The following is a 72089-nucleotide window of genomic DNA, read 5'->3' as shown; positions in this document are numbered from 1 at the left end:
GCATTCAGAACAGCTCCACGCTGTGACTGACCTGAGAACTGTGTGATAGAACAGTGTGGAAGGAGCCACTGTCTGTATCTGACCCCGGCAGTGTGTGATGGGAAAATGTGGAGGGAATTTCACTCTGCGTCCGATCATGGGAGTGTGTGATGGGAAAATGTGGAGGGATCTTCACTCTGTGTCCGATCATGGGAGTGTGTGATGGGACGGTGTGCGGGAAGTTTCAGTCCATGTCTGACCTGAGCAGTTTGTGATGGGATGGGGTGCAGGCAGCTGCACTCTACGTTCTGCCACGCGACTGTGTGATTGTCTATTGTGGAGGGAGCTTCACACCATGTCCCATCCCAAGAGTCTGTGATGTGTGGAGAGATTTTCACTCTGTGTCTGATCCTGGGTGCATGTGATGGGATGGTATGCAGAGAGTTTCATTTTGGGTCTAATCCCAAGAGCATATGAGGGGGAGGTGTGGAGGGAGTTTGACTTTATACCTGACCCTGGGAGTGTATAATGGGATATTGAGAAGGGAACATTACTCTGAGTCTGGCCCAGTGAATTTGTGATGAGACAGAGTGGAGGGAGTTTCATTCTGTCTGATCCTGAGATTGTATGATTAGACTGTGTGGAATGAGTTTCTCTGTGAGTCAGTCCCCAGGATTGTGTCAAGGGACACAGTGTGGAGGGAGCTTCACTCTGTGTCTGATCCCGAGAGTCTGTGTTTGGACTGTGCAGAATGAATTTCACTCTGTGTCTGTGCCTGGGAGTGTCTGATGAGACACAGTCTGGAGGGATCTTCACTCGGTGTCTGAACCCAAGAGTGTGTGATGGGACAGTGTGGAGGGAGCTTCACTCTGTGTCTGAACCCAGGAGTGTGTGATGGGACGGTGTGGAGGGAGTTTCATTCGGTGTCTGACCCCAGGAGTGTGTGATGGGACAGTGTGGAGAGAGCTTCACTCTGTGTCTGACCCCAGGAGTGTGCGATGGGACGGTGTGGAGGGAGCTTCACTCGGTGTCTGAACCCAGGAGTGTGTGATGGAATGGTGTGGAGGGAGCTCCCCTCTCAGTCTGACACTGGGAGTGTGTGATGAAACACTGCCGAGGGAGCTCACACCATGTCTGATCCTGTGAGTTTGCAATGGCACGGTGTGGAGGGAACTTCACTGTGTCTGACTCCAGGAGTGCATAATAGGGTAGTGTGGAGTATTTTACTCTGTGTCTGACCTCAGGAGTGTGTGCTGGGATAGAGTGGAGGGAGTTTCACTCTGTGTCTGACCCCTGGAATGTAGCATGGGACAGTGTGAATTGGGTTTCACTCTCTCTGATCCTGAGATTGTATGATTAGACTGTGTGGAACTAGTTTCTCTGTGAGTCAGTCCCCAGGAATGTGTCAAGGGACACAGAGTGGAGGGAGCTTCACTCTGCGTCTGAACCCAGGAGTGCGTGGGTGACAGCATGTATGGATTTTCACTCTATGTCTAATCCCGGGCATTCGTTTACGGACTGTGTGGTGGGACTGCATTCTGTGCCTGATTTTGAGAGTGTGTGATTGCACAGTGTGCAGGGAGCTTCACTCTGTGTCTGACCCCGGGAGTGTGTGATGGGACAGTGTGGAGGGAGCTTCACTCTGTGTCTGACCCCGGGAGTGTGTGATGGGACAGTGTGGAGGGAGCTTCACTCTGTGTCTGACCCCGGGAGTGTGTGATGGGACAGTGTGGAGGGAGCTTCACTCTGTATCTGACCCTGGGTGTGTGTGATGGGACAGTGTGGAGGGAGCTTCACTCTGTGTCTGATCCTGAGAGTGTGTGATTGTATGGAGTGGAGGAGTTTTTACTCTGTGTTCAACCTCTAGATTGTGTAATAGGATAGTGTGGAGTGATTCCTACTCATTCTCCCTCCTCTCACTCCCCTCACTCTCTCTCCCCTTCCTCCCCCTTTTATCCCTCCACCCTAGTCTTCCTTCTCCCCTCTCTCCGCCTTCCCTCCCCCTCTCTCCCCTTAAATATTACTCCCACTGTCCCCGTACCCCATCCCTCCTCTCTCCCTCCCCATTCCTCGCTGTTCTCTCCCCCTACCTTCACCACCTCCACTCTCCCCAAAACACTCCTCCCTCTCCTTCCCCTCTCTCCCCCTCACCTCTCTTTCACCCCTCTTTCCCCACACTCTCCCCTTCCTCTCCCTCAATTATCCCCACACCTACCCCATCCCTGCCCCTCTCCCACAATCTCCATCCCCTCAGCCCCCTTTCATGTCTTCTCCACACTCTCCCCTCCTCTCCCCTCTCTTCTCCCCTCTCCTCTCCTGTCTTCCCTCTCCACTCCCCTATCCTCTCTTCTTCATTCCCACTCTCTCCGCCTCTACCCCCTTCCCCTTCCCCATCACCCCTCAATCTAACCCTTCTCTTTACACCTCCCTCTCTATCCCATCTCCCACCCTCTCCTCACTCCCCTGACTGCCCTCCCCTCTCACCTACACCTCTCCTTGCCTTCTATATCCCTACCCTCTCTTCCACCTATCTCCCCCTCCCCTCTTTCCCTCTCTCCCCCTCCCTGTTCTTTCCACCCTCTCCTCCTCTCCTCTCTACCTCAACTCCTCCACCTTTCTCCCCTCTGCCTCCTCCTTCTCACCCCCCCCTCACATTCCCTCCACGTCTTTCCCCCTCTTCCCTTTCCACTTCTGTCCCCTCTCCCAATCTTTTACCAACTCTGTCCGCTCTCCCCACCCTCTCTCCTCTCCTCATCGCTCCTCCTTCCCCTCTCCCCTGCACTCCCCTCCCCTTCTCCTTACCTTCTTTCCACTCTCTCACTGCTCTCTTTCCCCTTTTCCCCTCTCCCCCTCTCCCCCTACTTTCCCTCCTCCCCGTCATCCTCCAAAATTTCTCCACATCACTCCCTCATCTTCCCTCTCTCCCCTGCACTCTCACCCTCTCGCTCCATCCCACCCCTCCCCATATCACCCCTTACCCCCGCTCCTCCCTCTCTCCCCTCTCCCCACTTCCAAACTCTACCTTTCCCCTATTTCAACCCCCTCTACCCCTCTCCCCCTCCCCCCACTCTACCCACTCTGCCCCCTCTCATCTCTCCCTCGCTCTCCCCCTTCTCTCCCTACCTCCCCCTCCCCCTCTCACCCCCTTGCACCCTCTCTCCCACTGTCTCCCCTTCTGTCCCCTTTCCACCTTCCTCCCCTTCTCTCCCCCTTCTCCCTCTCTCCTCCCTCTCACCCCCTCTTCACTTTTCTCACCCCTTTTCCCCATCTCCCCTTTCCAACTTCTGCCCCTTCTCTCCCCCCTCCATACTCTACCCTCCCTCTCTCTCCCTCTCCCCTTCTCTCCCTCCCCTTCTCTGCCCCTCTCCCCTTTCTACCTTCCTCTCTCTCAATCCCCTCCCCATCCCATCCCTCCACTCTTCCCACCCCCTCTCTTCCCCTCTCTACCCCACCCACCCCCCTCACCCCTCCTGTCCCCTTCTCTCCCCATCTCCCACTCCCTGCTCTCACTCCCCCTCACTCGTTCCCCCCTCTCTATGCCCCACACTCCAACTCCCTTCCGTCCTCTTCCTTTCCCTCTCCTCATTCCCCTCACCTCCCTCCCCTCTCCTTGCATTCTCTCACCCTTCTCTCCCTGATCTCTCTCTCCTCCCCTTCTCCCCCCTTACTTCATCACCCTTTTCCCCATCAGCCCTCTCTCCCATCTCCCCAAAATTCTCCCCATCACTCCCTCCCCCTCTCTTTCCCCCATCTCCCATCTCTCCCATTCTTCCACCCTCTTCCCCATCACTCCACTTCCCCTCTTCCCCCTCTCCTCACTCCTCCCCCTCCTGCCCCTCACCCTCTCCCTCTTTCCCCTTTCCACCCTACCTCCCCCATTTGCAACTCTTTCTGCCCTCTCCCCCTCTCTCCTACACTCTCTTCCCGTCTTTCCTTTCCACCTTCCTCCCCCTCACCATTCTCTACCCTCACTCTTTGCCTATCCCTCCACTCTCCTCTTTCCCCTCTGTCACCCCTCTCTCCCCCTCTCTCTTCACTCTCTCCCCTCTCCTCCCTCCCCTCCCCTCTCCTGCTCCCCGTCTCCTTACCTTCTCCCCCTACTACCCCTTCTACGCTCTTCTCCCCTTCTCTCCCCTTCACCCCTTCCCCTTCAACCCCTACTCTTCATTCACCCCCACTCCCGTCTCTCCCTCACCTCCCCCTCTTTCCTCTATCCCTCTCCCCTGCTCCTCTCTCTCTCTCTCTCCTCCCACTCTCCTCAACACCCTCTCCCCCACTCTTCCCACTGCACCCTCTCTGGCCTTCTCCCTCCCTACATCCCCCTCACCCCCTTCTCTCTCCCCCTCTCACCTTCTCTGCCCACCTTCTCTATCTCCTCCCTTTCACCCTGCTCTCCTCCCAGTCTCCCCCTCTCTCCCCTTCTCTGCATCTCTTTTCTCCCTTCTTCCCCTTTCCACTTTCCTCCCTTTTCCTCGTCCCTCAACTCTCCTGTCTTTATCCTTCTGTCCCCCTTTCCCCTCTCAACCCCCTGTCTCCCCTCTCTTGCCTCTTTCTCTCTCCCCTCTCTCACCTTTCTCTCTCCCTGTTCTCTCACTCATTTCCCTCTACCCCACTCACTACCCCCGCTCTCTACACCCTTCTCTCTACCCCTCTCCCTCCCCTCTCCTCCCTCCACTCTACTCACTCCCCTCGCCTCCCACCTCTCTCCCCCTCCCCCTCTGTTTCCCTTCTCTCTCCCTCCTTACACACTTTGCCCCTTATCTTCCTTATCTTCCATATAACCATATAACAATTACAACATGGAAACAGGCCATCTCAGCCCTTCTAGTCCATGCCAAACGCTTACTCTCAACTCGTCCTACCGACCTGCATGCAGTCCATAACCCTCCACTCCTTTCCTGTCCATATACCTATCCAATTTTATTTTAAATGACAATATTGAACCTTCTTCTACTGGAAGCTTGTTCCACACAGCTACCACTCTCTGAGTAAAGAAATTCCCCCTCGTGCTACTCCTAAACTTTTGCCCCCTAACTCTCAACTCATGTCCTCTTGTTTGAATCTCTCCTACTCTCAATGGAAAAAAGCCTATCCACATCAACTCTATCTTTCCCCCTCATAATTTTAAATACCTCGTCCCCCCTCAACCTTCTACGCTCCAATGAATAAAGACCTAACTTGTTCAACCTTTCTCTGTAACTTAGGTGCTGAAACCCAGGTAACATTCTCATAAATCTTCTCTGTACTCTCTCTATTTTGTTGACATCTTTCCTATAATTCAGTGACCAGAACTGTACATAATGCTCCAAATTTGGCCTTATCAATGCCTTGTACAATTTCAACATTACATCCCAACTCCTATACTCAATGCTCTGATTAATAAAGGCCAGCATTCCAAAAGCTTGCTTCACCACCCTATCCACGTGAGATTCCACCTTCAGGGAACTATACACCATTATTCCTAGATCACTCTGTTCTATTGCATTCCTCAATGCCCTACCATTCACCATGTATGTTCTATTTTGATTAGTCCTACCAAAATGTAGCACCTTACACTTATCAGCATTAAACTCCATCTGCCATCTTTCAGCCCACTCTTCTAACTGGCCTAAATCTCTCTGCAAGATTTGAAAACCTACTTCATTACCCACAACACCACCAATCTTAGTATCATCTGCATACTTACTAATCCAATTTACCACCTCATCATCCAGATCATTAATGTATATGACAAACAACATTGGACCCAGTACAGATCCCTGAGGCACACCACTAGTCACCGGCCTCCAACCTGACAAGCAGTTATCCACCACTACTCTCTGACATCTCCCATCCAGCCACTGTTGAATCCATTTAACTACTTCAATATTAATATCTATTGATTGAACCTTCCTAACTAACCTTCCTTGTGGAACCTTGTCAAAGACCTTACTGAAGTCCATATAGACAACATCCAGTGCTTTACCCTTGTCAACTTTCCTAGTAACCTCTTCAAAAAAAATCAATAAGGTTTGTCAAACATGACCTTCCACGCACAAATCCATGTTGACTGTTCCTAATCCGACCCTGCCTATCAAGATAATTATATATACCATCTCTAAGAATACTTTCCACTAATTTACCCACCACTGATGTCAAACTTACAGAACGATAATTACTAGGTTTACTCTTAAAGCCCTTTTTAAACAATGGAACCACATGAGCAATACGCCAATCCTTCGGCACCATCCCTGTTTGTAATGACATTTGAAATATTTCTGTCAGAGCCCCTGCTATTTCTACACTAACTTCCCTCAAGGTCCTAGGGACTATCCTATCAGGACCTGGAGTCTTATCCACTTTTATATTCCTTAAAAGTGCCAGGACTTCCTCTTCTTTAATCATCACAGTTTCCATAACTTCCCTACTTGTTTCCCTTACCTTACACTAGTGGTCACCAACTTTTTTTTAAGCCTGAGATCCCCTACCTCGATCTTAGTGAAAGGCAAGATCGACCGACTAAATCATTTAGAGAAAAAACAGCTCAGATTGTACTTCCAACTTGAGGCCGTTTATTTGGGCTGATTGTATTTGAATTACATGAAATGCTTTTGTCAAACTTCCAAATTAATTCAAACAAGAAAACACTGCAACTTACATATCGAACTGACTATAGCTGTCTTTCTTTAAGAATATTACAATAATTCATACATTTAATTCTAAGTTTCATTATTTAATTTTATTTCAACACGGAAAATAAATGAATAAAAAATGACTGTTGCACTCAGCGTGATGACTGGGGCTAAATACTTTCTGCTAGTTCCCTGAAATACAGCTCATAACTAGAGACAGCCAGTCTGAGACAGTCTGTGAGGAGTTTGTCAGTAAGACAGCTCCTGTACTTAGATTTAATAATTTTCATCTGTAAAAATGCAATTTCACGCAGATAAGTTGACCTGAAGTAGGCACTGACTTTTAGTGCACATGTAGTGAGATGAGGAAACTTCTCCCTGCTGAAAAGTTCCCAGAAGTCACCGTCCCTTGATCTTGCTTTAAGCTCGATGTCATATTGCAGATCAATTATTTCCACTTGGCACACCAAATACTTGTTGGAATTTGCCTGCTATCTATTCTATATCGATTGGCAGAAATGCGTTTGCAGCAATATTTTTCATGAAGTTTAACTCCCCAGACGTTGTAATAATTGCCACCAGTTTATGAATGGAGATATCATGTTCACAGACATATTTTTAAACTCATTGTAAATATCCTCATCTCTCGTTCTCTCCTTTAATAGCCAAAGAGTGAGGAAGTCCTCCTTTGTTGTGAAGTCCTGGAAAGCCATTCTGACAAATACAGCAAGCTGAGCTTTTTCCATTACATCGAACTGTAGTGAAAAATATTCACAGAGTGACAAGTCCTTTAACACTTGTCAATCCACGTCCTCTGACAATGACTCTGCCGTCTTTGTCACTGTTACAGGGCCAAGCGCGATATTGTGTATTGCAGTTGTGATGTTGTTTTTGTTTTTAAAGTCATTAAAAACAGTCTCTGCTGTAATGGCCATTGCTTCCTTGAATAAATCACCTTCTGTAGACGGTTTCTTGCGTTTAGCCAAAAGGTGACTTACATGAAATGATGCTTCAATAGCAGCCTTATTTTGAGTAGCATGTTTTGTGAAAAACGATTGCTGGGTGTTCAGCTCCGATTTCAGCTCCTCAACTTTCCTGGCACGGATTGCGCTTTTTTTGGGGGGGGGTAGGTGTCTTTAAATTTCTGGAGGTTGCTGTTGTGGTGCCGCTCCTGATTCCCTCTTTTAGTCAGTGCTTGTGTTTGGTGGCACAACATACGTACACACTTGTCTTTCACCGAGGTAAATAGAAATTCCTCTTCCCATTCTGGATGGAATTTGTACATTTTCACCTTCTTTCGTGGAGCCTCCGCCGTGCTAGCTAGCTACCTTGCAGGATATCACCAGCGAGTGCCGTATATTGATGTTTGCGACAGTCTGTACTCTTACCTAATCTAACTGGTCACTTTGATGCAGCACAAGCTACGCTGAAACCGCAGTGCATGGTGGGGGAACTATACACACATGCGCACTGGGCAGAAAGAACGGAACTAAAACCCCGCAACCTGGAAACAATCTCTCTTTACAAACAGCATTCAGTAGCGTGAATATTGCTATATTACCATTATCCTAATTAGTATTACTTATTTTATAATGCTCACATTACGACAGTATTTGTGTATATATTTTTCATTTTTTTCCGGGATCTACTGGGAGAGTCTCAAACATCAACCGGTCAATCGCGATCGACTGGTTGGCGACCACTACCTTACACAATTCAATATCCTTCTCCTTAATGAATACCAAAGAAAAGGAATTGTTCAAAATCTCCTCTATCTCTTTTGGCTCCGCACACAGCTGTCCACTCTGATTCTCTAAGGGACCAATTTTATCCCTCACTATCCTTTTGCTATTAATATAACTGTAGAAACCCTTTGGATATATTTTCACCTTACTTGCCAAAGCAACCTTGTATCTTCTTTTAGCTTTTCTAATTTCTTTCTTAAGATTCTTTTTACATTCTTTATATTCCTCGAACACTTCATTTACTCCATGCTGCCTGTATTTATTGTAGATATCTCTCTTTTCCCGAACCAAGTTTCCAATATCCCTTAAAAACCATGGCTCTCTCAAACTTTTAACCTTTCCTTTCAACCTAACAGGAACATAAAGATTCTGTACCCTCAAAATATCACCTTTAAATGACCGCCATTTCTCTATTACATCCTTCCCATAAAACAAGTTGTCCCAATCCGCTCCTTCTAAATCCGTTCGCATCTCCTCAAAGTTAGCCTTTCTCCAATCAAAAATCTCAACCCTGGGTCTAGTCCTATCCTTCTCCATAATTATACTGAAACTAATGGCATTGTGATCACTGGACCCGAAGTGCTCCCCAATACATACCTCTGTCACCTGACCTATCTCATTCCCTAACAGGAGATCCAACACTGCCCCTTCTCTAGTCGGTACCTCTATGTATTGCTGCAAAAAACTATCCTGCACACATTTTACAAACTCCAAACCATCCAGCCCTTTCACAGAATGGGCTTCCCAGTCTATGTGTAGAAAATTAAAATCTCCCACAATCACAACCTTGTGCTTACTACAAATATCTGCTATCTCCTTACAAGTTTGCTCCTCCAATTCTCCAATTAGGATTTCCCATTCCTCAATTCCACCCAAATAGTCTCCCTAGACAAGCCCTCTAATCTATCCTGCCAGAGAACCGCTGTAATATTTTCTCTGAGAAGCAATGTAACACCTCCACCTTTTGTCCCTCCGATTCTATCACACCTGAAGCAACAAAATTCAGGAATATTTAGTTGCCAATCACACCCCTCCTGCAACCATGTTCCACTAATAGCTACAACATCGTATTTCCAGGTATCAATCCATGCTCTAAGCTCATCCACCTTTTTTACAATTAAAATAAATGCATTTAAGAAATTTCCACCTCTTATTCTCTGTTTATCGCTAATGGTACAAACAACTTTACTATCTTCTTTTTCTTCCTTCTCCCATACATCTGTTCCTACACTCTGGTTCCCTTCCCCCCTTGTATCTAGTTTAAATTCACCAGAGCCTCTCTAGAAAACCTACCTGCAAGAATATTTGTCCCCCTCCAGTTCAGATGTAAACTGTCCCACCAGAACAGGTCCCACCTTCCCTGGAAAACTGCCCAATTATCTATAAATCTGAAGCCCTCCCTCCTGCACCATGTCTTCAGCCACGTGTTGATCAGCACTATCTTACTATTTCTAAACCCACCTGCACGTGGCACTGGTAGCAATCCTGAGATTGCTATCCTGGAGGACCTGTCCTTTAACTTGGCACCTAGCTCCCTAAACTCACCTTTCAGGACCTCCTCACTCTTCCTACCCACGTCATTGGTCCCTACATGGACCATGACATCTGGCTGCTCACCCTCCCTCTTGAGAATACTGAGAACTCGATCCGAGATATTGCGGACCCTGGCACCAGGGAGGTAACAGACCATCCGGGATTCTCGATCTCTTCCTCAGAAACTCTTATCTGTACCCCTAACTATCGAATCCCCTATCACTACTGCTCTCCTCTTTTCCCTCCTTCCCTCCTGATCTGTGGGTCCAGTCTCGGTGCCAGAGACGCAACCACTGCAACTTGTCCTGGTAGGTCGTCCCCACCAACAGTATCCAAAACGGTATACTTATTGTTGATGGGAGCGGCCACAGGGGTGACCTGCTCTTCCTATCTATTCCCCTTCCCTCTCCTGACAGTCACCCAACTACCTGTCTCCTGACTCCTGGGGGTGTCTATCTCCCTGAAACTCCTGTCTATCTCTGCCTCTGCCTCCCGAATGATCCGAAGTTCATCCAGCTCCAGCTTCAGTTCCCTAACACGGTTTGTCAGGAGCTGCAGCTGGATGCACCTTTTGCTGGTGTAGTCATCAGGGACAATAGTGCTCGCCCTGACTTCCCACATACTGCAGACAGAGCACTCAACTGCCCTAACTGCTGCCTCCATTACCTACTCCTAAGCTAATTAGGTCAATTAAAAGAGCTTACCCAGCCTTACCTGAATGGGAGCAAGCTCGACCTCGGCTTCTACTCTCCAAAGCCTCTTCAGCCAAAGCCTTCCTACTCTGTCTCCCACTACTCCGTCACCTGCTCCGTTAATCTGTTCGCTTTTCCTCTCTCCCATCTCCACAACACTCTCCCCATCAGTCCTCTTCCCCTCTCTTACCCCCTATCTCACCCCTTCCCCCTCTACCTTCCCACCCCATAACCCTCTCAACCATGCCCCCTCTCCCCTCCCCATTTCCAACCCCTCTCCCTGCATTTCCCTCCTCTCCCCCTCTTTGCTGCCCTATCCCCCCTTCTCCCCACTCTCCCTTCCTCCACCCTCTCTCCCCTCTCTCCCCACTCCCTTCTCACCCCTGTCCACCTCACCACCCTCTCCCTATCTCCCCTCCTCTCTCCCACTTTCTCACTTCCCTTCTCTACCACCTCTCTCCCCTCTTGTCTTTCCACATTCCTCCCCTTTCTGTCCCCTCCCTATCCCTCCAGTCCCTCTCCCTACCTCTCCCCATCACCCACACTCCTCCACCCTCTCCCTGACCTCTCCTTCTTTCCCCTCTTTCTTTCTCCCTCTCTCCCCCTCTCTCTCTCCCCTTTCTCTCCCCCTCTCCCTTCTCTCTACCCTGCACTCTCCCCCTCTCTCCCCTCTCTCCCCTCTCTCTCCCTCTCTCCCACCTCTCTCCCCACTCTACCCTCTCCTCTTTCCTCCCCTCTCTCCCTCCCCTCTCCTCTCTTCCCCTTTCCTTCTCTCTCCTCTCTCCACACTTCTCCCTCCGTCTCCCCATCCTCCCTCTCCCTCCCCACTCTGTAAATCTCTCCCCCATCTTTCCCCTTCTCCCCTTCATCCAGCTTCACTACTTTCTCAACACCCTATCCTCCCTTCCTCCCCCTCCCACTCTCTCGCCCCTCTTTTCCCTCCTCTCCCCTTTCATCTTCCTCCACCCTCCCTCTCATTCCCCTGTCCCTCCACTCTTCTCTTTCCCCTCTCTCTCCCACCTCTCCCTCATCTCTCTCTGCTCACTCTACCCACTCTATCTACACCCCTCTCTCTACACCCCTCCCTCCCCTCTCCTCCTGCCCCTTTCCTCACTTCCTTCACCTCCCTCCCCTCTTCCCCACCCCCTCTGATTGCCTCTTCTCTCCACTCTCCCTGCTCTCCCTCCCTTAGCCCCTCTTCTTCTACTGTTGACCCTTACCCCTCCTCCCCTCTCCTCCTTCTCTCCCCTCTCTCCGTCCCCACTCTCCCCTCCCCTGTTTCCACCCCTGTCACCCCTTCCTCTCATCCCCTTTACCGTCCTCTCCCCCTCTATCCCTGTCTCCCCCTTCTCCCTCCCGACCATCTCATCACCCTCTCCCTCTCTCCCCACCTCTCTCCCACCCCTTTTTTGCCCCTCTCTCCTCCTCCCCTTTCCACCTTCCTGATGCCCTCTCTCTACTCCTTCTCCTCACCTCTCCCCCCCTCTCCACCTCTCTCCCTGATCTCACTACCCTCACTCTACCCTCTCTCCGTAACCCCTCTCCCTCCCCCTTACTTGCCCTCTGTTCACTCCCCTCTCCCCTCTCCCTCCACTCTCCTTGCTGTCTCTCCATCCCTTTGCCTTTTTGCCTCCTATTTCCCCTCTCTCCATCTCCCCAAATCTCTCCCCATTATTTCCTCCTCTTCCCTCTCTTTCCCCTATCACCCCACTCCCCCTCCACCCTCTTCCTCATCACTCCACTTCCCCTTGCTTTCACCCTCTCATCCCCTCTTCCCCCTCTCCCCCTCACCCTTTCCTCTCACTCCCCCTATCCCCCTGTCTTCCCTCCCCTTTCCCACCCTCTCCCTGAATCTTCCATTCTCTCTCCTCTTTCCACCTCCCTCCCTCCCCCCTCCCAATCTCCCTATCCAATCCTTCTCCCCGTCCCTCTTTCCCCTTTCTCCTCTCTTATCCTCTCTTCCTTGCTCTCTCCCCCTCTCTCCCTCTCTGCCCCACTCTCCCCCTCTACTCCCCTATCCCTCTCCACCTCCCTCCCCTTCTCCCCCTTTTCCCCTTCCCCACCTCCCTAGATCTCTCCTCCCATCACTCCCCCTCTTCCCCTCTTTCCCCTCTGCCCACTCTCTCAACTGCCTCTCTACCCTGACCTCTACCTCCTCTCCCCACCCTCTCTGCCACCTCCCTCCTCCCTCCCGCCTCCCCCACCTCTCCCTTTCTCCTACCTTTCCCCCTTCTCCCCACTCCCCTTCCCCTTCTCTTACCCTATCTTATCCCCTTGTTTCCCTCTTTGTCTACTTTCTCCCTCCCCACTCTCTTCGTGCTCTCCCTCCCCCTTCTCTCCCTCATTTCCTTGCCTATGTTCTCCTGCATATCCTTGCATTCTCTATCCCCCTCTCCTGGCTCCCCTCTCTCCCTGCCCTCTCACCCTCTTTTCCCCTTCCTTCTGTCCCTCCCCCTCTCCCTGAATTTCTCCCCATCACTCCCCCCTCTTCCCCTCTCTGTCTCCCCCACTCTCCCTCCCCTCTCTCTTTCTCTCACCCCTCTCTGTCATCCCCTCTCTTTCCTTCCCCTCTTTTTCTCCCAACCTCTCCCTCTCTTTAAACTGCTCCCTTAATAATTGGGTTGAGTGGTCGTGCAGTGGTTAGCACAGTGTTCTGCAGTACCACCAACCCTCCACTGTCTGTAAGGCGTTTGTCCGTACTCCCCGTGGCTAAGTGGGTTTCCTCCAGGTGCTCCAGTTTCCTCTCACTGTCCAAAGATGTTCCTGTTGGTAGGTTAATTGGTTATTGTAAAGTACCCTGTGATTAGGCGCGGGTTAATTTCTGGGTGGGGCAGGTCGAAGGGCCAGAAGGCCTATTCCGCATTGTACCTCTTAATAAATCAATAGCTTATCTTTAAGCGTAAGTGCTACAGCTGTCCCTACACCTCCTCTCTTACAACTATTCAGGGCCCCAAACAGTCCTTTCAGGTGAGGCAACACTTCACTTGTGAGTCTGTTGGGGTCATCTATTGCATCCGGTGCTCCCGGTGCAGCCTCCTCTACATCGGCGAGACCCGACGCAGATTGGGGGACCACTTCGTCGAGCACCTCCGCTCCATCCACCACAACAGACAGGATCTCCCGGTTGCCATCCACTTCAACTCTCCTTCACATTCCCATTCGGATATGTCCAAACATGGCCTCCTCTACTGCCATGATGAGGCCAAACTCAGGTTGGAGGAACAACACCTCATATACCGTCTGGGTAGTCTCCAACCCCTTGGTATGAACATCGAATTCTACAAATTCCAATAATTCCCTCCACCTCCCTTCCTCCATCCCACTTTCACTCTGTCTCCTCTTCTAGCTGCCTATCCCCTCTCTATGATTCTGCCTTCTTCTACTACCCATAGTGCTTTCTCCTTAGATTCCTTCTTCACATCTCCTGCCTATCCCCTCCCTGCTTCCCCTCCCCCACCCATTGATCTTTCCTCTGATTGGTTTTTCACCTGGCACATTCCACCCTCCCCCCACCTTCTTTATAGGGCCCCTGCCCCCTCCTTCTTTAATCCTGATGAAGGGTCTCGGCCCGAAACATTGACTGCTCCTTTCAACGGATGCTGCCCAACCTGCTGAGTTCATCCAGCTTTTTTGTACATCTTGATTTGACCACAGCATCTGCAGTGTACTTTGTGTTTGCTGTAAATCCTTCCTGTCCCAGACGCTCGTGATGTCTGCAAGACTCTGCACACTGCACCATTCCTGAACCTGTATCATCGTCCAGTCCGTCCCTCTTGAGGATATCAACACCTCATCGCTCCAACATTAATACCCAATACCTGCCTTTAGCCCTAATACCTGCCTTCCGCAGTCTGGAGCTTGGAATTCCCTTCCAGATTCTCCAGCCACCCTCCCCGGGACCCCTCCCTCCTCTTTACAGAGTGTTGGTCACCTGCCTTTTTCTTAAAGACTCAATGTCATTGAACATGATTTCTAATGTCAGACACCAGAGCCTCACCAACATCAACAAAACTCAGCTGACATAAGAACATTAGGAACAAGAGCCCCATAGAAGGCCATCTGGCCCATTGAACCTGATCTGCCTTTCAATGTGATCATGGCTGATCTGGCCGTAGACTCACTCCACCAACCTGCCTTTTCCCCATGATACTTCATTCCCCTAAATTGCAAAAAATGATTTAACTGTGTCTTAATGACATTATGCTCTATTGATCCCCAGGGCAGAGAATTCCCCAGATTCATTAATTTCTCAGAAAACGACCTCCTTTTTTCAGTAAAAGGGGCTTTCCTTCCCCACCCGCTTTATTATTGATGCAGCTCTTATTGGCATCTCCTCTGTATCTCTACTTCTGCTCTCACCCAATTCCACCCCCCACCCACAGAGAACAGTTAGCCTGGTCCTCACCTACACCAACTGGTCTACACGTCCAACATATCATTCTTTGTAACTTCTGCCAGATACAATGGGATCCAATCATCATCTACATCTTCTCCTTCCCCCTTCTCCCCTCTCTGCTTTCTACAGGGATCACCCTCTCTTAACTCCCTGGTCTGCGCATCCCTCACTAGACACACTCTTCTGTTACCACAGGGAGTGTGACACCTGCCTTTACAACCCCTGCCTCATCGCCATCTGGGGTACCAAACAGCCCTTCTCAGTGAGGCAGACTTTCACAGTCCTCCGATGTTACTCGTTGTATCCCGTGTTCTTGGTTTGGCCTCCTCTACATCAGTGAGGCTGACTACAGGTTGGATGACATTTCACAAAGCACCTTCACTTTGTCCACCATCGCTGCCTGGATTTCTCAGTGGCCAGACATCCTCATTCTCCTTCCCATTCCCCCACTGACATATATGTCCTTGACCTCTTCAACTGCCAGGTTGAGGTTAATGGAAATCAGAAGAACGGTAGCTTGTATTCCATGTTGATACTCTCCAACCCAATGGCACAGGTACTGAATTTCCCAGCTTCTGGTAACTGCTCCTTCTCTCTATCCCTTTCCTCTCTCTTCCTGGTCCACATGGCCCCCTTCCCCATCCTATCCACCTGCCCATCACCTACACATTCCTCTCACTAGCTCCCTCTTCACCTTCCTCTCAAATCAGAGTCCATTATCATCCGTCTTTAGTCACGTCCTACCTTTGCTCCAGATCCATTCCAACCCTTGCCCATCTGCCTTTCAGCTCTCTCACCTCCATCCAGCTATCCTCTGCCAGCTCGCTACCCCGTCCAACGTTTTTAAGTGTTGCCCCAGATTCCAATATCTCCAGTCCAAGGTGTCCCCAACAAAACAGTATATTGCTGCACATGGAGTGTGAAGTGGGGAATGTGGAGTTCCTGTTTCAATGTCAATCAATACTAAGGGATTTTCAACAAACACATTTTGTGTCTCACACCCTGCACTCCCTCACTCAGAGATTCACCAACATCAGGATTCTCAAATCTACCGACTTTTCTTCCCTTTTATAAACTCTGACCAGTCACACTTCAGGAAGTGAGACCCAACCCTGGAGAAGGTCAGGGAGGGAGGATATTTCCCAGATGACTCCCAGAGATGTGCAGTTCTCCTGCAGAGAGGCTGTGTTCTCCAGAACAGGTCAATGGGAGATTGTATAAAGGCATTAAAAATCGTGAGAGGTTACACAGGACATAGTGAATTGCGGCACCGTACCGACTCTCAGCCCACAATGTTCTAAACTTTCCGTCTCACAAGGCTCTCCATGTTCCTGTCATCCATGAGCCTATCTAAGGGTCTCTCAAACGTCCCTAATGTATCTGGTTCTACCACCACCCCGGCAGTGAGTTTCACACCCACCACTCTACATTCCTCCAATCACCTTAAAATTATTTCCCTGGTATTACCCATTTCTGCCCAGGGGAAAAGTCTCTGACTGTCTACTCTGTCTATGCCTCATCATCTTATATACCTATACCAATTCACCTCTCACATTCCTTCACTCCAAACATAAAAGCCCTAGCTCGCTCAACCTCATAGAAGATGCCTTGAAGTCCAGACAACATCCAGGTAAATCTCCTCTGCACCCTCTCTAGATTTTCCACATCCTTCCTAGAAAGAGGCCGGGTTGTACAGAGTCAATCAGGAGGAGGTGTTTCTGGAGGGAGGCCCATTAGAAACTGGGGAGTCTTTGACTGGAGGTGATCAGTGAGATGTCTAGAGGGAAAGGGACAGGTTGTTGTGATCTGGGATGGGCAGCATTAAAGGGCAGTGAGACCAGGTGAGCAGGAACTTTCCAATCAACAGGATCAGAATAATGGGAAAATGTGCAAGGCCGTGGGGGTAGGACAGGGGAGAGCAGGGCTGATTGGGGACTCTCACTGACAGTGATCACTACTAGACTCACCCAGGGTGGAATTTCTCACAATGTGTGGCGCATTCACCAAAATGTCACCCATTCCTGGGGACCAGTATTCTCTCCTCCCCACCCCGACCTCGGCCTCTCTCATTGTTCCCTGTCTGACTAATGTTGTCCTCAACCCTAGTCCAGCAGAAAAAGCAGAAAGGCCTGTGTCAGAGCATTTGTATGAAATGGTCTCGGTCAGTCACGGGGGAGTCAAGGTGGAAGAACCAATGAAAGCTCCACAATAATCCAGGTAAGAACTATTGCCCGGCACCCTGAGCGCTGTTGTTCAGATTACAAGCTCTTCCTCAGCATTGCCCACTGCCAATGCTCCTTCGTTACTGTCTCCCCAACGTGATGGATAGTGTAGTGTTCCATGAGTGTTGTCCATCCAGCAATGTCACAGGTTTATAGGGTCATACATTCCTTAGCACCTCTCCAAACCTCTAACATCTTAGCCCAAACCTTGGCCCTCGAGTTTTAGATACCAGTGCTATGAGGAACAGTTTCCTTATTCCCCGTGAAGAAAAGTCTGTGATCCACATAGCTTTCATTCCCTCTGTCATGTTCCCCATCCGTCTCCTCTTCTCCAAGGAAAACTATTGCAGCCGATCCAGTCTCTTCTCTTCATCAAAAAGCTCCAATCCCTTGTTAGATCTGGTGATATTTATCCAGAGGTCCTTCAGAGGTCAAGAATGAGGCAGAAAACTTGGTGGTTACAGTTGATTTATTAATTTTTACAGGAACAAAGAACGAGCATATGAAGGAAGAAAACAAAGGATTTGTGGTCATCTTCAACAAAAAATAATCTCGAATTGTGAAACATTCTGTTGTGAAACAGTCTGGTTGTGGGGTGATATGGGCTGCAGGAAAACATCCAGAAAAATACAGAACCAATTGCTGAAAATTCACTCAACACTTACACATACAGGTAATTACAGAAAAATTGCAGGCAAGTGTAGGAAAGTGAAATCTGAGAAAATAAAGGAAAAATAACAATTCTACACCTAATTTCACACCTTGCAACATCCTTGTAGAGCAACACAGAAGGGAGCTGAAAGGAATCAATAGGTCGGGCAGCATCTATCTTTGGATCGGTTCGGCCCAAAGTGCCATCTGTCTGTTTTCTTCCACAAATCCTGCCTGAACTGACAGGTGCCTCCAGTATTTTGCATAAGGCTCATATTTCCAGAATCCACAGCAATCTGCATTGTGCCTCCAACATCCTTGTGAATCTCCTCTGCACCTGTTCCTGTAAAATCATATGCTTCCCATGTTATGGTGACATGAACTGAAAGCAGTTGTGGCCATAGAACCATAGAACATTACAGCACAGAAACAGGCCTTTTGGCCCTTCTTGGCTGTGCTGAACCATTTTTCTGCCTAGTCCCACCGACCTGCACCTGGGTCATATCTCTCCAAACCCCTCTCATCCATATACCTGTCCAAGTTTTTCTTAAATGTCAAAAGTGAGCCCGCATTCACCACTTCATCTGGCAGCTCATTCCACACTCCCACCACTCTCTGCGTGAAGAAGCCTCCCCAATGTTCCCTTTAAACCTTTCCCCCTTCACCCTTAACCCATGATCTGTTTTTTTTCTCCCCTGGCCTCAGTGGAAAAAGCCTGCTTGCATTCACTCTATCTATATCCATCATAATTTTATACACCTCTATCAAATCACCCCTCATTCTCCTACACTCCAGGGAATAAGTCCTAACCTATTCAACCTTTTTCTGTAACTCAGTTTCTCAAGACCTGGCAGCATCCTTGTAAACCTTCTCTGCACTCTTTCAACCTTATTAATATCCTTCCTGTAATTAGGTGACCAGAACTGCACACAATACTCCAAATTCGGTCTCACCAATGACTTATACAACCCCACCATTACATTACAGCTCTTATACTCAATACTTTGATTTATAAAGCCCAATGTACCAAAAGCTCTCGTTATAACCCTATCTACTTGTGACGCCACTTTTAGGGAATTATGTATCTGTAATCCCAGATCCCTCTGTTCTACTGCACTCCTCAGTATCCTACTATTTACCTTTTATGTTCTACCTTGGTTTGACCTCCCAAAGTGCAATACCTCACACTTGTCCACATTAAACTCCATCTGCCATTTTTCAGCCCATTCCTTCAACTGGTCCAAATCCCTCTGCAAGCTTTGAAAACCTTCCTCACTGTCCACTACACCTCCAATCTTTGTATCATCAGCAAATTTGCTGATTCAATTTGCCACATTATTATCCAGATCATTGATATAGATGACAAATAACAATGGACCCAGCACTGATCCCTGTGGCACATCACTAGTCACAGGCCTCCACTCAGAGTAGCAATCCTCCACTACCACTCTCTGACTTCTCCCATTGAGCCAATGTCTAATCCAATTTACTACCTCTCCATGTATACCTAGCAACTGAATTTTCCTAACTAACCTCCCATGCGGGACCTTGTCAAAGGCCTTACTGAAGTCCATGTATACAACATCCACTGCCTTCCCTTCATCCACTTTCCTAGTAACTGCTTCGAAAAACTCTATTAGAGATTGGTTAAACATGACCTACCAAGCACAAAGCCATGCTGACTTTTTCTAATAAGTCCCTGTCTATCCAAATACTTGTAGATCCTATCTCTTAGTATTTCTTCCAATAATTACCTACTACCAATTTCAAAATTACTGGCCTATAATTTCCTGGCTTACTTTTTGAGCCTTTTTTAAACAACGGAACTACATAAGCTATCCTCCAATCCTCCGGCACCTGACCCATGGATATCGACATTTTAAATATTTCTGCCAGGTCCCCTGCAATTTCAACACTAGTCTCCTTCAAGGTCCGAGCGAATACCCTGTCAGGTCCTGGGATTTATCTACTCTGATTCGCCTCAAGACAGCAAGCACCTCCTCCTCTTTAATCTGTATAAATTCTATGACTCCATTCTAGTTTCCTTAGTAAATACAGATGCAAAAAACCCATTTAATATTTATCCCATTCCTTTTGGTTCCATACATAGCCGACCACTCTGATCTTCAAGAGGACCAATTTTATCCTTTACTATCCTTTTGCTCTTAACATACCTGTAGAAGCTCTTAGGATTATCCTTCACCTTGACTGCCAAAGCAACCACATGTCTTCTTTTAGCCCTCCTGATTTCTTTCTTAAGTATTTTCTTACTCTTTTTATACTCCTCAAGAATCTTATTTCCTCCCTGTTGCCTATACATGTTATACATCTCTCTCTTCTTCTTTATCAGAGTTCCAATATCCCTCGAGAACCAAGGTTCCTTATTCTTATTCATTTTGCCTTTAACCCTGACAGGAACATACAAACTCTGCACTCTCAAAATTTCTCCTTTGAAGGCCTCCCACTTACCAATGACATCCTTGCCAGAGAACAACCTGTCCCAATCTACGCTTTTTAGATCCTTTCTCATTTCTTCAAATTTGGCTTTTTTCCAGTTTAGAACTTCAACCTGAGGACCAGATCTATCTTTATCCATGATCAAGTTGAAACTAATGACATTATGATCACTGGAACCAAAGTGTTCCCCTACACACACTTCCGTCACCTGCCCTATGTAAACTATGTAATTAGTTTTTGCTACAAGTGTATGGGACATTGGAAAAAATGTTGAATTTCCCCATGGGGATGAATAAAGTATCTATCTATCTATCTATCTATCTATCTATCTATCTATCTATCTATCTAACTCATTTCCTAATAGGAGATCTAATATTGCATCCTCTCTTGTTGGTACATCTAAATATTGATTTAGAAAACTTTCCTGAACACACTTCACAAACTCTAACCTATCTAGACCTTTAACAGTATTGGAGTCCCAATCAATGTGTGGAAAATTAAAATCCCCTACAATCACAACTTTCTGTCTCCTGCAGTTGTCTGTTACCTCTCTGCAGATTTGCTCTTCCAATTCTCACTGACTATTGGGTGGTCTATAATACAGCCCTATTAATGTGGTCATACCTTTCCTGTTTCTCAGCTCCACCCATATGGCCTCAGTAGACAAGCCCTCTAATCTTTCCTGCCGAAGCACTGCTGTAATATTTTCCCTGACTAGCAAAGCCACCCCCCCCCCCACCCTTCATCCCTCTGCCTCTATTACATCTGAAACATCAGAACCCTGGAACATTGAGCTGCCAGTCCTGCCCCTCCTGCAGCCAAGTTTCAGTAATGGCTATGTTGTCATAATTCGATGTGTCAATCCAGGCCCTCAGCTCATCTGCCTTTCCCACAATACTCCTCACATTGAAATATACACACCTCAGAAGATTATTACCACCACACACAACCTTACTATTTGTGACTTTGCATGAACTACTAACATCATTTATTTTTACCCCTGTTCCACTATCTACTCTGGCACTCTGGTTCCCACCCCCCTGCAAATCTAGTTTAAACCCTCCCCAATAACACTAGTAAACCTCCCTGCAAGTATATTGGTCCCCCTGTAGTTCAGGTGTAACCCGTCTCTCTTGTACAGGTCCCACCTACCCCAGAAGAGGTCCCAATGATCTAGAAATCTGAAACCCTGCCCCCTACACCTGTTTCTCAGCCATGTGTTCATCTGCCAGAGCATCCTACTCTTACCCTCACTGGCACGTGGCACAGGCAGCAATCCAGAGATTACTACCCTCGAGGTCCTGTTTTTCAACTTCATACCAAGCTCTCTGTACTCACTCTTCAGGACCTCCTGATTCTTTCTACCTATGTCATTGGTACCGACGTGTACCACGACATCTGGCTGATCACCCTCCCACCTCAGAATGCTGTGCACGCGATCAAAGACATCCCTGACCCTGGCACCCGGGAGGCAACAAACCATCCGGGAGTCTCTGTCATGACCACAGAATCTCCTGTCTGTACTCCTGACTATGGAGTCCCCTATCACTACCGCTCTCCTCTTCTTCCTCCCTCCCTTCTGCACTGCAGAACCAGACTCAGTGCCAGAGATCCAGCTGCCACAGTTTGTCCCAGATAAGCCATCCCCCCCAACAGTATCCAAATCGGTATACCTGTTCTGGAGGGGAATGGCCACAGGGGAACCCTGCACTACCTGCCCTTTCCCCTTCCCTCGCCTGACGGTAAGCCAATTACCTGTGCCCTGTTCCTTAGGTGTAACTACCTCCAGGAAGCTATGATCTATAAACTGCTCAGTCTCCTGAATGGAGGTTATCCAGCTCCTGCTCCAGTTCCCTAACGCAGTCCGTTAGGAGCTGTAGCTGGATAGACTTCTTGCAGGTATCATTGTCAGGGACACCAGAGGTCTCCCTGACTTCCCACATCCTGCAAGAGGAGCATTCCAACATCCTGCCTGGCATATTCTCTAGTCTGAACAAAAAAAAAGAAGAAAAACAGAAACTTACCGGAACCTACCCTCGCCTCTGCCTGTTTCTCGCCGAGGCCTGATTGAGCCAAAGCCGTCCCACTCCAACTCAGTCCACTCCAACGATGGCAGCTACGATGATGGCCACTGTATATAGCGGTCTTTCTTTTAAACCTTGTGTTTCTGTGTATATATGTGTTCCTATGTGAGTTTGTGTTTCTCTGTGTGTGTGTGTGTGTGTGTGTGTGTGTGTGTGTGTGTGTGTGTGTGTGTGTGTGTGTGTGTGTGTGTGTGTGTGTGTGTGTGTGTCTGTGTTTCTGTCTGTGTGTGTGTGTGTGAGAGAGAGAGAGAGAGACAGAGAGCACTGTCTAATTGCACTCCTTCACTCACGAGCATTGCCTCGTCACTCTGCTGCCGTTACGGTGAGATAGATAGATAGATAGATAGATAGATACTTTATTCATCCCCATGGGGAAATTCAACATTTTTTTTCCAATGTCCCATACACTTGTTGTAGCAAAAACTCATTACATACAATACTTAACTCAGTAATAATATGATATGCATCTAAAATCACTAACTCAAAAAAGCATTAATAATAGCTTTAAAAAAAGTTCTTAAGTCCTGGCAGTTGAATTGTAAAGCCTAATGGCATTGGGGAGTATTGACCTCTTCATCCTGTCTGAGGAGCATTGCATCGACAGTAACCTGTCACTGAAACTGCTTCTCTGTCTCTGGATGGTACTATGTAGAGGATGTTCAGGGTTTTCCATAATTGACCGTAGCCTACTCAGCGCCCTTCGCTCAGCTACCGATGTTAAACTCTCCAGCACTTTGCCCACGACAGAGCCCGCCCTCCTTACCAGCTTATTAAGACGTGAGGCGTCCTTCTTCTTAATGCTTCCTCCCCAACACGCCACCACAAAGAAGAGGGCGCTCTCAACAACTGACCTATAGAACATCTTCAGCATCTCACTGCAGACGTTGAATGACGCCAACCTTCTTAGGAAGTACAGTCGACTCTGTGCCTTCCTGCACAAGGCATCTGTGTTGGCAGTCCAGTCTAGCTTCTCATCTAACTGTACTCCCAGACAGTGTACCTGTCTCACTGTCTCCCCTGGTGTATTTTAATACTCTGGTTCCTAAACAAGCTGATGTGTTCCAATTGGTGTTATGGTGCCTTTCCCACCATACATGGCAGAATATTCCATTTCTTCAATGATGGGTTTGTGTAAGGGTGTACATATTGTTTGGGTACTGCCATTAACGTAGATAATTCTGTTTATTTTGTAATGAATTATAACCTCATTGTGGCATTTTTCTTTTCACTATATTCAAACTTTGCATGTTTGATTTTTGACACAATTAATAAACGCCACTGCACTAAACTTTTAAGTAACTCCAGCTGCTGTTTCTTCAGTCATAACCCACATTTTTATCTCTGTGTGTGTGTGTGTGTGTGTGTGTGTGTGTGTGTGTGTGTGTGTGTGTGTGTGTGTGTGTGTGTGTGTGTGGTGTGTGTGTGTGTGTGTGAGAGAGAGAGAGAGAGAGAGAGCATTTATTTCAGAGTGTGTGTCTGCTTCTATGAGTCTGGGTTTCTATATGTTTGTTCATGTGTATTTCTGTGTACGTTTATGTGTTTCTGTGTGTGTTCTGTATTTCAGGGGTGTGTGTGAGAATGTGTTTCTTTCTATATTTCACTGTGTCTTTTTCTGTGTCTGTATGAGTGTGAGTTTCTCTCTGCGAGTGAGTGTTTCTGCTTGTCTGCTACTGTGTTTGTGTGTTTCTGTCTGTGTGTGTTTCCATGTTTTATGTGGTGTCTGTGTTTATGTGTGTGAAAGTTTGTGTGTGTTTGAGTGTTTCTGTGTGTGTTGTATGATCAGTGTGTGTTCTGTATGTGTGCACATGTTTCTGTGTCTGTGTTCGTAATTAGGTGTTTCTGTAGGTGAGTATGTGTGTGTGTTTCTGTGTTGGTTTGTGTGAGTGGGTATTTCTGTATGTGAGTACTGTGTGTGCGTGATTGGGTGTTTCTGTATGTGAGTATGTGTGTGTGTTTCTGTGTGTGCTTTCCTGTGTGATTGTACTTTTTTGTGGATATGTGTTAGTGTGTCTGTATCTGTGTGTATATTTCTTTGAGTCTGACTTTTTGTGCCTGTGTATGTTTGTGGGTTTCTGTATTTTATTTGTGTGTGTTTGTATGTTTCTGTGTGTGTATTAATGCGTGTGTGCATTTATGTGCTTTATGGGGTGTATGAGTTTGTGTGTGAGTTTATGTATCTGTTTCTTTGTGTGTGTGGATATGCATGTACGCATATATGTTTGTGTGTACCTGTGTTGTGTGTGTGTGTTTGTATGCATTTCCCTGTGTGTGTTTGAGGGTGTGAGTGTAAGCCTGGTTGTGTGTGTGTGTATGTGAGGTGGGTGTGTGTATCTGTGTTAATGAGACTCTGGTCTTGGGTGTTTCTATATGTTGGTGCATTTCCATGTTTTATGTGGTCTATGTGAGTTTGTTCTCAAGTGTGTCTGTGTGTGAGTTCATGTATGTCCTTATGATTTTGTGTGTGTGTGTGTGTGTTTCTGGCTGTGTGTGTGAGTTCACGTATGTGGCTTGTGTGTTTATGTGTGTGTGTGTGTGTGTTAGTGTGTGAGTTTGTGTGTTTGTGGGTTGTATGTGTGCAAATGTACCTTTCTGTGTGTCTTTGTGTCTGTGAATTTGTGTGTGTGTACTTCCTTGTTTCTGTGTGTGCATTTGAGTTTGTGTGTATGTGTGTGTGCAATTCTGTGTGTTTCTGTGACTGGGTTTCTTTGTGTATGTGTTTGTGTGTGTGTGTGTGTGTGTAAGTTTCTGCTTTTATCTGAGTGCATTTTAAGTGTGTGTTCATGCATGTGTGTGTTTCTGCATTTGTGCATGTATCTGTGTGTACGTGCGTGTGTTGTATGGGTGTGTGTTTTCTGTCTGCATGCTTCTGTGTCAGTGTGTTTGATTCTGTGTTCTGTGTGTGTGGCTGTATGTGGTGATGGGGTGGGAAGAGTTTCTGTCTGTGTATGTGTGTATGTTGTTCGGAGTTTGTGTCTGTGTTTCTGAGTTTTTCTGTGTTTTGTGCATATGTGTGCGAGTTTCTTTATTTCTGTGTCTGTATGTTTCTGTATTTGTGTGTGTTAGTGTGTGTGTCTCTGTGTTTTGTGTGTGTTTTTCCGTGTTTTCTGCCTGTGAGTTTCTGTTTTGTGAATATGTGAGTGAGTGAAGGGTCTGTTAGTGTGGGGAGTGGAGTGTAGTTGGAGTGGGGAAGGAGAAAGAGGAACAAATGGAGTAGGAGGTGAGAGTGGCAGGGGGAGTGGAGAGGGTGTGTGGGGAGTGGAGTGTAGTTGGAGTGGGGAAGGAGAAAGAGGAACAAATGGAGTAGGAGGTGAGAGGGGTAGGGGAAGTGGAGAGGTGTGTGGGGAAGTGAGGAGAGTGTGGTGGTGCAAAATATCCTTTGTACTCTGACAGGTGATCGTATGTCTCCCATTTCACAGTGCGGCCCTCTCCGTGATGTCACAACAACAATTTTACACTCAGCCTCAGCAAGTCCAAGGAACTAACTGTGAACTTCAGGAAGGGGAAGTCGGGAGAACACACTCCAGTCCTCATCCTGGGGTCAGCAGTGGAAAGGCTTCAAGTTCCTGGGCATCAACATCTCAGAGGATCTGTTCTGGATCCAACATGTTGAAGCAATGAGGAAGGAGGCGACTGCCGGCTCTATTTCATCCGGAGTTTGAGTACAATTAATGGAGAATGTGTGGAGCAGGTTAAGACCTACAAGTATCTGGGAGTACAGTTAGACGAGAAGCTAGACTGGACTGCCAACACAGATGCCTTGTGCAGGAAGGCACAGAGTCGACTGTACTTCCTTAGAAGGTTGGCGTCATTCAATGTCTGCAGTGAGATGCTGAAGATGTTCTATAGGTCAGTTGTTGAGAGCGCCCTCTTCTTTGTGGTGGCGTGTTGGGGAGGAAGCATTAAGAAGAAGGACGCCTCACGTCTTAATAAGCTGGTAAGGAAGGCGGGCTCTGTCGTGGGCAAAGTATTGGAGAGTTTAACATCGGTAGCTGAGCGAAGGGCGCTGAGTAGGCTACGGTCAATTATGGAAAACCCTGAACATCCTCTACATAGCACCATCCAGAGACAGAGAAGCAGTTTCAGTGACAGGTTACTGTCGATGCAATGCTCCTCAGACAGGATGAAGAGGTCAATACTCCCCAATGCCATTAGGCTTTACAATTCAACTGCCAGGACATAAGAACTTTTTTTTAACTTTTTGAGTTAGTGATTTAGATGCATATCATATTATTACTGAGTTAAGTATTGTATGTAATGAGTTTTTTTTTTGCTACAACAAGTGTATGGGACATTGGAAAAAAATGTTGAATTTCCCCATGGGGATGAATAAAGTATCTATCTATCATCTATCTATCAATACTCTGTGCAGGTACCCCGGGGGAGGGACTGTGGAAGGAACTGTCAATGTTTTGGGACTGACAGTGAAGGGGAGAGAGTATTGAGGGTGAGTGGTATGTTGGTGTATTGGGTGGGATGGTGGGAGAGGGTTTGAATGATGGGCAGAGTGAGCTGGATAGGGGAGGGGGAGGCATATTCAAAGTCCGGAGGAAACTCGAGGAACACCACCTCATATTCTCCCCATGCATATTCCATTTACAGGTAACTCTATCACCTTCCAATCCCCCTCCTGTCCTTCTATTTTGTCCTCCTCCCCCTGACCCCCACAGCCTTCCTTCACCCATCCACCCACCCGTTTCACTCCCTGACTCCGCTCCCTCCTCCCCATCTAACGCTGGTTCCATTTGCCTTTCCCCTTCCCCCAATGGTTCCCATTATCACCTTTACTACTGATCAGATTCCAGCACCAGTGGAGAGAGTCTTGAACGTTGTAGCTACTCTCATGTAGTCTTGCAGAGAATATTCAATTGCCCTCCTGTGTCCGGTTGACAGTGGCTTTGGGTATCAGGAAGTGAGCGACTCACCACAGGGTAACAGTCCCAGACCAACCCCACCATATGTGGATGGTCGAGATGAGTGTCTGGTGATCACCCCCAGAATGTTCAGGTTACGGTAAGTGATGATGACCTCACCTTGAACATCCTGAGGGGCGTTGAATGTGGGGCCATCACTGAGGTAAGGGGTAGCAGGTCAGACTCTCTCTGGTTGTAGGTGGTCATTTCCTGGCATCACTTTGGACAAATGCCACTTGTCACCTGACAGTTTTGGGGAACACTCGGGTGCCATCCCTGTCCCGAATGGGGTTCAGCATCTTGAATGCTTGGAGCTCAACTCATCTCTCTATAGACCGATGGGATGAGTTCTAATCCACCTTCAGATTCTCCTGAATGGGCCTTTTGTACAAAGAACTCTTGATCTCCGAATGTTCCTCGCCATGGCCCTTCACTTTATTGTCTGCTTGCACTGCACTTTCTCAGCAGCTGTAGCATTTATTCTGCATTCTGAAATTGTTTTTTCTTTAATACTACTTTGATGTTCTTATGTATGGAATGATCTGAATGGCTGGCATGTAAACGAAGCTTTTCACTGTATCCTTGTACAATAATAAACCAGATACCAATTACAATCACAGTGCCATCGTGAAATTAGTAACCAGAACTTCAGTGCTCTCCTTCATGTCACTGATATAAACTGTAAAAAATAACATTTATTATTCACTCAGAGGAAGTGAGCTTCACAGGCTGAAATGGCATTTAATCCCCCATCCCTAATTGTCATTGAGAATGTGGTTGTGAGCTGCCTTCCCCACCCCAGGGGATTGACGGTGGAGGATGCCATGACAGCAATGCTACTCAATGTCAGAGAAATGGTTGAATTTCCCTTGTTGGATATCGTTACTGCCTGGCACTTAGATGGCAAATGACACGGGCACCACACATCAGCCCAGGCTGCGTGTTGTCCAGCATTTGGCTGTGGACTGCTCCATTACCTGGGGAGTTGTGAATGGTGAACACGGTGCATTTATCAGCTCTGACCCTCTGATGGATGGAAGGTCATTGATGAAGCAGTGAAGATGTTTGAGCCCAGGACACCATCCTGTGGAATCCCTACGGGGACATCCTGTAACTGAGATGATTCATCTCCCACCACCGTGATGTGATAGACCATAAGGCCGAGCAGCAGAATTTTGCCATTCAGCCCATCGTGTCTTTCCTTCATTCTTTCATGGCTGATTAATTTTCCCTCTCAACCCCAATCTCCTCCCTCTCCCCATAACCTTTGGCACCCTCTCTAATTCAGTTCCCATCAATCTCCTCTTTAAATATACCTAATGACTTGGGCTCTATGGCTGTCTGTGGCAATCAATTCCATAAATTCACCACCGTATGGTTAATGGAATTCCTCCTCCTCATCTCTGTTCAAAAGGGTGTCCTTCTATTCCGAGGCTGAGCCCTCTGGTTCGAGACTCTCCCACTATTGCAAACGTCATCTGCATGTCCACTCTCCCTCCCTTGGCCTTGTATGATTCTGAGCAGTGGAGGACTCCAGTGTAACCAGGGCCCCTAATACCACACTTGATCAAATGTGGCCATGATGATGAGGGTAGAGAATGCCACCTCACCCTGGGAATTTGGTTCTCTTGTCTGTGTTTGGATCCGAGCTGTGATGAATTCTGGAGTCGAGGTGACTTTAGTGGAACAGCTTCTGTGAGCAGGTTGTTGCCAAGCAACTGGCCGGGTTAGATGTGTCCTGTTCAATGTGGATAGGATCTACTCAGGCAGTTTGTTGGATAGTTGCCAGTGATGTAGCTGCACTGGAACAGTCTGGCTAAGGAGGTGGCAGGCTCTGGATCACAGGGCATCAGTACCATTGTGAGAATGACATCAGGAACCATGGTCTTTCCTGTGCCCAATGTCATCTCTTGTTGATATTGTGGAGTCAAGCAAACTGACAGAAGACTGGTGTCTATCATGCTGAGCACCACCACAGGGGGGTGAAGTAGATCACCTGCTAGGACGGGTGTCCATCGTGACTGGGACCACTGCAGGAAGACAAGGTGGATCACTTGCTCAGCCCTTCTGGCTGAAGGTGGCAGCAAATGTTTTAGTTTTTGCTTTGGCTCTGATGCGAAAATCCGAGGCTGCACACTGCCCTTTGTGGCACACCATTCATCACATCTTCCTCACCAGATTGGTTAGTCCTCCCCTTTCTCCCCATCAGCCAGCCCACCTTGACTTTATGTGTTGTCTCCTGCACCTATTTATCTCCTGAAATAACCTTTGATGCCTCATCACAGGAAATCAAAGCTTTGGTGGGACCATTCATGACAAAATTTGGGACAGGGTAGATGTCCAACTGTGCAGAGATAATGACACTGAGCAAAGAGATGTGGAAATGGACGGTCCTCAAGATCCACTCCCTTGGAAGTGATCAACCTGGCTTCTGAGCCCAGATCAATGCAACTCACCCAGTTTTCCTCACCTATCCACCCACACCCACTTCCCTTGGATGGGACTGGACAAGGTGCACCAGGCAAGACAAGGTGCCCCTGGGCAACCTCAGACATTACCCATATGCCTTGAGACATTTCTGGACACACAAGAGTGGTCTGTCCATCAATAAGCAATTGCAAACTCTCAGCAAGAGGAAATAGCTCTCAATGCTGTGATTAATCACACACCAATGGGCACGTTTACATGGAGTGCTGCCAAAAGAAACCAGCATTCATCATTAAAGACCCCCCACCATCGAGGCCATTGATAAAAAATTTACTTTGACTTTGGCATTGAGGGCATCACACAGTTCCCAAAACCACATAAATTGGACCGGCTGTGGCTGAGAGAGAAAATGCATAGTCGTTGGACTGAAGCATGTGTTCTGCTTCACTGAGCACATTTCAACAGAAGTTGTCCCAGGTGGGAGTGTGCTCAGGCAGTGTGACATGTTGACATTAGAAACATGGACACAGGGAGCTGCATTGTCAAGAAGAGAAAGGAAATCCAATAGAAGCAAACAGTTCAGAGATGTAAAACTGATAGACCTTTAATCCCACTCTTAATAATGTAACATTAGACAAATCCTCTGTGGAGCATGCACTCAGTGATTACTTTATTAGGGACATCCAATCATCTGACAGCAACTTAAAGGCATCCAGACATGGTCAAGAGGTTCATACCAAGCATCAGAGTGGTGAAGAAATGTGATCTAACTGACTGACTGTGGAATAATTGTTGGTGCCAGACAGGGTGGTTTGAGTATCTCAGACCCTGCTGATCTCCTGGGATTTTCATGTGCAACGGTCTCTAGAGTTTACAGCGTGTGGTGTGAAAACAAACAAACAAAAAATAGAAACTGGTGAGCTGCAATTTTGTGGGAAAATGCCTTGTTAATGAGAGACTCAGAGAAGAATGGGCAGACTGATTCAGCTGACAGGAAGGCGACAGTAGCTCAAATCACCACAAGTTACAACAGTGGTGTGCAGAACAACATCTCTGAGTGGACAATAGGCCGAAGCTTGAAATGGGTGAACTACAGCAGCAGAAAACCACATAACCCGTAATATCAGGACAAGATCGTCTCTGTTCCACTATTCAATTATTCAATTAATGTGACTGATCATTGACCTGATCGTCACTTTCCTCCCCTAACCTCATTCCATTACTATCCAACAAATCAGTTCAATCACTAAACACAGGCAGTGTCTGAGCCCCCACCACCCTGCGAGTAGACTCCCCTTCACACGGAGCCCAGAGCTGGCTGCAATATTTCAATTGTCCAGGCACTTTCTTTGGAAAGAGAAACTGATCAATGTTTGAGGACCACGTATGATTTTGGCGAGATATCTCTGCCCTTGAACTTGGATCCCCATACAATTAGTGCCAATGCAGTGTTTCCCTTCACATGCCCAGCGTACCTGCGTTGTAACCATTAGCAACCTGTGCACAGTGAACTATGACAACTTCCATCGAGTCACAAGGTCGGAAACCGGCCCTTCCCCCCACCTGGTCCATGCCAACCAAGAGTACCATCCAAGTGACCTTTAGCCCATATCCCTCTGTCCATGCAACTGTCCAGGAATCTTTGCCTCAACCACCTCCTCTGGAAGTTTGTTTCACACACAGATCAGACATGAGCTGAAAAGATGACCCACCTTTCCCCCCCCCACCAAGTTCTCAATAAATCTCTCCTTTGTCATCTTAAACTCTGTAAGGTCACACCTCGTTCTCCAGTGCTCCAAATTTCAGCCTGTTCATCCTCTCTCCATAACTCAGTCCTTTGAGTCCTGACAATTTCCTCAGAACACTCATCTTCACTCTTTCCTACAGCAAGGCGACAAAAATTGAACATTGATTCCCTAACCCTGGGTAAAAAAAAATGTCTGTATTCAAAACATCTCATTATTTTACCAAAAAAATCTTTGTCTTCCTGCTTTTTTCCCTGACAAACTTGAAGTCAATTGTCTCAAATGATATTGGAGCTGCAGAGTCTGGGCCCATTCACTCAGCCTGTCTCTGTACGTTGCACCCACCCCCCACCCCACCCCCACATGGTCTCTGTCCTCCTCAGTTTAATGTGTTTCTGTCTGTGACACCAGCATGAGGAGGTAACCTGGCAGAGTTCAGTACAGAGACCCAGCGGCCCTCTGGGGCACTCCCAATTTATCCCCACCCCTGACACTCGGATATTTTGAAGTCCGCTCTCTATTGTCACGTAGGATATGGTACAAGAGTCCACAGCAGCGAGGGTGACCCAAATCGTCTCTAAGTAGACCGATGAATACCGGCCATGGCCCCCCACCCCTCAGCTGATGGGAACCAAGATCCTTCTTCCCAACAGTGGTACACTGTCAGAGGTTCCTTCAAACCTCCTTACCTCTCCTCCCACAATGCAGTGCTTCCTCCTCACCTTCCTCCCCACACTGGGGTGCTGCCTCCACACTGACCCTCCATAGCATTGCACTCCTTCCACACTGCCCCTTCCATATTGCGGCTCTCCCTCCTACTGCCTATCCCACAGCACGTTCTCTCTTCACTGCCCCTCACACAACGAGGCTCTCCCTCCTCACAGTCCCTCTCACAGCACAATGCACCCTCCTTACAGCCCCTCCCACAACGCAATGCTCCCTCCTCCCCACCCTTTCCACAGCATGGTGCACCCTCCTCACCACCCCTCCCATTATACTCCCCCCACCCCCGAGCGGCATTCACTGAGTGATGCCATCTCCTCACTGCGCACCCTCGACCAGAATAGAATGTGATTTTATTTGTCTGAATCAGCGAGTCTCCAGTTTCGCTTGATATGAATGAACATGATTAGAAAGTAGGTGGTAACCTGGGTCTGTGGGACCCAGTGCTCTGTGGGATCCTGCTGTGTAGTTGGCTGCAATGTCCCCTACAGCACTGGCCATCTCCCTGAGAACCAGAAGGATCTCTCCCCAACCTCCCCCCTCCCACCCACCAGTGCTGTGACCCCTTAAGCTGGCCCGATTGACTGGAAGTGCAAAGGTGCGTAAACGACCGTCTCCCCCCTGCGAACAGGGCCCCCACCGCCGGGCAGTTCCCTCAGGCTGGCATACACCGGGTCACACTCCTCCCCCTCTCCAACGGGCATTACTGGTGAAACTTCCTGTGGGATCTGGCTCGTCCTCTGTCTCTCCGTGTCCTGGGGCAGAAATAAAAGCAAATCTCAATTCTTCATCAAACACCATTGAACTGCTCACTCCCCATCACGAAACTAATTCCACAACCTCTGGATTTACTTCCAGGACTCTACAACTCAGGCTCTCAATATTTATTACTTATTTGTTTATTTTTACTTTTTAGTTTTCTATTTGCAGATTGTTGTCTTTTGCACGTTAGCTGTTTGCATCAATGATTTGTGGAGTTTTATTGTTTCCCAGTTTTTATTATGAATGCCCACAAGAAAATGAATCTCAGGATAAAATGTGGTGACATATATGTACTTTGATAATTAATCTACTTTGAACTTTGAACAACGACGATAAGCATATTTAAATGCTGTGAACACTGGCTAATGAATAACAGGCTGGAACCCTGTTGTGAACACCATCCTCTTGTTCTTTCCCCTCTCCTCCCTCATCTCTTCTCTTTGTTACTCTCTCACCTCCCAATTCTCTACGAGTCTCTCATTTTTGTCTAATTCATTCATTCCTCTCTTGTTCCTCCTCTTTCTCTCTCTCCCTCTTTCTGTCCATCCCTTCCACTACCTTCATCTCTCTCTCATCCGCCCTCCCTCTCATTCACACACTCATGCTCCTAAACCCCAAACCATGGCAGTCTGTGAGCAACGCCTCATGGTGCGACACCCCACCCCCCACCCCCCCAATGTCCCTCCCGCAGCGCTGTGCTCCCGGTGTCCTGACATTTACTGGACTGAGCTCTGACCTGTACCTGAGGTGTGGTCAAGTATGGACTGGAGCTGACGGTCGTGTCCAGGATCTCCAAGGCTCTCTCCTTGGTCCGTGCATCCCGTCTGGAACAGCAGAAGTTTGGCCCAAGGTTACAGAACATCAGAGTGTCAGCCTAATCCCCACCCCGATCCCACCTCACTGTGACATCCAGACCCTCTGATACAACATCCTCCACTGAGGCTGTGGAGTGGCACCACTCTGCCCCTCCTCCTCCTTCCTCCTTCTCTTCTCCCCTCTTTTCCCACCCCCTTCCTTCCCTTCTCCTAACCCTCTTCCTCCCCACTTCCCCTTTCCCATCGCCTCCCTTAACCCTCCTCCACCCATGAGAGACAGATAGAGGAAATATATCTGAAAGTTTAATAGTTTCCTTCTTGGTTTGAACGCCTCACCTGTGGTGCTGACAACTGACCACTGATCAAGGTGTGACCACCCAAGCGCTGTGTGACCACGGGATGACAAGGACCAGACTGGAAGGCAGGGAATTCCCAGTCTCCCTCATCGTGCTTTTGGATCTGGAGCTCCCTTTGTTTAGGTTGGTTTATTTTATCATGTAAGTTATCACATACAGACGCCGTGTACGTCCTCCCCGTGACAACGTGGATTCCTTCGGGTGCTCTAGTTTCCTCCTACATTCTAAAGACGTACCAGTTAGAAGCTCGATTGGTCATTGTAAATTGTCCTGTGATCGGCTCGGGTTTGGGAATGAAGGGTCTGTTTCGTGTCTTGTCTCTAAATAAATAACTTTGTCATCTGTAATGTACAGTGTTGCTGCTAATTGCCAATAAAAACTATTCACCCCCTTGGAAGTTTTTATGTTTTATTGTTTTACACATTGAATCACAGTGGACTGAATCTGGCTTTTGTGATTGTCCAACAGAAAAGGACTCTTTCACGTCAAGGTGGAAACAGATCTATGCAAAATGATCTAAATTAATTACCAATATAAAACACAAAATAATTGATTGCATAAGTATTCACCACCTGTAATATGAGACACCAAATTATCAGTGGTGTAGCTAATTGGTTTGAGAAATCACATTAATTAGTTAAGTGGAGATCTGTTTTTGGAGACCTGTGTATGGCCAAGATATCTCAATTGATTGTAGTAAAAATACACCTGTATCTGGGAGGTCCAACTGCTGATGGGTCAGTATCCTGGCAAAAACTACACCATGAAAACAAAAGAACACTCCAAGCAACTTTGCAACAAGGTTATTGAAAAGCACAAGTCAGGAGATGGATACCAGAAAATTTCCAAGTTGCTGAATATCTTTGGAGTACAGTTAAATCAATAATCAAGAAATGAAAAGAATATGGCACAGTTGTAAATCTGCCTTAGCAGGCAATCCTCTGAATATTGAGCGACTGTGCAAGAAGGGGACTAGTGAGGGAGGCCGTCGAGAGATCCATGACAACTCTGGAGGAGTTACAAGCTTCAGTGACTGAGGTGGAAAAGACGATGCATACAACTGCTGCCCAGGTGCTTCACTAGTCGCAGGGAGAGTGGCAAAAAGAAAGCCACTTTTGAAAATCCTCACATGAAATCTCGGCTAGCGTTGGCCAGAAGGCATATGGGAGACTCTGAATTCAGCTGGAAGAAGGTTCTGTGGTATGATGAAAACCAAAGTGAGCTTTTTGGCCATCAGACAAAATGCCATGTTTGGCGTAAGCTGAACACTTCACATCACAAAGCAGCAACCCTACCATGCAAATGTGGGCATGCTTCACTGCAGCAAGCCCTGGAAGGCTTGTGAAGGTAGAGGGTAAAATGAATGCAGCAAAACACAGGGAAATCCTGATTTCGCAAGAGAACTGGAGAAGATTTGTTTTCCAGCAAGACAATGACCCCAAGCATAAAGCCAAACCTACACAGGAATGGCTTAACAATGACAAATGTAATGTACTGAAATGGCCAAATCAGAGTCCAGACCTCAATCCACTTGAGAGTTTGTGCTGGATTAGAAAAGGGATGTTCGCTCATGATCCCCATGCAATCTGACAGACCATGAGCAGCTTTTTTAAAGAAGAATGGGAAACATTGAAGTGTCCAGATGTGCAAAGCAGAAATAAACCTCTCCACACAGACTCAAGGCTGTAATTGCTGCCAGAGGTGGATCTACTAAATACTGACTTGGAGGTGGTGAATACTTATGCAATCAGTTATTTTGTGCTTTATAATTGCAATTAATTTAGATCACTTTGTAGAGGTCTGTTGTCATTTTGACACAAAAGAGTCTTTTTCTGTTGATCAGTGTAAAAAAAACAAATTAAATCCACTGTAATTCAATGTTGTAAAACAATAAAACATGAAAACTTCCAAGGAGGGGTGAATACTTTTTATAGGCACTGTATACCACCAGTATGTAGGATGTAACAATGACTGTGAATGTTTGTTGATTACTAGTCAGTAGAGGAGATAGAGACAGGAACAGATGCAGACTCAATCGAAGCAGTCACCCACAGGCAGACAGCAGAGGGTAGGATTTGAACAGAAGCTGAACGTTCCTCACAATTGCACCTGGCCCCCCAACACCATCTCTTTACTCAAGAAAGCACAGCAATGATTCCATTTCCTAAAGAGATTGAGGTGCGCGAGGCTATCTCCTCCCTCTGTTCTAACCAATTTTTAACAGGAGCTCCATCGAGAGTGTCCTGACCAGCTACATCACCGTCTGCTATGGCAATTGAAAAGCATCTGACCACAAGACCTGACAAAGGATTACAAGGGCTGCTGAGATGATCATCGGGGTATCTCTTCCACCCATCCAAGATGTTAACCAGGACCCTTAGGATTGTCAAGGATCCCTCCCATCCGTCTCACAATCTCTTTCACCATCTTTGTCCCCTCCAGCACCCCACCATCAGGCAGGAGGAACCATAGCATTATGAGAAGGACTGTGAGGAAGGGAAACAGCTTCTTCCCCACCACTGAACTCCCTGACACCACCCAGGTCTCATCACTTATGAAGTGTTGTTAATGCACCTTATGATCAATGTCAATCTTTTAGAATATATTTAATTATTTGTTAATTTATTTGTGGTAGCATTGCAGTATGTGTTGTGTACCTTTGCCCAGAGGAACGATGTTTCATCTGGTGATATAAATTTATACATTTGAAATGACAATAAAACTGAACTTGAACGTTCATCTGGACTTACTTCTGGATGTACTTGTAGATGAAGAATCCAGCCAGTAGCATGAGAATGACATTGCTCGTGAGTAACACTGTGATCCAAACAGCAGAGACCCCACCTGTAACATCAACTAACAGGACAGTTTCAGAATAGTCCACTGTACAAGTCAAACCCTTTCTCATTTATGGACAGACTACCGCACAGGATCCTAAACAGTCGCAGAAAGTTGCAAACTCAGCTCCATCATGGGCACTAGTCATCTTCAAAAGTTGAAGACTCAAAAAGGCATCGTTATAGACCCCACCACTCAGAATATGCCTTCTTCTCATTGCTACCATGAAGGAGAAAGTGCATCCTGAAGACACACACTCATGTGAGGAACAACTTCATCCTCACTGCCACTGCCTCACTATTCTTTTCGCTTGTTGCACTACTTATATAATTTAATTTAATTTCTATAATATAGAGCTTTCAAAAGTATTCATTTTATTGTTTTACAACACTGTATCACTGTGGATTTCATTTGACTTTTTTAATACCAATTAACAGAAAAAGTCTCTTATGTGTCAAAGTGAAAACTGATCTCTGCAAAGTGATCTAAGTTAATTGCAAATTCAAAACACAAAATATTGGTTGCGTAAGTATTCACCCAATTTTAACATAGCAGACGAAATCATCTCTGGTGCAGCCAATTGGTTTTAAAAGTCACATAATTAGTTAAGTTTTCGAATGGAAGATGGACTCTACCGTGGCTGACCAGTGAAGCCAGAGCCAGAGTAAAAGCATAAGAGAGGGCATAGAAGGAAGCCAAAGCTAGTGGGAAGATAGAGGATTGGGAAGCTTTCAAAAACTTGCAGAAGGAAATGGATGTAACCCTCAGGTTTGGCCGGCGGCGTTAGTCTCGGGAAGACAGTCTCTGGCCCTGCCAAATGTGTGAAATCTGAGGTGTACAACCTCTTGCTTGTGTGGATGCTGTGTGATCTGTTCTCCCATTACAAATCAGTACCACGAAATAACAGAAAGTACAATTGAAAGATTTAACTCTTTAATTCTTAATTTGACTAAAGGGTTAGTAAAGAGAAACAAAAAGAACAGGGCCCATTTTAACGAAACAGTCTAATGTGCAGGTTGGAGCTCACGGCTTCCCTTCCGTCGGTCATCCATCAAATCCCCCGGGCCTCATCAACTCCCAGCCCCACTCCAAGTCCACTTCATCCTGCTGTCTACGACCTCTCCTTTGCAGCGTCTTCCCTCTTCATCTCTTGCCAAACGAAAGACCCAGATCACCTCGTTCTCAGGCACACAAGAAAGAAAACACTCCCTTCATTGGACAGCGCACATTCCAAAGCCTCTATTTTCTCTAGCCAGAATGCAAACACTGCTGCTACAGAGAAACCATTACATTAGCAGTGAAACCTTTCCCAGGGCATTACACTCTCCCCCCGCCAAATTTAGTCATGTCCTCATGACATTGAGATAATTTGCCAACACTTCCTGCAAAGCACAAAGTCCATCCCAGGTGTAAAAGGCCGTGACATAGCTCCCCACAGTGGGGGCCACTCTCTGTCCCCTGGTGCTACATAGGCCAGCCTATCCGGTGGTCTACTGATTCTTTCAGACCTCTGTACCCCCTCATATACGTCTTCATGTTCCGACTGGGGATACTTCTGGTCTACCCGATGAGGCCTCCCCCAGTCTATCCCTCGTGCCCTCCTGTAACTCAGACCCCTCTGTCCCTGGGCTGAACCTCGCTTCATCCCTTTCAGTGTCCTGCTGCAACCCAGGCTGTCCACAGATAATAGCCCCCGCTCCCCCCCACCCCCAATTCCACCTGACAGTGTGGGAACAATTGGGAATCTCTTCCTCAATCAGCGGGGAGTTAGCAAAAGGCAACATATTCCACAAACCCCAGTCCCTCATCCTCCGAATCACAATCCTACTCATGGCGGGGGCCAGTCCAATCTCTCCTGCAGTTGGTCCTGTAGTCGCTCCGCGTTGCCTCAGAGTCCTCTTACTAGGTGCAGGCTCCAGGTCAGGCTCTGGGTCAACCTGCACATCTTGTCCCAGAGGCAGAAGGTGGTTCCAATCGAGATTCTTGACAGGTCCATTTCCATCCTCTGGTTTCGCCCAGAAAACTGGTACATTTGGCATCTGACTCTCCACTACATAGGGCGTAGCCGCCCAGCGATCAGCCAACTTATGCTTCCCAGGTAGCCCCAAATCCCTATGAAGACTCAGTCTCCCGGCATGAGTTGGGAGAACCTAACCCTTTGATCATACCTCCTTTTATTTCCTTAATTCTGCTTGGCAGCCAGGACCTCAGCCAATTCATAAGCCTTTCTCAGCTCCCTTCTCAGATCAGACATACTTCAGATATGTCTTCAGTGGTAGGTCATCCTCATCAGTCCCAAAACCAAGGTCGATGGGCATTCTCGCCTTATGCCCAAATATCAGATAATATGGTGAGTACCCGTTAGCTTCATTTCGGGTCTAGTTGTAGCAGTGGACCAGATGTCCAATACGTTGACTCCACCAATGCTTCTTGCTGATCTCCACGGTTTCAAGGATATCCTGCATTGTCCAATTAAACCTCTCGGACTGGGGATCACCCTGTGGGTGATAAGGAGTAGTCATCGACTTCTGGACTCCGAGCATGCTTGGGAATTTCGAGCCTACTCTCGAAATCCTGTCCCTGATCACTATGTATCTGCCTGAGAGGCCATAATAAATGAAATACTTCCCTCGTAGATGGAACACCAATCGTGAGTTGGATAGCAATGAGAGAGGAGGCAGTGCACAGGTCCAGGAGCAAAGATTAAAAGGGGAAAGCTTTGTGAGAACTCGGCTGTAACCGGCACACCAATCATGAATTGGAGAGCAGGGAAGGTTCAGGCATAAAAGGAAGACACGGTCATTGAAGGAGTGGTCTGAGACAGAGTGGTAGGGCTTTGGCTCATTCAGGCTTCAACAAGATAAGTGGGTAGGTGGACTACATATTTTCCTTGCATTTATTTTTCTGGAGGAATAGACAGCAGGTCTGCAGGGTTACTTTGCTTTGGGTGTCAGACGTGGGAATCCCGGGAGTCTTCCAGTCTCTCAGATGGCCATATCTGCACCAGGTACACGGAGATGCGGCTCCTGAGAAACCATGTTAGGGATCTGGAGCTGCAGCTTGATGACCTACAGCTTGTTAGGGAAAGTGAGCAGGAGATAGAGTTAGTCACCGTGAGGCTGCAGGAGTTGGACAATTGGGTGACGGTCAGGGAAGGGAAGAGCTCAAATAGTAGAGAGCGTCCCTGGGGCCATCCCCTTCAGTAATCGTTGACTCATTTTAGATGCTGTTGGCGGGGGTGACCTGACAGAGGACGACCACGGCGATCAGGTCTCTGGCACTGAGCCTGGTTCTGTGGTGCAGAAGGGAGAAGAAGATGAGGAATGCGGTAGTCATAGGGGATTTCATAGTGAAGGGAACAGACAGGAGGTTCTGTCAGCCTGATAGAGATACCCACATGGTGTGTTGCCTCCCAGATGCTGGGGTATGGGATATCTCTGATTGGGTGCAGAGTATCGTGAAGGGAGAGGGTGAACAGCCATAAGTCTTGGTACACGTTGGTACCAATGACATAGGTAGAAAAAGGGAGGAGGTCCTGAAGACAGAATTCAGGGAGTTGGGTAGGAAGCTGAAAAGCAGGACTTTCCGGGTAGTAATCTCAAGATTGTTGCCTGTGCCATTTGCTAACAAGAGCAAGAATAGCATGATCGGACATATTAAGGCATGGCTGAGAGACTGGTGTAGGGGGCAGAGCTTCCGGTTCCTGGATCATTGGGGCATCTTCTGGGGCAAGTTTGACCTGTACAAAAAGGACAGGTTACACCTGAGCCCTAAGGGGTCCAATATCCTAGCAGGAAGGCTTGCTACAGCTGTTAGGGAGGGTTTGAACTAATTTGGCAGGGGATGAGAACCAGAGTGATAAGAAAGAGAAAAGAGAAATAAATCAAAGATAGCATGCAACAGAGATAAGAGGAAGGACAGACAGCAGATGAGGCATAATCACAGACAGTGGGATGATATACAACAGAAAGCAACAAATAATGGACTGAAGGTGCTATATTTGAATGCACACAGCATAAGAAATTAAATGAACAATCTTGATAATTCAGCTACAGATTGGCAAGTATGATGTTGTGGCCATCTCTGAAGAGAATTCAAAATGCTGAGATGCAAAGGGACTTGGGAGTCCTTATGCAGGATACCCTGAAGGTTAACCTCCAGTTTGAGTCGGTGGCGAAGAAAGCGAATGCAATGTTGGCATTCATTTCTAGAAGAATAGAATATAAGAGCAGGGATGTGATGTTGAGGCTTAATAAGGCACTCGTGAGACCACACTTGGAATACTGTGTGCAGTTTTGGGCTCCTTATTTTAGAAAGGATATACTGACATTGGAGAGAGTTCAGAGAAAATTTACGAGAATAATTCCAGGAATGAAAGGGTTACTGTATGAGGAAAGTCTGGCAGCTCTTGGGCTGTATTCCCCGGAGTTCAGAAGAATGAGGGTGAATCTCATAGAAATATTCCAAATGTTAAAAAGGCCTGAACAGATTAGTTATGCCAAAGTTATTTCCCATGGTAGGGGAGTCTAGGACAAGACAGCACAATGTTAGAATTGAAGGACATCCATTTAGAACAGAGATATGGAGAAATTAGTTTAGTCAGAGGGTAGTAGATCTGTGGAATTTGTTGCCATGAGAGGTTGTGGAGAAGTCATTGGGTGTTTTTAAGACAGAGATAGATATATTCTTGGTTAGCCAGGGTATCAGGAGAAGGCAGGGAAATGCGGACGACTAGAAGAATTGGATCAGCCCATGATTAAATGGCGCAACAGACTCAATGGGCCAAATGGCTTACTTCTCCTCCTATATCTTATGATCTTATGGTCTTCTGGTTAAATGGAGATTTGTTTTTTGGAGACCTGTGTACAATCAAGGTGTTTCAATTGATTGTAGTAAAAATACATCGGTATCTGAAAGGTCCAACTGCTAGTGAGTCAGGGTCCTGGCAAAAACTACGCCATGAAGAGAAACGAATACTTCAAGCAACTCAGTGAAAAGGTTATTGAAAAGTACAAGTCAGGCGATGGATAGGAGAACATTTCCAAGTTACTGACTATCCCTTGGAGAACAGTAAAGTCAATCATCATGAAATGGAAAGAATATGGCACAGCTGTAAATGTGTGTAGAGCACACTGTCCTCAGAAAGTGAGTGACCATGCAAGAAGTCTAGTGAGGGAGGTCACCAAGAGACCTACGACAGCTCTGGAGGAGTTACAAGTTTCAGTGGCTGTGATAGGAGAGGCTGCACACACAACTGTTGCCCGGGTACTTCACCAGTTGCAGCTTTATGGGAGAGTGGCAAACAGAGGCTACTATTGAGAAAAACTCACATGTGGGAGACTCTGAAGTCAGGTAGAAGATGGTTCTATGGTCTGATGAAACCAAAATTGAACATTTTGGCCATCTGAATCAACGCTATGTTTGGCGTGAGCCAAGCACCACACATCAGCAAAATGCACCAGCCCTACCATTTAACATGGTGGTGACTGCATCATACTGTGGGGATGCTTCACTGCAGCAGACCCTGGAAGGGTTGTGAAGCTAGAGGGTAAAATTAATGCAGCAAAATACCGGGAAATCCTGTTGAAAACCCTGATGCAGTCTGCTAGAGAACTGGGACTTGGGAAGAAACTTGTATTCCAGCAAGACAATGACCCCAAGCCTAAAGCCTAAGCTACACAGGAATGGCTTAAAAACAATGAAGTTTGAAGTGGCCAAGTCAGAGTATAGACCTCAATCCAAATGAGAACTCATGTTTCAACTTGAAAAAGGTTGTTCAATCACAATCCCCATGAAATTTGACAGAGCTAGAGCTGTTTTGTAATGAAGAATTACAAAATTCTTTTTGGCCATATCTGCACCAGATGTGTCGAGCTGCAGCTCCTGAGGGACTGTGTTAGGGAACCGGAGATGCAGCTCGATGAACTTCACCTAGTCAGGGAGAGCGAGGAGATGATAGAGAGGAGTTATAGGCAGGTGGTCACACCGGGGCCAAGGGAAACAGACAAATGGGTCAGGAGGGAAGGGGAAGAGTCAGGTACTAGAGAGTACCCTTGTGGCTGTACTCCTTGACAATAAGTACTCCTGTTTGAGTACTGTTGGTGTGGACAGCCTACCTGGGGGAACCAGCAGTAGCTAAACCTCTGGCACAGAGTCTTGCCCTGTGGCTCAGAAGGGTAGGAAAGGGAAAAGGAAGGAAGTAGTAAAAGGAGACTCTATAGTTGGGGGGGTCAGACAGGCGATACTGTGGATGCAGAAAAGAAATTCAGATGGTAGTTTGCCTCCCAGGTGCAAGGGTCTGGGATGTTTCGGATCACGTCCAAGATATCCTGCGGTGGGAGGGAGAACAGCCAGAGGTCGTGGTACATATTGGTACCAATGACATAGGTAGGAAAAGGGAAGAGGTCCTGAAAAAAGACTACAGGGAGTTAGGAAAGAAATTGAGAAACAGGACCGCAAAGGTAGGAATCTCAGGATAACTGCCTGTGCCACGCAACAGTGAAAATAGGAATAGGATGAGGTGGAGGATAAATGCGTGGCTAAGGGATTGAAGCAGGGGCAGGGATTCAGATTTCTGGATCATTGGGACCTCTTTTGGGGCAGGTGTAAAAAAGGACGGGTTGCACTTGAACCCCAGGGGGACCAATATCCTGGCGGGAAGGTTTGCTACAGCTATTGGGGAGAATGTAAACTAGAATTGTTGAGGGGTGGGAACCAAACTGAAGAGACTGGGGAAAAGGAGGTTAGCTCACAAATAGAGAAAGCTTTTAGACAATGCAAGAGGGAGATAGACAGGTGTTAGAGAAGGGACATGCTCAGACCGAAGGCTTGCGATGTGTCTATTTTAATGCAAGGAGTGTTGTGAACAAGGCAGATGAGCTTAGAGCATGGATCAGTACTTGGAGATATGATGTGGTGGCCATTACAGAGACTTGGATGGTTCAGGGACAGGAATGGTTACTTCAAGTGCCTGGTTTTAGATGTTTCCGAAAGCACAGAGAGGGAGGCAAAAGAGGTGGGGAGTGGCACTGTTGATCAGAGATAGTGTCACAGCTGCAGAAAACGTGGACGCCATGGAGGGATTGTCTATGGAGTCTCTGTGGGTGGAGGTTAGGAACAGGAAGGGGTCAATAACTTTACTGGGTGTTTTTTATAGGCCACCTAATAGTGACAGGGATATTGAGGAGCAGATAGGGAAACAGATCCTGGAGAGGTGTAACAATAACAGAGTTGTCGTGATAGGAGATTTTAATTTTCCAAATATCGATTGGCATCTCTTTAGAGTAAAGGGTTTAGATGCGGTGGAGTTTGTTAGGTGTGTACAGTAAGGTTTCTTGACACAGTATGTAGATAAGACTAAAAGAGGAGAGGCTGTACTTGATTTTGTATTGGGAAATGAACCTGGTCAAGTGTCAGATCGCTCAGTGGGAGAGCATTTTAGAGATAGTGATCATAATTCTATCTCCTTTACAATGGCATTGGAGAGATAAGAACAGACAAGTTAGGAAAGTGTTTAATTGGAGTAAGCGGAATTATGAGGCTACCAGGCAGGAAAATGGAGGCTTAAATTAGAAACAGATGATGTCAGGGAAAAGTACAGAAGAAATGTGGCAAATATTCAGGGGCCATTTGTGTAGAGCTCTGTATAGGTACATTCCAATGAGATAGGGAAGTTATGGTAGGGTACAGGAACCGTGGTGTACAAAGGCTGTAATAAATCTAGTCAAGAAGAAAAGAAAAGCTTACAAAAGGTTCAGAGAGCTAGGTAATGTTAGAGATCTAGACGATTATAAAGCTACTAGGAAGGAGATTAAGAAGGAAATTAGGAGAGCCAGAAGGGGCCATGAGAAGGCCTTGGCAGGCAGAATTAAGAAAAACCCCAAGGCATTCTATAAATATGTGAAGAGAAAGAGGATAAGATGTGAAAGAATAGGACCTATCAAGTGTGACAGTGGGAAAGTGTGTATGGAACCGGAGGAACCAGCAGAGGCACTTAATGAATACTTTACTTCAGTATTCACTATGGAAAAGGATCTTGGTGATGGTAGTGATGAACTGCAGCAGACTGAAAAGCTTGAGCATGTAGATATTAAGAAAGAGGATGTGCTGGAGCTTTTGGAAAGCATCAAGTTGGATAAGTCACCGGTACCAGACAAAGTGTACCCCAGGCTACTGTGGGAGGTGAGGAAGGAGATTGCTGAGCCTCTGGTGATGATCTTTGCATCATCAATGGGGACAGGAGAGGTTCCCAAGGATTGGCGGGTTGTGGATGTTGTTCCTTTATTCAAGAAAGGGAGTAAGAGATAGCCTAGGAAATTATAGACCGGGTGAGTCTTACCTCAGTGGTTGGTAAGTTGATGGAGAAGATCCTGAGAGGCATGATTTATGAATATTTGGAGAGGTATAATATGATTAGGAATAGTCAGCATGGCTTTGTAAAGGGCAGGTCATGTCTTACGAGCCTGATTGAATTTTTTGAGGATGTGACTAAACACATTAATGAGGGAAGAGCAGTAGATGTAGTGTATATGGATTTCAGCAAGGCATTTGATAAGGTACCCCATGCAAGGCTTATTGAGAAAGTAAGGAGGCATGGGATCCAATGGGACATTGCTTTGTAGATCCAGAACTAGCTAGCCCACAGAAGGCAAAGAGTGGTTGTAGACGGGTCATATTCTGCATGGAAGTCGGTCACCAGTGGAGTGCCTCAGGGATCTGTTCTGGGACCCCTACTCTTCGTGATCTTTATAAATGACCTGGATGAGGATGTGGAGGGATGGGTTAGTAAGTTTGCAAATGACACAAAGGTTGGAGGTGTTGTGGATAGTGTGGAGGGCTATCAGAGTTTACTGCGGGACATTGATAGGATGCAAAACTGAGCTGAGAAGTGGCAGATGGAGTTAAACCCAGATAAGTGTGAAGTGGTTCATTTTGGTAGGTCAAATATGATGGCAGAATATAGTATTAATGGTAAGACTCTTGGCAGTGTGGAGGATCAGAGGGATCTTGGGGTCTGAGTCCATAGGATGCTCAAAGCAGCTGCGCAGGTTGACTCTGTGGTTAAGAAGGAAAATGGAGTATTGGCCTTCATCAGGAACCGAGAGGTAATGTTGCAGCTATATAGGACACTGGTCAGACCCCACTTGGAGTACTGTGCTCAGTTCTGGTCGCCACACTACAGGAAGAATGTGGAAGCCATAGGAATGGTGAACTATCTATCTACAAGGATGTTGCCTGGATTGGGGAGCATTCCTTATGAGAATAGGTTGAGTGAACTCGGCCTTTTCTCCTTGGAGCGAAGGAGGATGAGTGGTGACTGGATAGAGGTGTACAAGATGATGAGAGGCATTAATCGTATGGATTGTCAGAGGACTTTTCTCAGGGCTCGAATGGTTGCCACAAGAGGAAACAGGTCTAAGGTGCTGGGGAGTAGTTACAGAGGAGATGACAGGGGTAAGTTTTTTACTCAGCGTGGTGAGTGTGTGGAATGGGCTGCTGGCAACGGTGGTGGAGGTGGATATGATAGGGTCTTTTAAGAGACTTTTAGATAGGTACATGGAGCTTAGTACAATAGAGGACTATAGGTAACCCTAGTAATTCCTAAGTTAGGGATGTGTTCAGCACAACTTTGTGGGCCGAAGGGCCTATATTGTGCTATAGGTTTTCTATGTTTCTGTGTTAAGAGTAGGAAAAAATAGCAGTGTGCAGATGTTGAAAGCTGAAAGAGACCTAACCACACAGGCTCAAGGCTGTAATTGCTGCCAAAGGTGCATCTACTAAATACTAACGAGAAGGAGGTAAATACTTATGCAATCAATTATTTTGTGTTTAATATTTGTAATTAATTTAGATGACTTTGTAGAGATCCATTTTCACTTTGACATAAAAGTCCTTTTCTGTTGATCAGTTTCAAAAAAAACCCGAAATTAAATCTACTGTGATTCAATGTTGTAAAACAATAAAACATGAAAACTTCCAAGGTGGGGTGAATACTTTTTATAGGCACTGTAAAATATTTCTTATTGTAATTTATCGATATTGTATTGTATATTGTCATGTAGTCCTGCCACAAAACAACACATTTCACGGCAGGAACTGGTGATATTGGACCTGATTCTGATTCTAATGTAATATCCTGGACATTCGGCTTTCCATCGCCGGCATTTTGTGGGAGAGAGAGATCCATGTGTTCCTTCCCAATTTTACTTGGGCTTTGTCCTCAGCACATTGAGGGAAATGGCTAAATCTTTGGATTAAGGCAGTGGGGGCTTAAGGAGAGTGGAGAGTGCAATTTCCATTTCACCGACACAGTTCACCATCCCAATGTGTTCCTCAGCTTGTGATGATGGTTGTCATCTGGTCCCAAGGGAAGCAGGGCAGCCACTCTGTACACAGCAAGATCCCACAACCGGCATGTGACGGTGGCCATTATTGGCACCAGGATGCTGGAATGAACTCCCCTCTGGCCATGCAATTCTCCCCATCAGCAGGGAGGGAAGGCAGAATTTGCTCAGATAGACCTCGAGTGGAGGTTGGAGTGAATTGCTGAGGTTTAGGGCTGCACTCCGCTGAATGGAGAATATTTCTCAGAGATATCCTCACCTTTCATCCACAGGGAAACTGCGAACATGACCTCTCCATGCTGGTTTCGGACAGTACAGAAGGCGGTCACATCCTCCTCTCCCTCGCCCACACCCAAGGTCAACAAGCCAGTCACCAGTTGCCCGTCTGCCACCTGCCACGTCTGGAAACGACCGTGTGTCTGGTTCCCGCTGAGGTTGGCGAGGGGGAGATGCCAGGTGAGCTCTCCGGGTGGGTTTGATCTGGCCGCGCACACACATGTGATGACCTCGGGAGTCCGAGTGCATCCTGAGTCCCGAGAAATCTCAGGCTTATCTGGGAAGAAAGAAACAGGCAGGAGATGTTGGTAGCACTGATATATTGTAATGGTCCAGTGTTATTCTGAAGCATCAGCTGTCCTCTGTTAGACACCCTTTTCCATTCTCTGTAAACTGAGTCTGTCTCCATTTTGATACGTTGGATCCCCTTCCTCCACATTCAGAGATGCTCTTCTGCATATCACTGCTGTAACGTGTGATTGTTTGAGTTACTGTCGCCCTCCTGTCAGATTGAACCAGTCTGGCTTTTCTCCTCTGACCTTTCCCATTAACAAAGTGCTTTTGCCCACAGAACTGCCACTCAATTATATTATTTTTCTGTTTGCTTTTCTCAACATTCTCCATAAACACGAAAGACTATTGTATGTGAAAACTCCACGAGATCAGCAATTTCTGAAATCATCAGGCTCTTAAACAAAAGGGGATAGCTACCCTTATTTAAGGATTCTGTATACTGTTATTTCATGCTCGTTATTTATTAAGATATATTTATATCTGCATTTGTACAGATGGTTTTCAGTTAAACAGATCCTGATGTTTCCAGTTACTGTTCTACAGATTTCCTAAGTCTGCTTGCAGAGAAAGAATCTCAGGGTTGTATGTGGTGACGTGTATGTACTCTGATAATAAATCTTACTTTGAACTTTGTACTCAAACCACCCTGTCTGACACCAGCAATAATTCCATGGTTAAAGTCAGGTAAATCATATTTCTTCTCCATTCCAATAGTTGCTCTGAATAACAACAGAATCTCTTAACCATGTCTGTATGCTTTTATGCATTGAGTTGCCGACTCATGATTCGCTGATAAGATATTTGCATTGTTGAGCAGGTGTACAGGTACTTAATAAAGTGGCCACTGAGTGTGTATTGTGTATCGAAGGTTAAATAGTCCACTGACTTTGCATTTGTACTTTGAGATGTAGCAATGCATCCACTTACACTCTACACTGAGGGTGATGGCCCTCTCCGCTGTCCCGTGTTCATTCTCCGCCACACACTGATAGACTCCGGCCTGCTGGGGTGTCACCTGAGGAAACTCCAGCCACAGTTCATTGCTGGAACTTGTTGTGTTCAGTGTGATACTGAGATGTCTCCACGTTAGATTAGACACTGGGAAACTCTGGACAGAGCAGAGGATCAATGTAGGAATCCCTTCCTTTATATTCACCCAGGAATTGTTCACGCTGTTGGTAGAAGTGATTGAGAGATTCTGTGGGGCATCTAATAAAGACAGGTAAAGAGTTATGTATGAGAACACATGGGGTAGAGCAAGATTCCGCATGTCAAACACCTGAAAGATTTCTACAATCAATTCCATTTCACCTTTGCAATGTGTTCCAATGTACATAGAATGTGGGAAAGTACAGCTCAGGAACAGCCCCTGCAGCTCATGATGTTATGGTGAGAGAATTATTGTAGAAACCAAATCCCTAACTGAGCTAACCTATTCTGCCTACAAAATGTCCATATCTCTCCACTTTCTGCACATTCATATGCTAGCTCGACGCTCAAACCAACATGGACGGATGGAAAGTGTGCAAGGAGCTGGCCGGATTCACACTCGGGACTAGTTGCTGATGACACTACTGCGACAACCTGCTCAGTAGATTAATTGGTCATTGTAAATGGCCCCATGATTAGGCTAGGATTAAACTAGGGGATTGTGGGGTGGAGTGGCTCAAAGACCTGGAAGTGTGTATCTCAATAAATAGATAAATAGATTTAGAGAGAACTGTTGGGCGATATCCACACACTCACATTCCACAGAGAGGGTCACTGCCCTCTCCGCTGTCCCGTGTTTATTCTCTGCCACACACTGATAGTCTCCGGCCTGCTGGGGTGTCACTTGAGGAAAGACCAGCCACAGCTTGTTGCTGGAACTTGTTGTGTTCAGTGTCACCCCGAGATGTCTCCACCTCAGGTTCGATGCTGGGAAACTCTGGACGGAGCAGAGGATCGATGTAGGAATCCCTTCCTTCATATTCACCCAGGAATTGTTCACGCTGTTGGTAGAAGTGATTGAGAAATTCTGTGGGGCGTCTAATAAAGACAGATAAAGAGTTATGTATGAGAACACATGGGGTAGAGCAAGATTCCACGTGTCAAACACCTGAATGATTTCTACAATCAATTCCATTCCACCTTTGCAATGTGTTCCAATGTACATAGAATGTGGGAAAGTACAGCTCAGGAACAGCCCCTGTGACTCATGATGTTATGGTGAGAGAATTATTGTAGAAACCAAATCCCTAACTGAGCTAACCTATTCTGCCTACAAAATGTCCATATCTCTCCACTTTCTGCACATTCATATGCTAGCTCGACGCTCAAACCAACATGGACGGATGGAAAGTGTGCAAGGAGCTGGCCGGATTCACACTCGGGACTAGTTGCTGATGACACTACTGTGACAACCTGCTCAGTAGATTAATTGCTCATTGTAAATGGTCCCATGATTAGGCTAGGATTAAACTAGGGGATTGTGGGGCGGTGTGGCTCGAAGACCTGGAAGTGTGTATCTCAATAAATAGATAAATAAATTTAGAGAGAACTGTTGGGCGATGTCCACACACTCACATTCCACAGTGAGGGTCACTGTCCTCTCCGCTGTCCCGTGTTTATTCTCTGCCACACACTGATAGTCTCCGGCCTGCTGGGGTGTCACTTGAGGAAACACCAGCCCCAGCTTGTTGCTGGAACTTGTTGTGTTCAGTGTCACCCCGAGATGTCTCCACCTCAGGTTCGATGCTGGGAAACTCTGGACGGAGCAGAGGATCGATGTAGGAATCCCTTCCTTCATATTCACCCAGGAATTGTTCACGCTGTTGGTAGAAGTGATTGAGAAATTCTGTGGGGCGTCTAAAGACAAACAGATGGTTAACAGTGCAACAGTTGCGAGACAATAAAAGATCATAAATCAATTTTAAAAGTGAGCTGGGCCTGTCGGGACGTCTGCGGAGCAAGAGATCACGGAGTGAGTGGAGGCAGGTCTCTGTGGGCTTGCGCGTATGAGGAGTGTTTGATGGCTCTGGGCCGATACTCACTGGAGTTTACAAGAATGAGGGGGAATCTCATTGGAACTTAGTGAAAATTGAAAGCCTATACTGGGAGGACATGGAGATAATGTTTCCTGTAGTGTGCAGGTTGAGGATCAAGAGGGAGCAACTTCAGAATAGAGGAGTTTGAGGAGTGTTTGATGGCTCTGGGCCGATACTCACTGGAGTTTACAAGAATGAGGGGAATCTCACTGAAACTTACCAAACATCAGAAGCCCATTCTGGGAGGATGTGGAGATAATGTTTACTCTAGCGTTGTAGGTCGAGGACCAGAGGGAACAGCCTCTGATTAGAGGGATGTCCATGTAGAATGCAAATGAGGAGGCATTTCTTTAGCCAGAGGGTGGTGAATCTGTGGAATTCATTGCCACAGATGGCTGTGGAGGCCAAGTCATTGGGTATATTTAAAATGGAGGTTGATAGGTTCTTGCTTAGGGTGTCAAATATTACAGGGGTGAACAGAAACTGGGTTGGGGGGGGGAGCGTAACAAGTCAGCCATGATGGAATTTGCGTAGCAGAGTCGATGGGCCGAGTGGCCTAATTCTGCTCCTATGTCATATGGTCCATGGTCCAAATTCCTCGTCACAAGCTCACGGCCAAGGACAGCCCTGCACGGTTTATGGAGGAAATGTTGTCTAGTTTGAAGGGTAGTGAAGGACAGTGTGGAATCAGAGAGACAATACCGAGGGAGCGATGTGGGCAAAGACACAATGGTGAACATCATCAGTGGATTGTTCACACTGAGGGGGCGCCGCACTGTCGGAGGGGCGATACTGAGGAAGTATCAGACTGTGGGAGGGGCGATACTGAGGAAGTATCAGACTGTGGGAGGGGTAAGACAGAGGAAGTATCAGACTGTGAGAGGGGTGATACTGAGGTCGAATCAGCTGTGGCAGTTGTGATACTGAGGGAGGGGCACACTGTGAGCTCTCTCTCCTAAAGTTGAAAACAGTGATAAAATCCTAAAAGAACGGGTTTAGAGACCTCCAGAAGGTTTTGGGAGTGTGGGGTGTCATATTGACAGTGGACTAGAGCGGTTTCTTTCCTGCAAGGACCCGGTTTTGAAGTTTTCGGTCCGTGTTCCTCGAGCGCTGAGCAGTGGCTGCAGCTGACGGATTGCCAAAGTTCGAGTTTTTAACTTTGTCCGGAGCGGGAATGGGTTAATTCTGTTTTGAAACAGCAGAAACCCCTCCCGTACAGAGAAAGTGCAGTGCAGCTGTTTGATGGGGCATCCGGAAGTGGGGATCAGGGTCCTTGCATGGGGTGCTTAAGACCGCTGCTTCTCTCTTTCTGTTCCTCCTGTCGCCCCCCTCCTTCTCCCCTTGCCCTGGCGATGGACGTCGGTGATGGGCGCGGCACGGGTGAAAATGAGGTAGGAAGGCAAGGAAAAACAAGAAACATCCCGAGGCTTCTACCCCTGCGAAGGGGCGGACGGTTCCTATTAAACCCGACCTGGAGGGGCCCAAGGCCTCTGAGTCCCAGTTACGGTCGGGAAAGGGGAAGTGGTGCCGGAGGCTGCGGACATTTCCGAAATGGAGGTCAGCGTACCTCTGCACATCTGTGGTCTGAAGTAGACCAGGGGTCACACAAAGGGATGGATTTACCCTCCGGTTAAGGCCAGATGCTCAGACTATGTCTCCCCGGAGCTGGAGGATAGTCCGACCATCCAGGAGCCCGCAGCCGCGGCGGCATCTGCTGAGCGTGCGTCCTCCGGGCTGGTGAGTGGCGCCATAGCACTGGGTGCTGGCGGGGAACAAGCTCTGCCCCAAGGTCGGGAGGTGAAGGGTGATGCTTTGGTAAAGCTGCAGTATCTGGAGGACGATGCTGACGGACGCTGCTGAGATTATTTCAGATGTCCCGGTAGGTTTAGAGCCCAGCGGCCCTCAGCATCGGTCATGCTGGCTGCCCAGTCCGCACAGCGAGGAGGTTTATGGCAGGTCAGAGATGATCGTTTAAAAGGAGAGTTAGCGGGAATTCTGTGTCATTCCGGCGTCCCAATCAGCGCCAGGAGCAGCGCAGAGAGGTGTAAATAAAAGTAGAGAAGGGACAAGCAGAGCGGCCATTGTTGAGAGTGGGCCAGTGGTGAGAGTGCGAGGGACAGGCTTTGGCTCAAAGGAGGCTTCAGCTCGGAAGAGGCTTTGGCTCTGGGTCAGTTTCTGTAAAGTTTCCCTTTGTTTCTTGCTGTGTCGGGGGTATTAATGTAGATTAACTGGCCGTTGTGTATTCTTTGTGCTGGATGTTGAAGTCAGAGTTTCCCAGGGAACTACATCTGCATGAAGTCCATCCAGCTGCAGTTCCATGAAGAACATGTCAGGGATCTGGAGGAGCAGCTGGGGATGACCTTTGGGAAAGTGGAAGAGTGAGGAGATCATCAATTAGAGTTACAGGGAGCGGGTCACCCCGATATCGCAGGAGGACGGGGTAGTTGGGTGACTGTCAGGAGACATGGACATGTGAAAAGTCAGTTAGTGCAGAGCATCCCTGTGGCCATTCCTCTCAATAATAAGTATACTGTTTTGGATACTGTTGTGGGGGATGACCTTCCACAGGAATGACATGGAGACCAGGTTCACTGGCACTGAGCATGGGTCCATGGTGCAGAAGGGAAAGAGGGAGTAGAGGGGAGCGGTAGTGATTGGGGAATCAATAGTCAGGGGAACAGACAGGAGATTCTGTGGATGTGAACAGGACACCTGGATGGTTTGTTGCCTCCCAGGTGCCAGGGTCAGGGACATCTCGGTTCACATCCACAGCATTTTGGAGGAGGGAGAGCAGCCAGATATCTTGGTACATATTGGTACCAATGACATAGGAAGGAAAAGCAAAGAGGTCCTGAAGAAAGGATTTAGAGAGCGAGGCAAAAAGCTGAGAAGCTGGACATTCAGGGTAGTAATTTCCGGATTGGACCTGTGCCACCTGCCGGTGAGGGTAAAAACAGGATGATTTGGCAGATAGATGCATGGTTGAGAAGTTGATGCAGGGGGCAGGGCTTCAGGTTCTTGGATCATTGGTCTGGGGGAGATACGACCTGTGGAAAAGGAACCCGATGGGGACTAATATTCTTGCCGGCAGGTTTGTTATAAGTGTTGGGCAGGGTTTAAACTAATTTGGCAGGGGGATGGGAACCAGAGTGAGGGGAGTCAGGATAGGACGGATGGCAAAAACACAAAGATATCATGCAGTCAGACCGCCAAGAAGGACAGGCAGATGAGAGGACAAAACTGCAGCCAGCAGAATGAGCGTCAGTGAATTAGGGATGCAGGGTCAAAAACAAGTAACAAATACAGTACTCAAGGTGTGATATCTCAATGGATGGAGTATAAACAATAAGTTGGATGATCTTTTTGCACTTTTACAGATTGTCAGATATGATGGTGTGGCCATCAGTGAATCCTGGCTGAAGGATGGTTGCAGTTGAGAGCTGAATGTCCAAGGTTACATATTGTATTGGTGGGATAGGAAGGTAGGCGAAGGGGATGGTGTGACTCTTCTGGTAAAGTATGGCATCAAATCATTAGAAAGATGTGACATTGGATCAGAAGATGGAGAATCCTTGTGGGTTGAGTAGAGAAACTGCAAGGGTAAAAGGACCCTGATGACAGTTGCATTCAGGGCTCCAAACAGTAGCTGGGATGTGAACTACAGATTACAATGGGAAATAGAAACGGTGTGTCAAAAGAGAAATGTTATGATAGACATGGGAGATTTTACAAGCAGGTACATTGGGAAAATGAAGTTCATAATAGATTCCAAGATAGTGAATGTGAATGCTTACAATATGGCTTTTTAAAGCAGTTTGTCATTGAGCCTACAAGGAGAATAGCTATACTAGATTGGGTGTAATGTAAATTAGGTGATTTGGAAGCTGAAGTTAATGGAACCCTTAGGATGGAATGATGGAATGATCCTAATTTGATTGAGCTCAACTTGCAATTTGATAGGAAGAAAGTAAAGTCTGACAGAGCAGTATTTTGGTGGAATAAAGGAAATTACAGTGGTGTGAGAGAGAAGTTGGCCAGAGTAAATTGGAAGGAGATGCTGGCACACATGACAGCAGAGCAGCAATGGCTTGAGTTTCTGGGAAAATGAGGAAGGTGCAGGATCAGTGTGTTCCAAAAACAAAGAAATACACAAATGGCAAAATAGTACAATCACGGCTGAGAAGGGAAGTCAGAGCTAATTTAAAAGCTAAAGAGAGGGCATGTAACAAAGCAAAAATTAGCGGGAAGATATAAGTTTGTGAAGCTTGTAAAAAAAGTTACAGAAAGCAACTAGAATCATTATGAGGGAAAATATGAAATATGAGAGCAAGCTAGCAGACAATATCAAGGGGATAGAAAAAGCATTTTCAATATATAAAAAGAAAAATGGAGATGAGAATCGATATAAGGCCATTAGAAGATGAGGCTGGAGAAATAATAACGGGACAAGGAGATAGCAGATGAACTAAATGAGTATTTTGCATCAGTTTTCACTGTGGAAGACACGAGCAGTGTGGCAGGTGTTGACGGGTGTGAGGGAAGGGAAGTGAATGCAGTTACTATTACAAGGGAGAAGGTGCTCAAAAAGCTGAAGTTACACAATTCACCCGGACAGGATGAACTGCACCCTCGGGTTCTGAAAGAGGTAGCAGTAGAGATTGTGGAGGCATTAGTTATGAACTTTCAGGAATCATTGGACTTTGGCATAAGACCATAAGACAAAGGAGGAGAATTAAGCCATTCAGCCCATGGAGTCTGTTCCACCATTCCATCATGGCTGATCCCAGGTCCCACTCACCCCCATACACCTGCCTTCTCACGATATCCTTTGATGCCTGATCGATCAGGAAATGATCAACTTCCACCTTAGATATATGCACAGACCTAGGCTCCACCACAGCCTGTGGGAGACCATTCCCAGATTTACTACTCTGGCTGAAAAACATTCCTGCTACCTCTCTTCTAAAGGGGCTTCTCTCAATTTTGATGCTCTGTTCTCTAGTTCTGGATGCCCCAACCATAGGAATCATCCTCTCCTATGATCATCCACCCTATCTGGTCATTTCAACATTTGGCCTAACTAGTGTCTTATAAAGGCTCAGCATTATCTCCTTGCTTTTATATTTTATTCCCCTTGAAATAAATGCCAACATTGCATTTGACTTCTTTACCACAGACTCAGCCTGTAAATTCACCTTCTTGGAGTCTTGCACGAGGAGGGCTAAGTCCTTCCACACCTCTGATGTTTGAACCTCTCCATTTAGATGATAGTCCACACTGTTGTACCTTTTACCAAAATGCATTATCATACATTTCCCATCACTGTATTCAATCTGCCACATTTTTGCCCATTCTTCCAAAAGTCCTGCTGCAATCTCATTGCTTCCTCAGCACTACCTATCTCCACCTATCTTTGTATCATCCACAAATCCATCAATTCCATGATCTGAATCATGGACGAACAACATGCAAAGCAGCGGTCACAATACTGACCCTGGAACACCACTAGTCACCGGCAGCCAAGCAGAAAAGGCCCCTTTTATTCCCACTCACTGCCCCCTGCCTGACAACCATTCTGCTCTTTGTGCCAGTATCTTTCCTGTAATGCCATTTATCTTGTTAAGCAGCCTCATGTGTGGCACCTTATCAAATATCTCCTGAAAATCCAAGTAAATTCATTGCCTCTCCTTTGACTACTCTGTCTCTTCCTCGAAGAGCGCTAACAGATTTATCAGGTGAAATTTCCCTTAACAGGAACCATGCTGACCTTGACTTATTTTATCGTTAGGCTTCAAGTACCTCGACACCTCATTCCTAATAATAGACTCCAACACTTTCCCGACCACTGAGGTTAGGCTAACTGGCTTATAATTTCCTTCCTTTTACCTTCCTCCTTTAAAGAGTGGAGTGACATTTGCAATCTTCCAGTCCTCCGGGACCACACCAGAATCAAGGGATGGTTCCAGAGGACTGGAAAATTTAAGACGAGGGAGGCAGCAGAAAGAAAATTATAGAGCAGTTAGCCTGAACTCAGTGGCTGGGAAGATGTTGGAGTCAATTGTTAAAGGACGAGGTTATGGAGTACTTGGGGACACAGGACCAGATAGGATAAAGTCAGCATGGTTTCTTTAAGGGAAATCCTTGCCTGGCAAACCTGTTGGAATTCTTTGAGGAGATGACAAGTCGGATAGATAGAGGGGAAGCAGTGGATGTTGTACATTTGGATTTTCAGAAGGAATTTGACAACGTGCCACACATGAGGCTGCTTAATAAGTTCAGAGCCCACGGTTAGAGCATTGGCTGATTAGTAGGAGGCAGCGAGTGGGAATAAAGGATCTGGTTGACTGGCAGTGACTCATGGTGTTCCGCAGGGGTCAGTGTTGGCACCAGTTATCTTTATGCTGTATAGGTGATTTAGATGATGTCTTTATTGCCAAGTTTCCAGGGGATATGAATATTGTTGGAGGGGCAGGTAGTGTTGAGGAAACAGGGAGGCTGCAGAAGGATTGCAGATCAGGAGGATGGGCAAGAAAGTGGAACATGAAATACAATGTTGCAAAGTGCATGGACATACACTTTGGTAGAAAAAATAAACCTGCAGACTATTTTCTGAACGGGGAGATATTCGAAATATCTGAGATGTCCTTGTGCAGAACACCCTAAAGGTTAACTTGCAGGTTGAGTCAGTGGTGAGGAAGGCAAATGCATTGTTAGCATTCATTTCAAGGGGTCTAGAATATAAGAGCAGGGTTGTGATGCTGAGGCTTCACCTTGAGCATTGTGAACAGTTTTGGGCTCCTTATCTAAGAAAAGATGTGCTGGCATTGGAGAGGGTTCAGATGAGGTTCAGATGGATGATTCTGGGAATGAAAGGGTAATCATATAGGGAATGTTTGATGGCTCTGGACCTGTGCTTGCTGGAATTTAGAAGAATGAGGGGGGATCTCATTGAAATCTTTTGAATGTTGAAAGCCCTAGACAGAGTAGATGTAGAAAGGATGTTTCCCATGGTGGGGGACTCTAGGGCAAGAGGACACAGCCTCAGGATAGAGGGGTGTCCATTTAAAACAAAGAGGCAAAGACATTTCTTTAGCCAGAGGTTGGTGAGTTTCAGGAATTTGTTACCAAGGCCACTGTGGAAGCCAGGTCATTGGGTTTATTTAAGGCAGAGATTGATAGGTTCTTGATTGGCCATGGCATCAAAGGTTATGGGGAAGAGGCCGAGGAGTGGGGCTGAAGAGGGGAAAAATGGATCAGCCATGACTGAATAGTGGAGCAGATTAGATGGACCAAATGGCCTAATTCTGCTCCTATGTCTTATGGTCTTTTTATGGATATTCAGGGCAACATTTGTCAATAAATATATAATTTAATTATCCTCATACTGAAATTTGCAGAATATTTCTGTGTACTCTGCAGAGTATTGCTGTACCTGTATGATAACTGATCCCCATACTTACACTGCACAGTTAGTGTGAGGGTCTGCTCCGATGAAACAGATGGGTATCTGACTCTGCAGGTGAGATTTTGCCCGTGGTGTTTGAGCGCTGGGGTCATGGTCAGGACAGAAGTATATGTTAGAGTGTTGTGCCACCGAGTTACACTGCTTGAGACTGATGGTGGTACATCCGTGGGGGTGACCCAGGTTAAGTTGGGTGAAGTTCCATTACACGTGGTGTTGAAGATACATGTTATGTTCACAGACTTTCCTTCAACAAACTCACCAGCGAATATCGTGGGTTTATCTGTGAAATCTAACACAGAGAAATGGATCCTTTTAGTTCAGTATCACCAGATGCATCAGTTCAGATAGAAATCCCAGTCCCACAACAGGAAAGGTGTTTACAGGATGATCCCTGAACAATGAGGGTAGAGTGTGAGGAAAAGTTGAACAGTGTGGGGTTCATTACTGTTCTGAAAGCTGTTGAGAGGGGAAATGGGAATCAGAGTCCTCCACTGAGAGCCTCAATATCACACAGTCACTGATACATCCAGTGGGGTACGTCCTTCCCCAAACAGTGAGACATGGGCCAAGTGGACTTGGTCATGGGGGAGATGAGTTCAAAAAGTTCAAATTAAATTTATTAGCAAAGTACATATACAAATTGTTACCATATACTGTACTACCTTGAGATTCATTCTCTTGCAGGCATTTACAGGGAAAAAGAAATCAAATAGAATTTATCAATATCTACACATGAGCAGACAAAGACTGACAACAAAAAGTCAAATTGCAAATTCAAAAATAACAGTGCTGTCAATGTGAGTTGTGAAGAGTCCATGAAAGTGAGCCTGTAGGGCACAGAATCAGTTCAGAGTAGGGGTGTTTGAGGTTATCCACACCATTCCAGGAGACTGGTGTTTGAAGGGGAATAAGTGTTCCTGAACTGGGTGGTGTGGGACGCAATGCTTCTGCACCTCCTGCCCGATGTTAGTAGTGAGATCAGGGCATGGCCTGGATGGTGGATAAAAACACAAAGGACGATGGAAAGGAAGGATGTGCAGATGGTTGGGATGAAGATGGAGAAGGAGTGGAGGGTCAGTGGAAAGCCGAACACTGCCACATGCAGAGAGACCTAATTCGGCAAGATCCTGCACATAACATTTCCACGGGAATGGTACCGGAAAACTGGAGGGAGGCGAATGTTGTCCCCTTGTTGTAGGGATAGTCCAGCTAATTACAGACCAGTGAGCCTTACGTCTGTGTTGGGAAAGCTGTTGGAAAAGATTCTTAGAGATAGGATCTATGGGCATTTAGAGAATCATGGTCTGATCAGAGACAGTCAGCATAGCTTTGTGAAGGGCAGATCATGCCTAATAAGATTGATAGAGTTCTTTGAGGAGGTGACCAGGCATATAGATGAGGGTAGTGCAGTGGATGTGATCTACATGGATTTTAGTAAGGCATTTGACAAGGTTCCACATGGTAGGCTTACTCAGAAGGTCAGAAGGCATGGGATCCAGGGAAGTTTGGCCAGGTGGATTCAGAATTGGCTTGCCTGCAGAAGGCAGAGGGTCGTGGTGGAGGGAGTACATTCAGATTGGAGGGCTGTGACTAGTGGTGTCCCACAAGTATCTGTTCTGGGACCTCTACTTTTTGTGATTTTTATTAATGACCTGGATGTGGGGGTAGAAGGGTGGATTGGCAAGTTTGCAGACAACACAAAGGTTGGTGGTGTTGTGGATAGAGTTGAGGATTGTCGCAGATTGCAGAGAGACATTGATAGGATGCAGAAGTGGGTTGAGAAGTGTCAGATGGAGTTCAACCCAGAGAAGTGTGAGGTGGTACACTTTGGAAGGACAAACTCCAAGGCAGAGTACAAAGTAAATGGCAGGATACTTGGTGGTATGGAGGAGCAGAGAGATCTGGGGGTACATATCGACAGATCCCTGAAAGTTGCCTCACAGGTAGATAGGGTAGTTAAGAAAGCTTATGAGGTGTTAGCTTTCATAAATCGAGGGATAGAGTTTGAGAGATGCGATGTAATGATGCAGCTCCTTAGAACTCTAGTTAGGCCACACTTGGAGTACTGTGTCTAGTTCTGGTCGCCTCACTATAGCAAGGATGTGGAAGCATTGGAAAGGGTACAGAGGAGATTTACCAGGATGCTGCCTGGTTTAGAGAGTATAGATTATGATCAGAGATTAAGGGAGCTAGGGCTTTACTCTTTGGAGAGAAGGAGGATGAGAGGAGACATGATAGAGGTGTACAAGATATTAAGAGGAATAGACAGAGTGGACAGCCAGTGCCTCTTCCCCAGGGCACCACTGCTCAGTACAAGAGGACATGGCTTTAAGGTAAGGGGAAGGAAGTTCAAGGGGATATTAGAGGAAGGTTTTTCACTCAGAGAGTGGTTGGTGCGTGGAATGCACTGCCTGAGTCAGTGGTGGAGGCAGATACACTAGTGAAATTTAAGAGACTACTAGACAGGTATATGGAGGAATTTAAGGTGGGGGGTTATATGGGAGGCAGGGTTTGAGGGTCGGCACAACATTGTGGGCCGAAGGGCCTGTAATGTGCTGTACTATTCTATGTTCTATAACTCCGAGAACCTCTCGTGTCCGTCAGTGGTACTTCAATATGATTAGCAACATAGATTGGCTTTCATAACATAGTTATGGTTGATAAGCTGAAAGTACAGAGGCTGCTTCAGGAATGAATTGGAAGTTTCCTGAAAATCAGGAGTAGTGACTACGTGAATATGGACCCAGTACAAGTTTATATTATTCCCCACTGACTGCTGAATGTCTGCTGTTGAGTGACCACACAGAACACTTACCAGAAACACGGAGCTGTGTAACAGGGAGATAGTTGTAACGGGCACCTCCGACAAATTCAATCCTAAAGAAGTACGGCCCTTCATCATTCTGACTGACGTTATCGATCACCAGGGAACAGTCATCGTCTTTCAAGTTTCCAGACAGATGGGTCCGAGAATGAAACTTCTGTGTCTCCTGACTGTGATCGCTGGAGTGAAACACTATAGGTCCAGATTTTGAATTGTCACTGTTATACCAGATACCAGTCCAGGATGACTTATCAACATTTGATGGATAACGGTAGTGGCATGGAATCTGGGCACACAAGCCTCTCTGTGATGTCACTTGTGATGGTGTGTCAGCTGTCCACTCATTCGACACTGCGGCTGAGGAGAGAATGAATAATGTTTGACAATGGATGACTTGTCAAAACATCAGACTTGATATCCACACCCTGTATCACTCCTGCACTGTGGACATAGTGTGTACCGAGTGTGGGAGACATAAAGAAACCCACCAGGTCTCATCACAGATGGAGGGGATGTGGTAGTCATGGTGGGGGGGTGGGGTGGAGCAGGTTCGTTCTCTGTTGTCTCATTGGCCTCAGGACCGATGAAGTTGGTCTAACACTGTCAGGAAGAATCAACGACGGGGTGTCGTCTAACATGCAGGAAGAAATGGAGAGGCCAAAACTGGTTTTCTCTCCTCTACTCAGAATCACTTCCTGTTTGCTCTTCAACGTTTCACTGTCTCTGCTCCTTCCGTCCATCTACTCCATTGGATCTATCTGATCTTATGGAACTAGGAATGAATGTGAATCATTATTATCTAAGTGATCCCTGTCGGACCCCCACAGGTACAAGGATGTGACGTGCTTGTGATCGAGTACACAGACAGACTGGAACAGAGTTCAGTTCTGACAGTTATCAGTGCAGCTTTCTCACAGCCGGTCCCATTCAACAATACAGCAATCCCACACACTGTCCTGCTCATACTACAGCCCAGTCAATGTGCATCATCACTGTATATCACACTACGGTGATTTGAATCTTCTGGAACATAAGAAGCTGGACTTAGCACAATACGTCACAGGTACCTCCCTCCCGACCATCGGAAGTCTCCACAACAGGCGCTACCTCAAGAAGGCAATGTCCATCGTCCAACATCCTCACAGTCCACACCATGCCATGTTCCCACAGCTCCCATCAGACTGGATCAATGACAGAGGAAGGCCCCACCACCCCAGGATCCAGAATCCCTCCCAGAGACAGGTCCTGAGGCGGGACAGGGCAGGTCTCCCACTCACTACCACCACCCTGTGCCGTATAATCCGATCTTCAGACACCTCACTGATCCTCCTGGAATTCGATTAGACGTCACAATCCGTCTGGAACAATGTCACCTCTATACACGTGTCACCCTCCCCAGAAGCAGCATTATCAGAGTCCCCTCCCTCCTCACCTGTTGAGACTCCCTCCTTCTGAATAACTGCACGGGATGGTGATCCAGGGCTACTCCGGTTCCCCTCATACACCAGGACCGGACCCCCTCAGCAGGGCACGGCCTCGATTGAGGCAACAGTTTGAGAGACTAACCCCACCGGTGACTCTCCACTCACAGGCGATCCCTGTTCTCCAGGGCTTTCCTCCTCCCCAGAGGATGGGTGCTCTGGACACACAGTCTCAACCGAAGGCAATTCTGCCACCTCACACGCTCTCTCTAAAATGGCGCCGCGCACCAGCCTGGACTTTGCATGCTGAAGAGAAGCCACCCAGCCAGAGGCCCTTGTGTGACAGGGCTTTCCTCCAGCTCTGGGGAGACATACTCTGAGCATACGGCCTTAACCGGAGGTAAATCCTTCCCCTGGATTCACATCTCTCCGTATCTTCAGACCACAGGGGTGCTGTGGCACGCTGACCTCCATATCGGAGGCTCTCTCAGACTCGGTCACCACTTTCCGTACCTCGGATACGATCACAGTAATCGATAGTCTGTAACTTGATCTTTTGAGCTGCCTGTGCGACCTGTTATTTTTGTGGTGTGAAGTCTGGGAAGTACAGGACAGTTGTGACGCGGCCTGTAAGGGTCAAATCGAGTCATCTGGATTGGTCCTGAGAGCGGGGAATGAACCAATGTTTGGCCATTGTTGGGGCAAATTTTAGGCAATTGGATGTGGCAGAACAGAGGCATTGTGACGGAGGGAAGGCAGAGTGGAAATGATGGGACCTGTGCCCGATGGCGCATCGAAGTTTGGCAATTTCAGTTCCGGGACAGATTGAAAAGGTGATGGTGTCGGGGTGGGGACGAGGTTCAGCTCGCTGCTCTGTGACATAACTCAAGATTGTATATATTCTACATACTCCGATAATAAATGTACTTTGAACTATGGGAGCTAATTGCTGATGTGTGATATCGAGAAACTAACCAGCTGAGTTCTGGGAACTGCCCAACACCCGTGGTTTCACACATTTCCACTGTCAGCAAGACTGAACCAACACTGTTGAGTTGTCACTGACTATTCTTATCGAGCCAGTGATGTCTCTGTGAAGCTGTTCACCAATCAGCCGGGCTCTCGCCCCACTGCCCCACACGTTCCATCCCCGAATGATCTAATTCCCACCGGTTAATCTTGTTAAAGCTGCTCCCACTACCCTGATGAGAGACTGAGTTACAGAGAGAGGTTGAACTGGTTGGGACATTCTTCATCGGAGTGTATCATACAGGGTGATCATATTGAGATGTATAAAATCATAACGGTCATAGACAGGGTAAAAGTTCACAGTCTTTTTCCCAGAGTTGGGAAATCAAGACCACAGAGGCACAGGTTTAAAGTGATGGGGCAGAGATTTAATGGGGACTCGAGGAGCAATTTCTTCTCCCAGAAAGTGAACAATATAGAAGACCTTAAAACTATAACACACAGAAGTAGAATGTCACCTTTGAGGTCCTTACTAATCAAAAACCTATCAGCCTCTGCTTTAAATACACCTAATGAATTGGCCTCGGCAGCTGTCTGTGGCAATTAATTCTACAGATTCAACACACTCCGACTGAGGAACTTCTTCCTCTTCTAAAGGGATGATCCTGTTCGGAGGGAGTGCCCTCCAGTCTGAGATTCTGCCACCTGTAGGAAACGTCCTCTCCGTGTTCACTCTATGAGGAACAAGCTGCCAGAAGAAGTTATTGAGGCAGGTAGATGAACAACACATGGAGAGATGTGTAGAAGGATATGGGGCAGAGGTGGCCAAATGTCAAGATGAACGGTCTCGGCCCAAAATGTTTATTCCCCTTCAGAGATGCTTGCTGACCTGCTGAGTTCCTTCAGCGTTTTGTGAGTGTTGCTCAAGATTTCCAGCATCTGCAGAATCACTTGTGTTTCTCAATAATTTAGATGGGAATCTTGGTCAGCAGGTACAATTTGGGCTGAAGGGCCTGTTTATGTGTTGTACGACTCTGGCTCTTTCAGCTAACAAGTAGGACACACAGCCCAGCCCCCTACTCAGCCCTGAGTACCCTGGTTAGTGTCACACCAGCCAGACTAGAGGAAAATCAGGGATTTGCTGCCCGAGCTGCTGCTGATTTACCTTGAAGAAGTGGCAGGAGGAAGTACACCTTTCTGATTGTTCTCAGATCCAGCATATTCTGTCAGTTTTCTGCCCTTAGACTGAAAAAGAAAGTAGTTACAATGAATCTCCAGCAAACTGCCGTGGTTCCAACATCAGTGTGAGGGACAAGAAGATTCTCAGACTGTGCTATGCTATTCCCATCAGTAATCCCACACACTTCTAATTCATTCCTTTTTAATTTTATACAGAACATCTTGAAGGGAGCTTTGAAAACAAGGACACATGAAAGGGGAACCAGGCCCCAGTGAACCAGAAGGGAACAGGAAACTGACACAAAGTGGTGAAGGAGGTGTTTGGCACATTGGACGTATTGTCAAGTCAAGTCACTTTTATTGTCATTTCGACTATAACTGCTGGTACAGAACATTGTAAAAATAAGACAACTTTTTTTTCAGGACCATGGTGTTCCATGACACAGTACAAAAACTAGACTGAACTACGTAAAAAACAAGTCAAAAACTACACTAGACTACAGAGCTACCCAGGACTGCATGAAGTGCACAAAACAGTGCAGGCATTACAATAAATAATAAACAGGACAATAGGGCAGTAAGGTGTCAGTCCAGGCTTTGGGTATTGAGGGGTCTGATAGCTTGGGGGAAGAAACTGTTACATAGTCTGGTTGTGAGAGTCCAGATGCTTTGGTGCCTTTTCCCAGACGGCAGGAGAGAGAAGAGTTTGTATGAGGGGTGCATGGGGTCCTTCATAATGTGGATGCAATGTGTAGTGTAAATGTCCGTAATGGCGGGAAGAGAGACCCCGATCATCTTCTCAGCTGACCTCTCTATCCGCTGCAGGGTTAGGGTTTATTGTTTATTAACATCATATATTCACAGGGATCAGACAGACAATATTTACAAGACAGTAAGTACAGTGTATGCAAATTAAAATATGGTTATTGCAGTCTATAAAACAGTCAATATCCCAGAGGGTGCACTGTTCCTGGAAGTCCCCCATTGTACAAGTCCCCCATTGTCTGCAAGGACAGCCAGGAACGAACGTATCCTCGGAAAAGTGGCATGTGGTCTGACACTCCATCAATACTGTCCATTTTATTCTGAAAGTGTTGCAATCCCTCAATATTATCCCACTGACGGTACGGCACTCCCTCAGCACTCTCCCTCTAACAGTGTGACACTCCCTCAGTACTGTCCCTCCGACAGTGTGACACTCCCTCAGTACTGTCCCTCCGACAGTGTGACACTCCCTCAGTACTGTCCCACTGACAGTGGGACACTCCCTCAGTACTGTCCATCTGACAGTGTGACAGTCCCTCAGTACTGTCCCTCTGACAGTGTGACACTCCCTCAGTACTGTCCCTCTGACAGTGTGACACTCCCTCAGTACTGTCCCTCTGACAGTGTGACACTCCCTCAGTACTGTCCCTCTGACAGTGTGATACACCCACAGTACTGTCCCTCTGACAGTGTGACACTCCCTCAGTACTGTCCCTCTGACAGTGTGATACACCCACAGTACTGTCCCTCTGACAGTCTGACACTCCCTCAGTACTGTCCCTCTGACAGTGTGACACTCCCTCAGTACTGTCCCTCCGACAGTGTGACACTCCCTCAGTACTGTCCCTCCGACAGTGTGACACTCCCTCAGTACTGTCCCTCCGACAGTGTGACACTCCCTCAGTACTGTCCCTCTGACAGTGTGACACTCCCTGAGTACTGTCCCTCTGACAGTGTGACACTCCCTCAGTACTGTCCCTCTGACAGTGTGACACTCCCTCAATACTGTCCCTCTGACAGTGTGACATTTCCTCATTTCCATCACTCGAATAATGTTCCCTGTTCCCAGTCAGTGGTCTTTCAAAGTACAAAGGTCATTACATGGAGAGAGTGCAGGGTAGATTTAGGAGGGTGTTGATCAGACTCGGGGGACAGAGATATGCAAGGACGTTGTGTATTTTGGGATTTATTCTTTGGAGCCAAGGAGAATGTGGGGTCTCTTCTCAAGGTACATAAAATCATGAGGGGTGGAGATAGGATGAATAAACCCAGTCTTTTACCAAGTCCACTGAATTAAGAAACAGAAGGCTCATGTTTTCGGTAAGAAGGGAGAGATTATGTAGAACCTGAAGAGACAACTTTTTCACTCAGTGGGTGCTCTGTACCTGGAACAGGCTGACAGAGAAAGTTCATGAGGCAGTACAATTACATTTAAAATGCAGTCAGCCAGATAAAGTACATTGATCAGAAAGTTTTAAAAGGTTATGGGAAATGCTAGCAAATGGGACTGGCTTAGTTAGCATGCATTGGATGGGCTGAATGGCCTGTTCCTGTGCTGTTTGACTCGACCATCGTTCGACAGTGTGACACTCTTTGAGCACTGACTCTGCGGTGGTTTGTCTGATGTGTGACACAGTCCACTGAGGTACGGTGGCATCGTGGTTAGCACAACACTTTACAGTACCAGTGACCAGGGTTCCATTCCCACTGCTCTCTGTAAGAAGTTTGTACATTCTGTGTGGCTTCCTCAAACATCCAAAGACACACTGATTGGCAGGTTAATTGGTCTTTCTAAACAGAAGAAAGGGAAGGAGGAGGGGCATCGGAGGCAGGTGATGGGCACGAGAGAAAAGGGGTGAGTGGGGAACCAGAATAGGGATTGGGTAGAGAGAGAAGGGGTAAGGGAGAGAAATTGCTGGAAGTTAGAGACATCGATATACTTGCCATCAGGTGGGAGGTTACCCAGATGGATATGAGGTGTGGCTCTTTCAGCCTGAGTTTGGCCTCATTGTGACAGTAGAGGTGGCCATGGACAGACATGTCAGAATGGGAATGGGTATTGAACTGGGTCACTGATGGAGGATCTGCCTTTTGCAGTGGATGGAGCGAATATGTTCAACAGAACAGTCCCTCAATCTGTGTTGGGTGTTACTGATGTAGAGCAGTCCAGACCCGAGAGCATCAAATACAGTTGATAGACAGATAGATAGATAGATAGATAGATACTTTATTCATCCCCATGGGGAAATTCAACTTTTTTTCCAATGTCCCATACACTTGTTGTAGCAAAACTAATTACATACAATACTTAACTCAGTAAAAATTATGATATGCATCTAAATCACTATCTCAAAAAGCATTAATAATAGCTTTTAAAAAGTTCTTAAGTCCTGGCGGTTGAATTGTAAAGCCTAATGGCATTGGGGAGTATTGACCTCTTCATCCTGTCTGAGGAGCATTGCATCGATAGTAACCTGTCGCTGAAACTGCTTCTCTGTCTCTGGATGGTGCTATGTAGAGGATGTTCAGAGTTTTCCATAATTGACCGTAGCCTACTCAGCGCCCTTCGCTCAGCTACCGATGTTAAACTCTCCAGTACTTTGCCCACGACAGAGCCCGCCTTCCTTACCAGCTTATTAAGACGTGAGGCGTCCCTCTTCTTAATGCTTCCTCCCCAACACGCCACCACAAAGAAGAGGGTGCTCTCCACAACTGACCTATAGAACATCTTCAGCATCTCACTACAGACATTGAATGACGCCAACCTTCTAAGGAAGTACAGTCGACTCTGTGCCTTCCTGCACAAGGCATCTGTGTTGGCAGTCCAGTCTAGCTTCTCGTCTAACTGTACTCCCAGATACTTGTAGGTCTTAACCTGCTCCACACATTCTCCATTAATGATCACTGGCTCCATATGAGGCCTAGATCTCCTAAAGTCCACCACCATCTCCTTGGTCTTGGTGATATTGAGACGCAGGTAGTTTGAGTTGCACCATATCACAAAGTCCTGTATCAGTTTCCTATACTCCTCCTCCTGTCCATTCCTGACACACCCCACTATGGCCGTGTCATCAGCGAACTTCTGCACATGGCAGGACTCCGAGTTATATTGGAAGTCTGATGTGTACAGGGTGAACAGGACCGGAGAGAGTACGGTTCCCTGTGGCGCTCCTGTGCTGCTGACCACCGTGTCAGACCTGCAGTCTCCCAACCGCACATACTGAGGTCTATCTGTCAAGTAGTCCACTATCCAATCCACCATGTGAGAGTCTACTCCCATCTCCGTTAGTTTGTGCCTTAAGATCTTGGGCTGGATGGTGTTAAAGGCACTAGAGAAGTCAAAGAATGTAATCCTCACAGCACAACTGACCCCATCTAGGTGAGAGAGTGATTTGTGCAGCAAATACGTGATAGCATCCTCCACTCCCACCTTCTCCTTATACGCAAACTGAAGAGGATCCCGGGCGTGCCTGGTTTGTGGCCTCAGATTCTGTATTATCAGCTGCTCCATGGTCTTCATCACGTGCGACGTCAAGGCAACAGGTCTGAAGTCATTCAACTCCTTTGGTTGTGGTTTCTTCGGTACCGGGACAATACAGGATGTTTTCCACTGTCTGGGTACTCTTCTCTGCTCCAGGCTCATGTTGAAGATGCGCTGTAGTGGTTCTCCCAGCTCAGTCGCACAGGCCCTCAGTAATCGTGGGGAAACTCCATCCGGTCCAGATCTTCCTCAGTTGACCTTCCACCTGTGCAGCCGTAATCCTGGGCGACCTCAGGTGAAGTGATGTGACACATGGAAGGACTGCTTGGGGCCTTGAGTGATTGAGAGGAAGGTTGTCGAGGGGTAGGTGGGAGTAGGGCAGGTGTAGTTTCTGCCCCTCCTTCCTACATCTTATTTTAGCTCCTGCCCCCTTATTTCCCAATCCTGTTGAAGGGTCTCAGCCCAATCACTCTGTTTATTCCTCTCTAGTAGTAACACAGGTGGATGGGATGGTGAAAGAGGCTACAGTGTACTTCCCTTCATGGGTCAGTGTGCACAATATCAGAGTTGGGATGATATGTTGCAATGTTACAAGCCACCGGTCAGACTGCACTTGGAGAACTGTGCAGTTACGGCCATCACACTATACAGAGGAAGTTATTGTGCTGCAGAGAACTCAGTGGAGATTTACCAGAATGTCTCTTGGATTGAGGGATATCCATTTTCTTTTCTCTCTCTTTTTTCCCCTCTCTGTCTCTCCTCCTCCTCTCTCTATCTCCCTCACTCTTTCTCTCACCCTCTCTCTCTGGAGTGAAGGAGGACAAGGGGTGACCTGATAGGAATGGAATGCTAGCAGAGGCACAGAGAGGGTTGATCACTAGAATGTATTTTTGTCATGGTGAGGTGTCAGCAACAAGAGGATGCAGGGCGAAGGTGCCAACAAGGGGTTTCAAAGGGGGTCTGAGAGGAAATTATTTTCTGCCGGTTTAGTTTTGATTGCATTGTCAGAGGTGCCCCAGGCAGATACATTCAGTATGTTTAAGAGGCATTGGAACAGGCACTAGAATGGGCAGGAACAGAAGGATATAGACCTAAAGTGGGCAAAAGGGCAGACGAGACAGCAGGAGTGAGGAGGGCTGGAGAGCCCATTGCTGTCCTGGATAAAGCCGGGAATTGAGAACCACAACCAAGTCCACCAATGATCGGATTCTGTACAGCATCCCACCACCATTAAACAGGACGTAGAACCCCAAAAATTGCATCAATGATGGGGCTCTGTACAGTTCTTGCCAGAGTTGGCTACAAGCATGGAATTACATACCCAGGATCAGTCCACTGCTCGTCTCCAGAGTTAATCAGACAGACACTTCAGGGGTCACTGCCCTCTCCTGCAGCAGCTGCACTGTGTGGATAAAATTGCTGAAGAGAACACTTAAATCAAGAAAGGGAAACAAAATGAGGAAGTATTCACAAATGATTAACCCATTCAATCCAGCAGTGACATTATTTTTGCTTAGCCTAGGGACTGCTGCACTGTGGGATAGGACTCTCAGGCAGAGCCCTCCCTCTCTCTGTAACCCCACTCTGGACCACACACCCCTCCCTGTCTCTGTAACCCAACCCCCTCTGGACCAGTTGTCTCATCCAAATTTCAGAGTCTCTTGATCGATAAATAGGGATGATGAGGGGAATCCAGCTGATAGTTTTGAAAAAGCAAGTGATGCGAGACCACGTCAGGATTGAAGGTGCAGCCCAGATAGGTTAATTGGCCATTTTAAACAGCTATTCAGTACAGTCTGAGAGGAACTGACGGGAATTTACGAATAGATTGTGGGTGTTGGGATCACCCCGTAAACTGTCAGATTTAGACTCGATGGGCCAAATGTCTCCAACGTCCTAAGGAGATACGGAACTGTAAACAGACTGGACTGAGAGTTTGTTGAGCAACAGGAAAGAATTAAATCTGAAAATGTTATCTTTCAGAATAAACGGAAGTGCAGAGTGGATCAGATCACTGAACTGTTCCCACAACCGATAGACTCACTTTCAAGGACTTTTCATCTCATGTTCTCGATAATTATTGTTTTTTTTCTCGTTTGAATTTGCACACTAGTTGATTGTCCGTCCTTTTGGGTGCGATCTTTCATTGATTCTATTGTGCTTCTTGGAATAACTGTGTATGCCCGCAAGAAATTCATTCTCAGGGTTGCATATGGTGACACATATATACTTTGATAATAAATTTATTTCAGCTTTGCACTTTTGAAGTGCATTCTCCTTACGAATATATGTTAATGTCTGGAAATTTTGCACTGGACAGAGTTTCCAAGCTGACAGATGAAGTGAAGTTGGAGAAGGAGTGGATCGAGAGGAGGACTGTGGGAGTATTCAAGGAGATAAATATAGGATGGGGAGGTAGCAGAGAAGGGACAGGCGTAGGTTTTCACTGAGAAAGGAGAAGTGCTAAATGCAGAGAGGAAGAAAGAAGAGGATGCAATTCTGCAAGCCGTACTAGAAAGGAGGAACACTCGGGGGAAATGTGCTTAGTTCATCACAGGGGGCAAGGCAGGTGAAGAAGTGACTCAAGAAATGTTTTGAATAGCGGCAGAAGCTAGAGATCACTTTAACCAGAGGGTGGTGAATCTGTGTAATTCATTACCCCAGATGGCTGTGGGGTCCAAGTCTCAGGAATCAATTAAAACAGAGGTTGATAGATTCTTGATTAGTCAGAGTGTCAATGGTTATAGACCACAGACAATGGACAATAGGTGCAGGAGTAGGCCATTTAGCCCTCTGAGCCAGCACCGCCATTCACTGAGATCATGGCTGATCATCCACAATCAGTACCCTGTTCCTGCCCTCTCCCCATATCCTTTGACTCCGCTATCTTTAAGAGCTCTATCTAACTTGGAAGCAGGTTGAGAATGGGGTTGAGAGAGATAATAAATCAGCCACGATGGAATGGCGGAGCAGACTCAATGGGCCGAATGATCTATTTCTGCTTCTCTGTCTTCTGGACTTACGGTCACAATGAAACATTCTGAAAAGCCTAGTACAGGGGTTCCAAACCGTTTTATGCCATTGATCTCTACCATTACCA

The 72089-nt window shown here is 46.9% G+C and overlaps 1 protein-coding gene and 1 long non-coding RNA gene across 2 annotated transcripts; one reads left to right on the top strand and one right to left on the bottom strand.

Annotated features, from left to right (window-relative positions):
• Window positions 1-17018: 17018 nt before the first annotated feature.
• Window positions 17019-26819, top strand: LOC140732379 (uncharacterized). The gene is made up of 3 exons (XR_012100064.1): window positions 17019-17173; window positions 17664-17851; window positions 25787-26819. It is a non-coding gene; the product is annotated as an uncharacterized lncRNA (long non-coding RNA).
• Window positions 26820-32741: 5922 nt separating this feature from the next.
• Window positions 32742-70391, bottom strand: LOC140726124 (myelin-associated glycoprotein-like). Its single transcript, XM_073042125.1, has 10 exons — window positions 70311-70391; window positions 64730-64809; window positions 61166-61531; window positions 58346-58639; window positions 50425-50706; window positions 48787-49068; window positions 47549-47842; window positions 36859-36952; window positions 33680-33761; window positions 32742-32930 (listed from the first exon to the last, which is right to left on the bottom strand). The coding sequence occupies exons 2-10, from the start codon at window positions 64782-64784 to the stop codon at window positions 32742-32744; spliced, it is 1938 nt and encodes a 645-aa protein (XP_072898226.1). The 5' UTR covers window positions 64785-64809; window positions 70311-70391.
• Between the last annotated feature and the right edge of the window lie 1698 nt (window positions 70392-72089).

The sequence above is a fragment of the Hemitrygon akajei genome, chromosome 1, assembly GCF_048418815.1.
Source record: "Hemitrygon akajei chromosome 1, sHemAka1.3, whole genome shotgun sequence".
Classification (NCBI taxonomy): Eukaryota; Metazoa; Chordata; class Chondrichthyes; order Myliobatiformes; family Dasyatidae; genus Hemitrygon; species Hemitrygon akajei.
The sequence above is the reverse complement of the archived record's forward strand: the minus strand, read 5'-3'. Positions and strand labels throughout refer to the sequence as shown.

What these genes read in the sequence shown, in the direction of transcription:
- LOC140726124 (XM_073042125.1), bottom strand. Translation starts at nt 64,784, where the DNA reads ATGCTGGATCTGAGAACAATCAGAAAGGTGTACTTCCTCCTGCCACTT. An exon ending in TACACAGCTCCGTGTTTCTG is followed by an intron (nt 58,640 to 61,165) that starts GTAAGTGTTCTG and finishes TCTCTGTGTTAG; the next exon opens with ATTTCACAGATAAACCCACG. An exon ending in AGTTTCCCTGTGGATGAAAG is followed by an intron (nt 36,953 to 47,548) that starts GTGAGGATATCT and finishes TTGATGTTACAG; the next exon opens with GTGGGGTCTCTGCTGTTTGG.